The 72,089-nt window shown below is 35.1% G+C and overlaps 3 protein-coding genes and 3 pseudogenes across 7 annotated transcripts; 3 read left to right on the top strand and 3 right to left on the bottom strand.

The window, feature by feature from the left end:
• Positions 1–38,135: 38,135 nt before the first annotated feature.
• On the bottom strand, positions 38,136–40,824 carry LOC143637657 (V-type proton ATPase subunit c''1-like; annotated as a pseudogene). Its single transcript, XR_013154467.1, has 4 exons — positions 40,713–40,824; positions 40,561–40,638; positions 38,632–38,802; positions 38,136–38,508 (listed from the first exon to the last, which is right to left on the bottom strand). The product of XR_013154467.1 is annotated as a V-type proton ATPase subunit c''1-like (transcript).
• Positions 40,825–42,656: 1,832 nt separating this feature from the next.
• Positions 42,657–43,814, top strand: LOC143637656 (uncharacterized). Its single transcript, XM_077104996.1, has 3 exons — positions 42,657–42,816; positions 43,245–43,367; positions 43,450–43,814. Exons 1-3 carry the CDS (start codon positions 42,663–42,665, stop codon positions 43,665–43,667), a joined length of 495 nt encoding a protein of 164 aa, XP_076961111.1. The 5' UTR covers positions 42,657–42,662; the 3' UTR covers positions 43,668–43,814.
• A 5,810-nt stretch (positions 43,815–49,624) lies between these two features.
• On the top strand, positions 49,625–54,291 carry LOC143637678 (uncharacterized; annotated as a pseudogene). Its single transcript, XR_013154476.1, has 2 exons — positions 49,625–52,460; positions 53,343–54,291. The product of XR_013154476.1 is annotated as an uncharacterized LOC143637678 (transcript).
• On the bottom strand, positions 53,623–55,224 carry LOC143637679 (ammonium transporter 2 member 5-like). The gene is made up of 2 exons (XM_077105010.1): positions 54,536–55,224; positions 53,623–54,456 (listed from the first exon to the last, which is right to left on the bottom strand). Exons 1-2 carry the CDS (start codon positions 55,169–55,171, stop codon positions 53,623–53,625), a joined length of 1,470 nt encoding a protein of 489 aa, XP_076961125.1. The 5' UTR covers positions 55,172–55,224.
• A 7,568-nt stretch (positions 55,225–62,792) lies between these two features.
• LOC143637655 (uncharacterized) lies at positions 62,793–64,352 on the top strand. Of its 2 annotated transcripts, XM_077104995.1 has the most exons (3): positions 62,795–63,184; positions 63,274–63,402; positions 64,094–64,352. In XM_077104995.1, exons 1-3 carry the CDS (start codon positions 62,861–62,863, stop codon positions 64,208–64,210), a joined length of 570 nt encoding a protein of 189 aa, XP_076961110.1. In that variant the 5' UTR covers positions 62,795–62,860; the 3' UTR covers positions 64,211–64,352. The 2 variants fall into 2 exon arrangements, with proteins under 2 accessions (XP_076961109.1, XP_076961110.1); XM_077104994.1 differs by lacking the exon at positions 64,094–64,352 and having other exon boundaries at positions 62,793–63,184; positions 63,274–63,974.
• A 4,127-nt stretch (positions 64,353–68,479) lies between these two features.
• Positions 68,480–70,801, bottom strand: LOC143637654 (GTP-binding nuclear protein Ran/TC4-like; annotated as a pseudogene). The gene is made up of 8 exons (XR_013154466.1): positions 70,702–70,801; positions 70,484–70,552; positions 69,659–69,716; positions 69,434–69,551; positions 69,266–69,355; positions 69,006–69,185; positions 68,827–68,904; positions 68,480–68,739 (listed from the first exon to the last, which is right to left on the bottom strand). The product of XR_013154466.1 is annotated as a GTP-binding nuclear protein Ran/TC4-like (transcript).
• Between the last annotated feature and the right edge of the window lie 1,288 nt (positions 70,802–72,089).

The following is a 72,089-nucleotide window of genomic DNA, read 5'->3' as shown; positions in this document are numbered from 1 at the left end:
GAATCATACTAATTAGAAATTCCCCTTTTGACCCCGATTAAACTTGTGCATCTTCAATCACAAGGTCGAGCTTCTGTAAAGTAAATTATGATTTTTACGTAATATATAAAAATATATATAAAAATAAATATAAGCTATTATCCACCAAAAATGATTATGATTATAAATAAATAAAAGTCAAGAGTGGAAATCCTAAGATGGAGAAATATGATTGTGGACTTATGTGCACCCATGTGTAATCATCATCCTTGGGATATTGTATGCATCCATGTATACAAACACAGAGAAAAAGGGCCTCATTATGTCGATGAAATCCATTTCAAATAATCACCACTAGCCAAGATAACATTATTACCCTTTATTTAATAAAAATAGTAATTAAATCATTCATGATTTATTACCAAACCAATTGTAAAGAGAGAACAATGAGCTCGCCTTATATATCGCATTTAAACAAATAGATACAAGTGTTTGTTTCGGTTTTAATGGTTCCTTGCTTCAAATTAGTTTCGTGTTTTGTATTCAATATATAATGTTTATAGTTTCTTGTAACTATAATTTTATTATTTCTTTCTTTAATTATTCTAATTGAGCTTTCCTTTTGCAATTATTTTCATTGTAATCATATAAAAAGTTGACTAACTATAAGTTATTTCATGTTAACGTGAAAAAATTGTTGGAAGTTTTAGTGTGTGAATGAAGAAAGTGGTGGAAGTGGTAAAGGTTTGTCCCACATCAGTTTGGGAACAAAATAATGAATGGTTTATAAGGTAGTGACCTTACACCCATTTGAATTCTTTATGACATGTTTTACCACAAGTCCGGGGGTGCAAATTTGGGTTTCTGGACTAGAAATCCATCAAACTCGTGCGTGCCCGCACGTCCCGCGGACACGAATGCAACTCCGAAAACCCGAGCCCGCGTGAGACTATGACTTACAATTTTATAAACTACACTAATGGTCATTATTTGATATTATTATTATTTAATGGTCATTAACAGTATTGATTATTATACCAACCTAGACACACCAAAATCAAACACACTTCTTCTTCTACTTCTCTACAGCAATATTATTTCCGGTTGCTTTTAAGGCAAGTGTCCGAGTCCGGCAGAGCACCGATTCTGTTTCGAACCGGAGTACCCTAGGAACAGACCGAGAATCTGTTTAAGGGAATTGTGTTAAACACAAGCCCGGTTTACTGTTTTGTTTATTTTCGTTCAATTTTCTGGAATTTATAATACAAGTTTTCCAACAAACTTAAACAGATTTTTATTACTATTCTTGTATTTTGCATTTCAGAATGGAATCCCAACCCATGAGCGCTGTTGTTTCTGCCATCGTGACTAACGCGGTTGCTGTCACAACCGGTTTGGTTGCTCTGTTGCCGAGTGCTGTCACGTCTCATGCCGAGAAACCGGAGAAGTTCACCGGTGTGAATTTCAAACAGTGGCAAAAAAGATGTTCTTTTATTTGACCACTTTGAACCTGGCGAGGTTCTTGACTGAAACCGTTCCTCATGTTGATGAAGAGGCAACGGATGCGCTGTCGGTAAGCGCGGTTCAGGCTTGGAATCATTCGGATTTCTTGTGCCGGAACTATGTCTTGAATGGCATGGTTGATGCACTTTATAATGTTTATTGTAAGGCCAAGACTCCCAAAGAATTATGGGAGTCGTTGGACCGAAAATATAAAACCGAAGATGCCGGTACTAAGAAATTCGTGGTGGCTAAGTTCTTGGACTTTAAAATGATAGACTCAAAAACTGTTATGAGTCAAGTCCAAGATTTGCAAGTTGTTCTTCATGATATTCATGCGGAAGGGATGTCGCTTAGTGAGACATTCCAAGTTGCTTGTATCATTGAAAAGCCATCACCAAGTTGGGTCGATTTCAAGAACTATCTCAAGCATAAGCGAAAGGAGATGACCATTGAAGATCTTGTTGTTCGTCTTCGTATGGAAGAATTGCTCTAAAAAGAATTGACGGTCCCGGAACAACAAAGGCCAATGTTGTTGAACATGGCCAATCTTCAAAGGGTAAAAATGGTGGAAAGAAAAATCATGGGAAAGGCTTCAACCTTGGTCCTAAGGGGGGAGTTGGGAAGAAAAAGAAGTTCCAAGGAACTTGTTACAATTGTGGGAAGCAAGGCCACAGGGCCAATAAGTGCAAGCTTCCAAAGAAAGAAAATTCTCGACAAGTTAACATGGTTCGTGAGGTTGAGAACCTTGTTGCGGTGGTCACGGACCTCTCGATTATGGTCACCGAAGTTAACTTGGTTGGGAAAAATAACAAAGATTGGTGGGTCGATACGGGGGCTACCCGTCATGTATGCTTTGACAAAAGTCTCTTTAGCACTTTCAAAGAGGTGACTAATGGAGAAAAGGTGTTTATGGGAAACTCCGCTACGGCCAAAGTCAAAGGTGAGGGGAATGTGGTTTTGAAGATGACTTCGGGAAAGGATCTTACTTTGTCAAATGTGTTGTATGTTCCCGAAATTCGTAAGAACCTTGTGTCGGGGTGGCAGTTGAACAAGTTTGGGTTCAAAATGTTGATTGAGTCTGATAAGGTCGTGTTGACCAAAAATGGTGTGTATGTTGGTAAGGGCTATGCCCTTAATGGTATGTTCAAGTTGAATGTAACCGTGTTTAACAAAATGAATGAGAATGCTACTAGTCCTGCTTATATGCTTGAGTCTTCTAATGTTTGGCATGGTAGACTAGGTCATGTTAATTTTAATTCCATTCGACGTTTGATTAAACTTAAATGCATACCAACATTTAATATCGACTCAAATAATAAATGTGAAACTTGCGTCGAAGTAAAACAAACGAGATCGTCATTCAAAAAGATTGAACGAATTACCGAACCCCTCGAGATGATTCACACCGATGTGTGTAATCTAAAAGCAATTCCTACTTGTGGTGGGAACAAGTACTTCATCACGTTTATTGATGATAGTACAAGATATTTCTATGTTTACTTACTTAAGAGTAAAGACGAGGCTATTGATAAGTTTATCTTATTTAAAGCCGAAGTTGAGAATCAACTAAATCGGAAAATTAAAAGAGTAAGGAGTGACCGAGGAGGTGAATATGTTTCACCTTTTATGGACTTGTGTGAAAAGGAAGGAATCATACATGAAGTCACGCCTCCTTACTCCCCTCAATCAAATGGCATAGCGGAACGTAAGAACCGAACCTTGAAAGAAATGATGAATGCCATGATGATAAGTTCTGGGGTAAGCCCGGACATGTGGGGGGAAGCAATCTTGTCGGCTAATTATGTCTTAAACATGATACCGAATAAGAAGAAAGATCTAACTCCATATGAGTTATGGACGAGAATTAAACCACCATATAAATACTTGCAAGTGTGGGGGTGCCTAGCCAAGGTAGTGGTGACTCCACCAAAACGCCTACTAATAGGACCCAAAACCGTGGATTGTGTATTTATAGAATATACCCTTCCCGGTGGTGCATATCGATTTCTTGTGCATGATTCCAAGAATCCCGGAATAAACAATGGCACCATAATAGAAGCAAAGGATGCATCATGGTTTGAATATAAGTTCCCATGTTTACCGAGCTATTCTAGACCGGTTGAGGAAAGTATTCAAAACGAGAGTACTGGAGATGAACCTCGGGAACAATCTGAGACAGAGGAGGTTGAAATCAGAAAAAGTAAACGGCAAAGGACTGAAAAATCCTTCGGCCCTGATTTCCTTACCTACATGGTAGAAGAGGAACCTCAAACGTATCAACAACCGGTGAACTCCGCTGAAGGACCTCAGGGGAGGGAGGCCGTCAAATGTGAGATAGATTCTATCTTAAAAAATCATACATGGGAACTAGTGGATCTTCCTCAAGGATGTAAACCACTAGGATATCGATGGATCTTCAAGAAGAAGATGAAACCTGATGGCACCATCGATAAGTATAAGGCAAGGTTGGTGATCAAAGGATATAAACAACGAGAAGGTTTAGATTACTTTGATACATATTCGCCGGTTACGCGAATAACATCTATAAGGTTGGTGCTTGCCATTGCCGCCATTAGATTCTTGGAAGTTCACCAAATGGATGTAAAAACGGGTTTCTTGAATGGAAATCTAGAGGAAGAGATTTACATGGAACAACCCGAAGGCTTCATAGCCGTTGGGCAAGAAAAGAAAGCATGTAAACTTGTGAAATCCTTGTATGGATTGAAACAAGCTCCTAAACAATGGCACCAAAAGTTTGATCATGTCATGCTTGATGCTGGGTTCAAAATCAATGAATGTGACAAATGTGTGTACACGAAGGACACATCTTATGGATATGTTATTTTGTGTCTATACGTAGATGATATGCTCATTGCTGGTAGTGATGACAAAATCATAACGTCCACAAAGAACATGTTAAAAGCAAGATTTGACATGAAGGACATGGGTCTTGCGGATGTGATTTTGGGAGTTAAAATCACACGAACCCAAAATGGACTTGTTTTAAGTCAATCCCATTACGTGAGCAAAATTCTTGAGAAGTTTAATGCGAATGACTCTAATGTAGGTAGAACTCCCATTGACACGAGTCAACATCTAGCTAAGAATAGAGGTGAACCCGTTAACCAGTTGGAATACTCAAGAATTATTGGCAGTTTGATGTATCTTATGAGTTGCACTAGACCCGACTTAGCATATGCTGTGAGCAAGCTAAGTAGATACACAAGCAACCCAAGTTCAAGTCATTGGAACTGTGTGACTCGGTTGCTTCGGTACCTAAGATACACTAGAGAATACGGGTTACATTATAACAGATATCCTGCAGTTGTCGAAGGACATTGTGATGAAAATTGGATATCTGACACGAATGATTCCAGAGCAACAAGTGGGTATGTATTCACACTTGGAGGTGTTGCTATATCGTGGAAATCGTCTAAATTAACGGCTATAGCTAGATCCACGATGGAATCAGAATTCATCGCCCTAGATAAAGCGGGCGAAGTGGCAGAATGGTTACGTCAATTTGTTGAGGATATACCAAGATGGCCTAAGCCGGCATCGGCCATTTGTATACATTGTGATAGCCAATCGGCAATTGGCAGAGCTCATAGCACAATGTATAATGGTAAGAATAACATATTAGACGTAGACATAATACGGTACGACAACTAATATCTACTGGAATTATCACTGTTGACTACGTGAAGTCAAAGGATAATATTGCGGATCCGCTAACAAAAGGCCTAAGTAGAGAGTTAGTTCAGAAGTCGTCCATGGGAATGGGACTGAAGCCCTTGAAAAATTAAAGTTCATGCGAAGGAAACCTAATTCAACAGACTGGAGATCCCAAGAGTTGAGTTCAATAGGAAAACCTACTTGTATGAATTAGTGCGGTCACTGTGGGGGGATAACCCTACAATTTTAAGAGGGAATTTACCACGTGGAAAGGTAACCTTCCTAGTCCATTCCTAAAAGTGACAAGTGTGAGACTAAGCATATGGCTTTTAATGATTCGACCAAGGTTGTCATACATGGTGAATCACCTATGTGAGAGAGAAGTGTGGTCGCTTCGAAGGGTGTTGTTGGGCACAATACTTATTAGCTCTTGCAGAACCAGACGCATGTTCATGACCATAACGAACATAACTGTGAGGACTTGACTTTGTCAGGGAGAGTCTTGTGTGAAGTGTATTGTCGTCTACACAAACGGCAGACGAGTTCAAAGACATCACCGTCTACTCAGAGCCAGTGGGCTAAGTATGCTTCATAAGCAAAGGTTCAAAGGATAACACCTACCTATTGTATGCAAGATTCAACAGTTGAAATCTAATCGGAATAATGTTGTTTCGACCTCCATTCATGTGGGGGATTGTTGGAAGTTTTAGTGTGTGAATGAAGGAAGTGGTAGAAGTTGTAAAGGTTTGTCCCACATCGGTTTGGGAACAAAATAATGAATGGTTTATAAGGTAGTGACCTTACACCCATTTGAATTCTTTATGACATGTTTTACCACAAGTCCTACGCGCGCACAGGGGGGGTGCAAATTTGGGTTTCTGGACTAGAAATCCATCGAACTCGTGTGTGTCCGCACGTCTCGCGGACACGCATGCAACTCCGAAAACCCGAGCACGCGTGAGACGATTTTTTGAATTTGTTTTTGAAATTCAAAACTGGTCCAGTCAATACAATTAATAATCATTAAGAGAATAATTATGACTTACAGTTTTATAATCTACAATAATGGCCATTATTTGATATTATTATTATTTAATGGTCATTAACAGTATTGATTATTATTATTTGATTGTATGGCTATATAAACCAGACCAACTCTTCAGTTTAGACACACCAAAATCAAACACACTTCTTCTTCTACTTCTCTACAGCAATATTATTTCCGGTTGCATTTCAGGCAAGTGTCCGAGTCCGGCAGAGCACCGATTCTGTTTCGAACCAGAGTACCCTGGGAACAAACCGAGAATCTGTTTAAAGGAATTGTGTTAAACACAAGCCCAGTTTACTGTTTTGTTTATTTTCGTTCAACTTTCTGGAATTTATAATACAAGTTTTCTAACAATAATCACTAAACAGTCACTAAATTGTATAGCGAGCTTCATTTAGATCACTTGGTATAGCAAGTCGAGTTGAATACAAAAAGAACGAAGTTGAACATAAACTAGTGTACTAGTTATTTAATCATATATACTTGAGACTAAAATGAAGCTAATTGGTTAACCTAACTCAAGTTGCAAGTTTCATATTTTAACTTAAATTAGCTTGTTTATAACTCTAGTAGATATGTCATTGCCTAAACTAATAGCTTGTTAAATTTGCCCCAAAACTATCTCTAGAAGCAACTTGATATTATTCGAACCATTTTGTTTTGGGTGGAACGACCAAACTATCTTCAGATTGATCAAATAATTTTATTTTATGATGGATCAAACTAGTCGAATCGAATATATATATATATATATATATGATGGATCAAACTAGTCGAATCGAATATATATATATATATATATATATGGTTCATGCGAGAAGTGAATCTCAACCGTTAATTACACAAATCAATGGTTAATATACAACATGGCATTTTTGTAAATATTTTGAACCTTTGGACAGATATTTTATGCATAAAAGGGTAAAAAGGTCAATTTTGTGTAGCTTAGAATATGTAACGTGTAGAACATCCCTACTTTCACTCCAAAACTGCTCCATATAACTCGTCACACGAAATCCTCTAATCATATGAAATTGATACACAAAATTGAGTAGATTATTTACAATTGATTCCATTTGGGCTACAATAAGAAGAAATCGGTCATCCTTATTGTCTACAAGTTGGGTTTTGAAGCTTAATTGGGGTTTTCTTGTATGCTACAGTAATCGAAACCCTACACAAGGAATTGAAGGTATGTTGTGTAAATTGTGATGTATTTTTTCAATCAAAGTAGCTTATAAGGTAAATAATGCATACTAGTCTAACTAATTCATCTGTAGTTCATCAAAGTCTCTTATACATTATACATCTGGTGGGTTTGTTTTTTTTTCTTTTTGTGTGTGTGTGTAGTTAGTAGTATTATAAGATTTTCTAATGTTGTAGTTATTTAAATCTGTAGAAATCGATATTTTATTCCAATAATCTTTGATGTTTACTATGAAATTTAGTTCGAGAAGATATACGAATGATTTTTTCCACTAAGCGTCACAATTGTTCTCGTTTAAAACAAATTTGGGGATTGTTTGAGGTTACCACATAGATGCTTTAAACTGTATCAAGGTTATGCTCTTTTTTGTATTTTTTTAGGAAAAGTCTATCATATCAACTTCATCGTCTCACCTGAATACCTACATCAGAAAGTTCTTACACTTATTGTTTGTTAATACTACAAAACTTTGTGACTTACTAGGTTTTTGTTTTTCATTCATTGGTGACTAGTTTTTTTTTATAGTGTGTGTTTTTAGTATGATTTCATATTAAATAGTTATGTGGTTGAAACTATGTGTTACACGTAAGGTTCTAGAAGTTTGTGCGTGAGGTATGATTGTATTGTGTAGCACATATTCGTGTGTTATGTAGGTTGCATGTGTTGTAATATATGTGTATGTGTAGCATTATGTATATAATGTTTTTATTTCTGTATATGCCTAAACACTTAGAATGTGTGTGTGTGTGTATGTTGTAAGTTTTTTGTGTAGGTACCAAACATGTTATATGTAGGGCACAATTGTTTCTTGTTCAGGTTACAATTGTTTGTTGTGTAGGTTGTATATGTTGTAATACTTGTGTATGTGTAGCTTTTTGTATAATTTATTTTGTGCATGTGTTTAGCATTTAGAATGTTGTTGTGTAGGTTGTAGGTTTTTTTTGTTGGTTCTAAACATGTTACACGCAGGGCATAATTATTTGTTGTTTAGATTGTATATGTTGTAATATATGTGTATGTAGTATGTACAAAGTATGTGTTGGTTGATGTGATACAATGTGTGTGTGTGTTTTTGTACATGTGCTAAACACGTAGAATGCGTATGTGTAGTGATGTATATAAAAATATACATCTTTTTAGCATCAAATAATCTCTAAAAACTGCAACTTCTATCGTATAATATAGTTAAAATAACTACTTATCATGTTAAAATGTATTTTCAGGTGAATCCAAGCCTCAAACGAAGAAACGAATGAAAAGCCAAAGAAAAACCAAAGAAAACAGCAAAGCATGGGGCTGTGCTTCAGGAAACATGGGGTTGTGCTTCAGGAAACATGGGGCTGTGCTTTCAGGAAACACGGGGCTGTGCTTACCTTTCAGAAACGACAAAAAAAATTAGCACATGTCAGTAAAAAGCACGCCCCCACGGGGCCGTGCTTACCTTCCAGAAACTACAAAAAGAATTAGCACATGTCATTAAAAAGCACGGGGCCGTGGCCACGTCACAGTAAAGACAAAACAAATCTGGCACATGTCTTAAAAATGCACGGGGGCGTGCTCATCAAGCACGGGGCCGTGCTTCACACTCCAGATTGCCTATAAATAGTGGCTCTTGTGCCATTTGAAGGGTGTGCCTTGAAAAGGATTCTATCCGGTTCTCTCTTATAAAAACACACACTAACACTCACATAGAAGATTTAGTGAAGAGTTTGAAGGCTTGGAGGTCATCACCATCAACCATCATCATCATCATAATTAAGAAGGAAGCTTCATCTACATTTGGTTAGATTGTTCCAAGTTTAATCATGTATTTGTTATTATCATCCATCTTAATGTTTATCATCATGCTCATTATGAGCTAACTCCATTTACCATCTAAAATCTATGAAGAAGCTTTGTTTTACTTGATAATTATATAAAACATGTGGTTTAGTTTGGTAAAGTACATGGTTATCTTACAATTATCTTTTGATGAGAAATGTTTCACCATCTTAAAATACTAATTCAAAGTTGGTGATTGTCAGTTATATTGGCAATCGTTCATGATCGATTCATGTTCTTGAAAGATAGAAATACTTTGATACATTATCGAAACATGGATCCTTATATTGTACTTAGAAATGATGAGATATAAGTTATGATGTATTTCTCTAAGTCTTGGTAATCCGAAAATGGCTTTGCTTAGGATATCATGCTAGTTAAAGAAATCATATGTTAACGGAATGTGTAATTATAACCTACATAAATTAACCAAGGGGAGGTTGTGTGAGTTAACTACAACCACTCGAAGTTGTTAGGATTGGTATTTGAGAAATCGAAGTCAATTCTAATCATTCTACTTTACCAACTGCTTGTCTACTTAAATGACATTCTCGGGGTAGCATGCTATTAAGAATAGGATGGACTTGAAAATATGCATGCTATTATTCATTATGTCATAGAATGTGTTCACTCCAAATGAGGATCATAATTCTATCATATATTATTAGGACAAGTCTATCACATGTTTAACTATTAATCATCAAGGAACAATGGAGTGGATTCTAGATATTAGATGGTAACCTTCGCATAATTGAACAACTCGTTTAGAATTTCTTGTCTTGGTCACCTATATATTATATATAAGTATTTACATTTTATAAAAAGTTCAAAATTAACCCCAAAATGATTAAAACCTCCGATTAAAGCAAAACAACGATTTATTATTAGAAACCTTTGTGTCCATGGATCGATACTTGGTTCTTACCAATACTATTCTACATATTCGATAGGTACACTTGTCTATTTTGTGTGTGTTTAGTCTTTGTAGAAATCACTTTTATAAATTTAAAACACGAACTTGTGCAAAAGCTAAATATCCAATCTATCATAATTTTACAAGCCGCGCACACACGCATCAAAGTTTTTGGCGCCGTTGCCGGGGACACGGTATGTTTCTAAGAACGATCCAAGTTTTAATTTAATCATTGTCTATAATTGTACAATTTAAAAAAAAACTTCTATTTTATCTTTACTCTTTTTACTAAATATTAAAATATATAATTTTACGGCTAGCCTACTCTTTACCTTTATTTACCTTACTCTAGCTTAATTAACTTAGACCTTAGGTAGTTTAGAATAGCTTATCCTAATTCGTAGTTTAACTTAGACTAACCTTTAGTTAACTTTAGCTAACTTTTACTCTAGTTTTTACTTTTGATTTAGTCCCATGTATGTTCTCTACTTTTGAGCCTGAGCTTGTTTCTCCAGTTTCTGAACCGGAACGACTCTTTCGTCGACGAACTCGTAAACGAACAGGAGAAACCACTGAAGCATTCAAAGACGGATCAGTAGACGCCACTACAACAGGAGAAAATCAAACCGAAGAAATGATAGCGGCCCAGAACAATGAGCCGAACATGAGCCAGTATGCCAAGCCATCACTCGAAGGCTATGGCAATGGAGTGGCTCCACCCGAAATCACCGAAAATTTTGAAATCAAATCAAGCACCATTCATATGGTGGAAAATTCAGTTCAATTTCATGGTCTCTTCGACGAAGACCCTCTTTCTCACATATCTCGATTCTTACGAATCTGCGGAACCTTTAAAGTCCAAAACTGTTCAGAAGATCAAATCAAACTCAAGCTCTTTCATTTCTCTCTAAGGGGCCAAGCCCTAGAATGGATAGAATCTCTTTCTTCTGGTTCCATCACCACTTGGGACCAGATGGTTGATGTGCTTGAAGTAGTCTAATTATTAACTAAAAATATGCTAATCTAGACACTAAGTAATAATTCTAGACTCTTAACTTAACTAAAACTACTAACCGGCAAGTGAACCGGTCGACTTTAGTACAGCTATGTAAGTCCGGATATCGAACCCACGAGACTCTTTAAATTACGCTAACTAGCTAACTTAGATTTAACTATTGACACGACTATTTATTATTATTATTATGGGGGGTTTTACTAAAAAAAATAAATTTAAACTAATTAAAATAATAAGTAAAACAAACAAGAGACAATTTTAAATGATTTAAATCAGATGACGATGAAAAACCAAGTAGGCTAGAATCCCCAAAGTTTCAGTTATCAATTATTAGGAAAATACTTGTTATGGAATTGGGATCATAAAATAATCACTTAAAAGAAAACCTTAACAGGACCCCTGACCCTTCAAGAAGACACTTATGGATTTCTATTAAGTTCTTAAAAACACCAATTTTAATATTAGACTTCCTTACAGTTATCTAATTAACTATGATAGAGTACCTTTATAGTGAAATCCTACCTTACATCGCGGAAATCAAAGGTAATTTGGCGAACTTAATTGACTCGCTAGACGATATTAATTAATCAAACATAGACGGACTCCTTACGAAGAACTAAATCTAGCAATCTCAATCAACAAAGATCTAGCAATAACCTATCACCTTACAGCTTTCTAGGTTAGCAACACATTTTTATTCATTTGACTAATAATATTATTCCTATGATCTTATTCGAATTCAATCATAAACAAGTCAAAAACACACAGTAGATAACCTAACAAAATCCTATAATATGAAACAATCACTAAGAATTTTGTGGAATAATAAAACTAGAACAACCAAAACCAAGTATACATATGCATCAACCAAATAAACCAAACAATTTACTGAATTATAAAACCATAACGAAAAGCAAATTCCAAATAAAATAGAACTTCAAACAATGGTTCATCACAAGCCTAGGCAGTCTAATAAGTTTAGCCTAGCATCTTAAAATCAAAGAAACAAAATAAATAAGTTCAACAACCAAACTCATTATTAAAATAATAAATTCAAACCGAACTATGTTGATGCTTGGTTGAGTAGGTGTTGAACCCAAACGATCTCCACTCGAACCAAAACCTTTATTCTCTTATTATTTCTTTTCTTTTTGTTGAGAACAGTAGCCTTCCAATCAGCCGACGTCACCCTCTCTGTTCGTTCCCCCTCTGTTCGTAGGGTTCTAAACCATTATATCCTATTTTCCACCAACGTTTTATTTTCGTATGGACCAAACCCATAACAAAACAAAGGCCCATCATATTATTATGGAAACCCACTTAATAATTTTTCTTTAATTCCTTTCTCCACGTATCAGTTGGTTCTTTTGTTTTCACTTTCCCTACAAAATCACATTATTTCTACATCACAAGAATACAAATAAACTTGATTTCACAATTAAACAACCAATGGTGGGCACATAATCTAGTTTTATATAAACTTTTCAACTAACTCAATAATAAATTTTGACACTGATATATATTAGTTTCCAACCAAAAGTTGATTTAGTTTTTTAGATTCTTTAAATTAGTTTGTTTTAATATAAATCATATCTTTTTAGGTTGTTGTCTCTTTAAACTTATAAGATTTAAATAGAGTCAATTACACTAGTTTTCAATAAAAACCTGTCTTAAAAGTAATTTAAAAGTGTAGGAAATATTTATATAATAATATGTATAATTTAGCCCATATCAAATATCCCCACACTTACTCTTTTTTCGTCCCTGAAAAAGTTTGATGCAGTTGGATCAGAATCGGAATATAGTCTTAAAAACATATAGGTTAATTTTTAAAGCTCTGAAAAACGCAAAAACCATGATCACCGATATTGTTGTCCACTTAAACCCATGCCTTAATCTTTACCGGGACAAATAAGGTCCGACAATTTTTTTACTCAGTGCTTTACACAATTAAGACCCGCTTATTTTCAGCTTTTACCGGACCAGACCACCCAAACTTGACTTAAACCTCAAAATTAGCAGAATTAAAACTTTTTGTTGCTCTATTTTTTTATGAATTGCTAAGACGATCAAGGGTATTGTTTATCCACCTAAGCTTAAGCATCAAAGTCTACCAAACAGCCATTAGATACGATTAAGGTTCAATTAATTTATAGCTAGTGTTCCCCACAACATGAAATACCCCCGTTATCAAGCAACACCCCAAATCCATCACCATAGGTGAATATGCAAAATTTCATCTGTAGGGCTTACATGTAGCGTGTCCCTTGTGGTCCGTTTCTTAATGGTAATGAGACGCGAGCAAGGGGACCCTACATGGCTAACAGCGTGGATGATCAAGTCTGTAGTGTATTTGTACTTTTGTGATCATGTTTATAGACTTATAAGGGTTTGCTCTTTTTGGCTTAATTTTAAATATCCACAACCCCACTTAAGAATTGTGAATAACCAGATGAATAGATTGCATACAGACCCATGGTCTTCGGACCCGAAGCATCCCATCAATACAAGATTTAAGGTTATAAAACCATACGCCAATGAGGTGTAAAACACTAAACTAGCAGTTTTAAGTTTATATCACAGGCTACATGGCATACTCTAACGTTAAACTTACCTAAGCATCATATGATAACGTATTCAGATTTTTTCTTAAATTTATGACATTTCCACTTTTTCATACCAAAATTTGAGGCTTGAGTATGGCCCGACCTTTCATTACTTATTTTCCACGAACAAAACGCTTTACCCACAAGAGATTTCCGACCCATTTTATCAAATTGCCCTTTCATTGTTAAGGCTGAGCCTACCGACACATCCCAAGTTAAGTGCGTTTTCTATTATTTATCTCATATTATTAGTAGTTTGAAAAACCAATTTCTGATAAAATCATCATCTCCCACTTTAACGCAACAAAAAACTAGACTCAAAGGACATATTTTAGAACATTTTTCAATTTTTTTTATAATTTTTAAAATTTTCAATTTTTTTTTTCTTTTATAAGTTAAATTTAAACTACGACTCAAATATCCTATCCCCACACTTAAATTTTGCATTGTCCTCAATGTAAGGATAATGACGACTTAAAACAAAAATGAAATAAAATAAAGTCGAACTACAAAAAACTAAAGACTTAAAAAAAATAAAAACTAAAGAAAAATAAAAAGTTAACAAGCTAAATAATGGAAAAGACTTAGCTGGTAATTTGCGCATGAAACATGATGCCAAAATATTCTTTCATGAATGCCGATCAACTACGAACGTGATCAGCAAATAGTAACTCCTTCTCTCACACACGAACATAAGCGGCAAAAATTCAACAAACAATATCTAGAAATATATCTTATCAAACTGATAGATATTAAGCATTCAAAGTATTTTCACCAACCGACAAATATATAACATAATCATGAATAATCAGGAGCAAATAATAAATATAAAGTATACGGCTCCACTGTTGCATCATCCTCACACTTGTCTTTTTCATTATATTCTTCCTTGGGATCATTTCTCTAGCTCATACAATCTTCAAACTAGCAAAACTTAAAAACGCAAAAAAAAAAGACGAACTACAAAAATTACGTTAGTGACTCGATTAAATATACAAACTCTACGAAACATCCCCACAGTTGAACTTAATCAGGAGGTTTCTCCTTAATCTGGACCCTATCTAACCCGTTTAGTTCCACCCGAAATTTATCAAATATTAATATATCAATGATGGACTCGCAAAATATTAAATTAGAATTAAAAATCAGTAACGGTTCAGACCATCTATATTTAAACTTGCCTAGCAAGAGCCGAATGCGTTGTAAGTATCGAGAAGATTGGTCATGTTTAACATTTAATGGTTTTTTCACTCCTGTAGACCATCTACTAAAGTATATGCAACTTCGGTTTTCAGGTAGCCTATTATCCTCGGCCTTATCCCATTGTTTTGATTCTTGATCAGCATTCAAAACACAGTCCACGAGCCGACAATGGTGTTCTTCCTCTAACACCACATCCTCATCTACACTATCCTCTACAAGGAGGGCTTCGAAAAACGCAACATCCTCATTAACGTCTAATGTGTCTCCCTCGTCATACTCTGAAAATCCATCCAACTCCAGATCAAGGAATTCATCTTCCTCATTAAGCTCATTATCAACCTTAACCATATCCTCAACACCAAACATTAGCTCGAATGACTCTCCCAATTCTATCTCTTCCTCAAATACAGGTTTCACCATAACTGATCTCAGATATGCAGCCCACTCCTCCTAGTCACAATCATCATCGAAGTCACTACAAAAATCAGTACAATTAGCAACATATACCTGTGAAACCTGAGGTGGGATTTCATCAGCCACTCGTGTCTCCGTATACGGGATGAGCTCCTCTTCTTTATCTACATATTCCATGATTGGCGCTTTCCCTTCTTCTGGAAACGTCGGGAACAACTCGCCTAACCGATTCATGTATCCCAAATAGTTGTCTTCCGCATCATACTAATAACCAGGTGTTGGTTGCTTCTCCAGCTGCACACTCTCCTCTTCGTTTATCTCATCATCAGAGTCACTCCCAAAATCAATAATAGCATGTGAAACCGGAGGTGGAACTTCAACATCCATTTTTGTCTCCGCTACTTGAATGATCTCCTCATCTGAGTGCTCAACATATTCCAAGGATCTTAACCTCTCGATTTCATCTTCTTCATCCAGTCTCCTAGAAATTTCTTCTACTTGACGTTGGAGATCTGTAATAATATCCTAGTGATTTTTGAAGATGGTATCATGCTCAACGAGCATCTTTTGGGTATCTGTAGCCATGTATTGGACCAACATCTTTTCTATCCTACCCATAGCAGCTACATCCTCATCAGAAAGGCTTTTAGAAAATTGATCATAACACTGCTCCTGGTTTTGCTGAGGTTGCTGATACGAATTATCAAAATAATATGGAAAAGGTCCCTGTGAAAAATTTTGTACCGGCTGCACAGAAGGGTTAGTACGATTATATGAACATGCACGAGTCATATGACAACTAGCGCATCTATAACAAATAAAGCGAGAACCCTTGTATGGACAATCATAGTGTAAATAAGGATCACCGCACGTATCACAATTAAGGTTACTATTGTATGGACATTTAATGGTAGAGTGAGGTCCATTACAAATTTCACACATAATTACAAGAATCTAAACAAGCAAAAGACACGGACAACTAGACACCTACGACTCAAAGAAAAAAAAATTAAATAAATAAACATGTAATTATCTTATTAACTAAAACCCTAAAAACTCAAAAGCAAAAACAAAATAGCACGTATATAGCAAGTAAGTCAAATCAAAGCTAGCAACGCAATCGCCAAAAGTCCTCGGCAACGGCGCCAAAAACTTGATGTGCTTGAAGTAGTCTAATAATTTTATTAACTAAAAATAAGCTAATCTAGACACTAAGTAATAATTCTAGACTCTTAACTTAACTAAAACTACTAACCGGCAAGTGAACCGGTCGACTTTAGTACAGCTATATAAGTCCGGATATCGAACCCACGAGACTCTTTAAATTACGCTAACTAGCTAACTTAGACTTAACTATTGACACGACTATTTATTATTATTATTATGGGTGGTTTTACTAAAAAAAAAATGAATTTAAACTAATTAAAAAAAATAAGTAAAACAAACAAGAGACAATTTTAATTGATTTAAATCAGATGACGATGAAAAACCAAGTAGGCTAGAATCCCCAAAGTTTCAGTTATCAATTATTAGGAAAATACTTGTTATGGAATTGGGATCATAAAATAATCACTTAAAAGAAAACCTTAACAGGACCCCTGACCCTTCAAGAAGACACTTATGGATTTCTATTAAGTTCTTAAAAACACAAATTTTAATATTAGACTTCCTTACAGTTATCTAATTAACTATGATAGAGTACCTTTATAGTGAAATCCTACCTTACATCGCGGAAATCAAAGGTAATTTGGCGAACTTAATTGACTCGCTAGACGATATTAATTAATCAAACATAGACGGACTCCTTACGAAGAACTAAATCTAGCAATCTCAATCAACAAAGATCTAGCAATAACCTATCACCTTACAGCTTTCTAGATTAGCAACACATTTTTATTCATTTGACTAATAATATTATTCCTATGATCTTATTCGAATTCAATCATAAACAAGTCAAAAACACACAGTAGATGACCTAACAAAATCCTATAATATGAAACAATCACTAAGAATTTTGTGGAATAATAAAACTAGAACAACCAAAACCAAGTATACATATGCATCAACCAAATAAACCAAACAATTTACTGAATCATAAAACCATAACGAAAAGCAAATTCCAAATAAAATAGAACTTCAAACAATGGTTCATCACAAGCCTAGGCAGTCTAATAAGTTTAGCCTAGCATCTTAAAATCAAAGAAACAAAATAAATAAGTTCAACAACCAAACTCATTATTAAAATAATAAATTCAAACCGAACTATGTTGATGCTTGGTTGAGTAGGTGTTGAACCCAAACGATCTCCACTCGAACCAAAACCTTTATTCTCTTATTATTTCTTTTCTTTTTGTTGAGAACAGTAGCCTTCCAATCAGCCGACGTCACCCTCTCTGTTCGTTCCCCCTCTGTTCGTAGGGTTCTAAACCATTATATCCTATTTTCCACCAACGTTTTATTTTCGTATGGACCAAACCCATAACAAAACAAAGGCCCTTCATATTATTATGGAAACCCACTTAATAATTTTTCTTTAATTCCTTGCTCCATGTATCAGTTGGTTCTTTATTTTTCACTTTCCCTACAAAATCACATTATTTCTACATCACAAGAATACAAATAAACTTGATTTCACAATTAAACAACCAATGGTGGGCACATAATCTAGTTTTATATAAACTTTTCAACTAACTCAATAATAAATTTTGACACTGATATATATTAGTTTCCAACCAAAAGTTGATTTAGTTTTTTAGATTCTTTAAATTAGTTTGTTTTAATATAAATCATATCTTTTTAGGTTGTTGTCTCTTTAAACTTATAAGATTTAAATAGAGTCAATTACACTAGTTTTCAATAAAAACCCGTCTTAAAAGTAATTTAAAAGTGTAGGAAATATTTATATAATAATATGTATAATTTAGCCCATATCAATGGTTGAACAGTTTCTTCTCAAATATTTTCCGCCCGATAAAACTGCCAAATACCGAGCCAGCATTACCGGATTCCGGACCGATGATGATGAGTCGTTACACGCAGCATGGGAAAGATACAAAAGTCTTCTGAGAAGATGCCCACATCATGGACTGAGCGTATGGTTACAAGTTCAAACTTTCTTTGACGCACAATCCAGTCAAAACAAACAGGCCATCGACCAGATCGTTGGTGGAGACCTGGGATCCAAATCACCTAACAAAGTATTTGAAGTCCTGGAAAAGGTAGCAAAGAAGAGTTTTGCTTACAACCCACCAAGATCTACACCTACCTATAAAGGAATACACCACGTCGATTCCAATACTCTTGTCACAGCACAGCTTGAAGCCCTTTCTAAAAAATTCGAACAACTTCAAGCAGAGCTATCAAAAACCAGACTCATTTGTGACACTTGTGGAGGAAATCATAAGACGAGTGACTGTAAACAAGTCATTATGGCCATGGAAGAAGTCGATTTCATCGCTCTACAGAACACCGTTTTCAGCAACAACTACAATCCAGGATGGAGGAACCACCCGAACTTCAGTTGGAAAGACGGAGGTAACACTCAAACCCTACCTGAATTCGAAAAGAAACCGATGAATCAACCCTTCCAACCAAAAACTCAATTTCAAGATCAAAGTTCCAGTAGCCATCAGAATCCGAGCTACTCGAAAATCGAAGAAATGTTGATCCAAATCATGACCAAGACAAATGAAGCAGAAAAGAAGGCCGACTCAAGAGCTGTTGATATTAGCCGAGTTTTGTTAAAACATGAAGCTGACCTACAAAGTCAACAAGCATCATTGCAGTATCTAGAAACTCAGATCGGACAGATTGCCTAGCAATTGTTAGAAAGGCCACCCGACACACCTCCAAGCAACACAATCACTAACCCCAATGCAGCAGCTAACGCTATTACACTCAGAAGCGGTACAACCACTGTTGCCTCACCAACTTCAGAACCAGTTATGGAAAAGGAAGTCGCTAACAAGCCACAAGAAACACTGATTCCAACGGGCACCGTACAACCCAAGGAGCCAGTCCGAACTTATATTCCACCTATTCCATACCCTAGACGGCTGAAACGGGAGAGATTGGAAGCTCAATACGGGAAGTTTTTAGAACTCTTCAAACAACTCCACATCAACATCCCTTTCGTCGAAGCCATTGCTCAAATGTCGACATATGCAAAGTTTCTCAAAGAAGTGCTGACCAACAAGAGGAAGCTGGAGGAGCTCTCGCATGTCACCTTGAGTGAAAAATGTTCAACTGTCCTTCAAAGCAAGCTGCCACCGAAAATGACCGATCCAGGGAGTTTTACTATCCCTTGTCTCATAGGAAATTTGTCTGTTAGCAATGCCTTGGCTGACCTAGGAGCTAGTATTAATTTAATGCCTTATGCGGTCTTTGCAAAACTAGGGATAGGAGAACCAAAGCCCACCCGCATGAGCATTCAATTCGCTGACCGATCTGTTAAATATTCTCGGGGCATTGTTGAAAACTTGTTCGTCAAAATTGACAAGTTTGTTTTCCCAGTAGATTTTGTGATTCTAGACATGGAGGAAGACAAAAGTGTACCTCTGATTTTAGGAAGACCCTTTTTAGCCACCGCAAAGGCTATTATTGATGTTTGCACCGGCAAACTCACTCTCAGGGTCAATGACGAGGCAATCACTTTTGACATAGGAAAATCTATGCAATTTCCGCAACATCACGATGACACATTATATTGTGTTGACATCATCGATTCTATCGTGAGTTGCTATGTGCAGAAATCTTCCATTAATACCTCATTAGAAACACAAATCTTAATTAACACTATTACCAAACCGATTTTAGAAAACGATAATCTCAATACTGTCAATATCCATCAGAAAGCATCAGAAGTAGTATATGAGATCACTAAATGCAATGAAAAATCAAAACCATCAATCGAAGAACCACCAGTCTTAAAGTTAAAAGAACTACCAAAGCATCTCGAATACGCCTTTTAGAAAAAGATTCTCAACTCCCAGTAATTATTTCATCTCACTTTTCTAAAGAAGAGAAAGACGAACTTCTTAAGGTTCTTAAAAACCATAAGAAGGCAATCGCATGGAAGATCATGGATATCAAGGGCATCAGTCCCTCCTTTTGTACTCATAAAATTCTCATGGAGGAAGAATACAAACCCGAGGTCCAACATCAAAGACGTCTCAATCCCAACATGCAAGATGTGGTGAAGAAGGAAGTAATCAAACTGCTTGATGCTGGATTGATATACCCGATCTCGGATTCACCTTGGGTGAGTCCAGTTCAAGTAGTACCCAAGAAGGGAGGAATGACAGTCGTAATGAACGAGAAGGATGAGCTAATACCAATGAGGACCATCACAGACTGGCGAGTTTGCATTGACTATCGGAAACTCAATGACGCCACAAGAAAAGATCATTTTCCACTTCCTTTTATCGATCAAATGCTTGAACGTCTATCTGGAAAAATGTTCTACTGTTTTCTTGATGGATTTTCCGGATATTTCCAAATTCCCATTGCTCCTGAAGATCAGGAGAAAACCACCTTTACATGTCCATATGGAACCTTCTCCTACCGAAGAATGCCATTTGGAATATGTAATGCTCCGGCCACCTTCCAGCGATGCATGATGGCCATCTTTCATGAAATGATCGAACACTCTATGGAAGTTTTCATGGACGACTTCTCAGTCTTTGGAGAGTCCTTCGAACATTGTCTGGAAAACCTAGACAAAATGTTGACTAGGTGTGAAGAAGTGAATTTAGTACTCAACTGGGAAAAATGTCACTTTATGGTCAGAGAGGGCATTGTTCTCGGTCACAAGATCTCTCAAAACGGACTAGAAGTTGATAGCGCCAAAATAGAAACCATATCCAAACTTCCACCACCAACTTCAGTCAGAGCCATTAGAAGTTTTCTAGGTCACGCAGGGTTCTACAGCCGTTTCATAAAAGACTTTTCCAAAATTTCTAGACCTATGACCAAACTTCTGGAGAAAGACGCACCCTTCGTATTCTCTGAAGAATGTGTTGAATCGTTCAACATATTAAAAGACAAACTTGTCAACGCACCAATCATGACTACACCCGATTGGACCCTTCCATTTGAAATCATGTGCGATGCAAGCGACTTTGTAGTTGGAGCCGTACTCGGGCAACGCAAAGAAAAACATTTTCACCCAATTTACTATGCTAGTAAAACTCTTAATGATGCACAAGAAAATTACACCACAACAGAAAAAGAGTTATTAGCAGTAGTTTTTGCCTTTGAAAAATTTAGATCATACCTAGTTCTTTCTAAAACCATAGTTTACACCGACCATGCCGCCATAAGATACCTCTTCAACAAACAAGATGCAAAACCCAGACTCATCCGGTGGATTCTACTACTCCAAGAATTCGACATTGTAGTTAAGGACAAAAAAGGAGCAGAAAATATAGCCGCAGACCATCTTTCGCGCTTAGAATGCCCAGCTTCAAAAGGACACCACGAGGAAATTATTAATGATAATTTTCCACATGATGTTCTCATGCATATCCAAGCAGTCATGCAGGAGGAAAATGAAAGTCCTTGGTTTGTCGATTTCGTGAACTATTTAGCATGTAGAATCTTAAGGAAATGGCTCACTCATCAACAGCATAAGAAATTCTTCTCCGACCTTAAGTTCTACTTCTGGGAAGACCCTTACTTGTTTAAGATAGGTGCCGATCAGGTAATTCGTAGGTGTGTATCAGGAAAGGAAGCCTTAGATATTCTCAAACACTGCCATAAAGAACCTACTGGGGGACACCACAGTACAGCCACCACGGCCAGAAAAGTGTTTGATGCAGGATTTTTCTGGCCCACCATATATAAAGACACACATACTTTGATCCAAGCATGCGATGCTTGTCAACGAGCCGGAAACATCTCAGCCAAAAATGAGATGGCTCAAAAAGGGATTCAATTTTGTGAGGTCTTTGATGTATGGGGAATAGATTTCATGGGCCCATTTCCTAACTCATTCAGAAATAAGTACATCCTTGTAGCAGTCGACTACGTGTCTAAATGGGTAGAAGCATAAGCTCTTCCCACTAACGATGCTTGAGTAGTTGTACGATTTCTGAAAAAGTTATTTTCACGATTCGGTACTCCGAAAGCGCTAATCAGCGACAGAGGTACCCACTTCTGTAACGCTCTGATGGACAAAGTCTTAGCACGATATGGGGTTCATCACTGACTGGCAACACCATATCACCCTTAGACTAGTGGGCAAGTCTCGAATCGAGGAATTAAAAGGATTTTAGAAAGAACTGTAGGAATAAATCGCAAAAATTGGGCAGAAAAGTTAGATGACGCTTTGTGGGCCCTCATGACGGCCTACAAAACCCCCATAGGAACAACATTCAAACTTGTTTATGAGAAGGCATGTCATCTACCCGTAGAACTAAAACACAAAGCATATTGGGCTCTAAGAGCAGTGTATTTTGATCTAATGTCCGCCGGTAAAAACCGAGAAGATCAAATTCACGAGCTTGAAAAACTAAGAGCACTGGCATATGAAAATTCATGGTCTTACAAAGAAAAGACTAAACGTTTACACGACGCCCATTTAAAAGGAAACAAAAAATTTCAAGTTGGTGATCGTGTACTGTTATATAACACACGTTTGCGTCTTTTCCTAGGAAAATTGAAATCTCGTTGGACAGGTCCACACATAGTTGAATCAGTTTTTAACTATGGGACAGTCGAGATCTCAAACTCTGAAGGCCAGAAGTTCAAAGTTAATGGGCATAGATTAAAACCATACATCGATGGACCATTCGAGACCGTCTCGGAGGTGCTAATCCTCCACCCAGATCAATGAACATGTTGGAAGTAGGGTCCAGCCAAGACCCTGATTAAACTAGGCATTGTAAATAGAAATAAAAATAAAAATAAATAAATAATAATAATAATAAGTTTCAGTATTATTATGATGTTTTGGGTTTACGCAGTTTTGTAACATCCCGAAATTTCTAAAGTAATATTTAATATATTATTTTGTCGGGTGAAATAAACGAGTTAGTGGAACAGCATAATATGAAGACTTAGTAGGATAATTAGATGGGTTTGGATATGGACCAAAAGGAAATATGGGCCTTCGGTCCATTGGCTTGAGGGAGTATAAATACCCCCTTAAACCCCAATCCTTTCATTTTCCATCCATTTATCCATCCTAATCTCTACACACCATCTTATAACCCGAACCAAGATCCGAAGGCGAAAACCCGAGCTTGTTGGTGCTGGAACGTTGTGACGGACCAAAACAACATCAAGGCTTAACCGTGTTCGTAGTTCGACTCGTTCAAGGTACGTTTATAGTTAGAAATCGTTCGTGTAGGTTCGGGTTGATTTGAGAAATGATAGATCTGAGTTTGTATGGTAAAAACGAATCCAACAAAGCTAATCTTACTGAAAATGATTATGATTTGATGGGTTAATCGATTGATAAAAAGAACCCGTAACCTATATGCCTAAATCGCACCCTTTAAACATCGATGTTAGGTCGATTTGATGGTTGGGGTTTGTAGGCGCTGGTCAGACGATCCTGTGGGTACCTAAATCGAGTTATTTGGTTAAGAAACGAAGGTGATTAAGGGATTTAAGAACGAACAGTAGCTGCAGACGACAACTTCGCCTGCAAGCTAAGTTCGCCTAATGAACTTCGCCTGCAAGCTAAGTTCGCCTGATGACAACTTCGCCTAAAGCCAAGTTCGCCTGATGACAACTTCGCCTAAAGCCAAGTTCGCCTGATGACAACTTCGCCTAAAGCCAAGTTCGCCTGATGACAACTTCGCCTAAAGCTAAGTTCGCCTAAGGTTTAACTTCGCCTAAAGCTAAGTTCGCCTAAGGTTTAACTTCGCCTAAAGTCAAGTTCGATTAGAGAATAGATTAAAACGATAAGTAAAAGTAAGCTAATACTAGGCCACCAGATTAGATCAGGCGAGTATTGATACGTGTAACTTATACAGTCAGCCGAGCTCAGTTAAAGAAGGGATTTACAACTATCGAAAGAAGAAGCAGAGTTCAGGTGAGTTTCTAGCCGCATTTCCTTGTTATGTTTTCGAGGCTGTGTGCATACTCGATGTGAAGTGTGAATACACTTACCTTAAGTGGTAAGTGTATGCTATAGATGTTATACGAGGTAGCTATTATATAATACTTGTTGGTGCGTGAACGATCTTCGGATATTGCACGCATCGCCAAGGATAGTAAATTTCCAAGTGGTTGATAGGGTGTATGAATGTTATGATGTGACTTGTTTATTACGTAAATAATGTGCTGATAGGAAGTGGGTTATAGACAAGTACAAGTATAGTGTGATAGAAGTGGATAGGGGTCTAGTAATAGAGTTAGGGGCATAACGTGAGCACGTGGTAGAGTGAGTCTATGCGTGTCTTCGTTATTAAAGTGGCATAAAGTGGCACAAGTGGCATAAAGTGGCATAAGTGGCATAAAGTGGCACAAGTGGCATAAAGTGGCATAAGTGGCATAAAGTGGCACAAGAGGCATAAAGTGGCACAAGTGGCTTAAAGTGGCATAAAGTGGCATAAGTGGCATTAATGGTTAAGCTGTAGGGGTAATTAATTGGCTAAGCTGTAGGGGTAATTAAGTGGTTGAGAAGTAGCGGGTTAGACAATGGGTTAAGTGTCTTCGGACACGTATATGATGCATGTAGTGGTGGTATGATAAGTTGCTTGATTAACTAGAACTCACTCAGCGTAGCTGACTGTTAGTATGCACGCAGGTGAGTAGAATGAGACAGCTAGCTTGAGCGGGCACATGGTGGGCGAACTGGCATCTGAAGACTCAAAATGTTTTAATGTAATTGACGTTTATTTTGAAAGACAAGAATGTTTAATTAAGGCAAGTTTGGATTGTTGTAACGTTTCATGAAAGTTTTTATATTCCGCGAAAGTTTTAATGAACTCTGATTTGTAAGAACTGTGTTTATGAGTAAATCCGACGCTAAAGTAAGGCTACCGGGTTCGGGGCCTTACAAGTTTTTATTATTTAGGTACACTACAGGAAAATGGACGAAAAACAGGGGACGCTCTGTCAAAATTTCGTTAGCCCGTAGCAAAGTTCCTTTTCATTTTACCCTCAATACTTCATATGAATCTTATTATTAATCTTTTTATGAATCTTTTCACATTGAGGACAAAGTGAGATTCAAATGTGGGGAGGAGAATTACTTGACCAATTGCTTGCTCAACTAATTATAAGATTCTCTAATAACAAATTTTTTTAGCAAAACAAAGACTATTTTTATAACAAAACCAAATGAAAATCCAAGAATTTTTTTTTTTTGCAAATAAACAACTAGAAATCTATTATAACCAAAAAGTGAAAAAGTAAAAAGAAGTTTTGTAATAATGAGAACAAATTTATGCAAAGTATGGCGTTTATACCCAATCCCTTCGTTACTGTGAGATAAACCTCATGCCATATAAATATTTTTTTGGAAGCATTGAGTGAGTCATATGTTTCGTGTGATTTAGAACTTGTCGCAATTATTCATTTCAAGACCGCACGAAGCGTTGTATAAGGAAGAAGGTAATATTGTCACAATCCTCTCAAATCATTCCCCAAATTACAAAACCCAAAAACCTAAACCAAAACTTTACCACTTTATCCATCTTAACGGTAAAATACAACACTGGTCTTTTACCGGTAGACCCTAAAGAACTGGAAATGCATTCTTTCGATTTCAATTTCCTTTGCTGCATACATTTAGCAAAACCTAGGTTGCCTCCAGAACTTAGGGAGAGAATCTATCTCTTTAGCAATGAGGTGAGGAAAAAGTGGCGTAAAAACGAACAAAGGCCACCATTTTGTGGAATTTCCAAAAACGCAATGAAGAGAATAGCAAAAAGATACGAACGAAGCTTAGGATATGGAAACTGGTCCCACGAAGGAAGATGTAGAAAAAGTCAAACTCAATCTCACATGAATATACCGAACTAATGAGGGCGGGAGATATTAGGCTCAAAGCCGAACGATTCATTAGAGTTGGGAGTTATGTTCAGATCAGGATTGAGGAAGAACTGATCCACATCCTCGACAAAACTGGTCTTGACGATCTGACCTTAAAAGAGTCACTAGTTAAAAAAAAAGAAAAAAAAAGAAAAAAATCAGCAATCGGGAGAAAGGAGTTAACCGTTGAAGACATCTTAAGACTCTTGACAATCAGCAGAAGTTGTATTTACCATCCTCATTAACCTAAACTCTTGAACCACCACAAAATACCAAATCCCTACTAAAAACCAACCCATATTACCTTCTAATCTATGCAATCCTTCACAAAGGTGGAGATTTGAAATTGCTACAAGCTTATTTTTCACAGGTTGTATTTTGACTAAGAGTGTTCACATATATACATCACAGGTATGATCAGATATAAAACCGAGTGTGAGTGAACATTGTGAGAACGTGACATTTTGCATAAACGGAAACTCATAAAAACAAAATCGCCTTTTTATGTATCACTACATATATTCCCATGATTTAAGTTTGGTTATTTTGTTCCCATTTTCTTGGAACTCTTTTGGGAATGTTTAAGCTATGATCCTAACTTGCTATTTTTAGAGAATATTTATAAGTAGCTTGCTTGAGGACAAGCAAGGTTCAAGTGTGGGGATGTTTGATGTATATAAAAATATACATCTTTTTAGCATCAAATAATCTCTAAAAACTACAACTTCTATCCTATAATATAGTTAAAATAACTACTTATCATGTTAAAATGTATTTTCAGGTGAATCCAAGCCTCAAACGAAGAAACGAATGAAAAGCCAAAGAAAAACCAAAGAAAACAGCAAAACATGGGGCTGTGCTTCAGGAAACATGGGGCTGTGCTTTAGGAAACATGGGCCTGTGCTTTTAGAAACACGGGGCTGTGCTTTCAGGAAACACGGGGTCGTGCTTTTGGAAGCACGGCGCCGTGCTTACCTTTCAGAAACGACAAAAGAATTAGCACATGTCAGTAAAAAGCACGGGGGCGTGCCTCAGGAAGCACGGGGCTGTGCTTACCTTCCAGAAACGACAAAAAGAATTAGCACATGTCACTAAAAATCACGGGGCCGTGCTCATCAAGCACGGGGTCGTGGCCACGTCACAGAAAAGACAAAACAAATCTGGCACATGTCTTAAAAATGCACGGGGGCGTGCTCATCAAGCACGGGGCCGTGCTTCACACTCCAGATTGCCTATAAATAGTGGCTCTTGTGCCATTTAAAGGGTGTGACTTGAAAATGATTATATCCGGTTCTCTCTTATAAAAACACACACTAACACTCACATAGAAGATTTAGTGAAGAGTTTGAAGGCTTGGAGGTCATCACCATCAACCATCATCATCATAGTTAAGAAGGAAGCTTCATCTACATTTGGTTAGATTGTTCCAAGTTTAATCATGTATTTGTTATTATCATCCATCTTAATGTTTATCATCATGCTCATTATGAGCTAAACTCCATTTACCATCTAAAATCTATGAAGAAGCTTTGTTTTACTTGATGATTATATAAAACATGTGGTTTAGTTTGGTAAAGTACATGGTTATCTTACAATTATCTTTTGATGAGAAATGTTTCACCATCTTAAAATACTAATTCAAAGTTGGTGATTGTCAGTTATATTGGCAATCGTTCATGATCGATTCATGTTCTTGAAAGATAGAAATACGTTGATACATTATCGAAACATGGATCCTCATATTGTACTTAGAAATGATGAGATATAAGTTATGATGTATTTCTCTAAGTCTTGGTAATCCGAAAATGGCTTTGCTTAGGATATCATGCTAGTTAAAGAAATCATATGTTAACGGAATGTGTAATTATAACCTACATAAATCAACCAAGGGGAGGTCGTGTGAGTTAACTACAACCACTCTAAGTTGTTAGGATTGGTATTTGAGAAATCGAAGTCAATTATAATCATTCTACTTTACCAACTGCTTGTCTACTTAAATTGACATTCTCGGGGTAGCATGCTATTAAGCATAGGATGGACTTGAAAATATGCATGCTATTATTCATTATGTCATAGAATGTGTTCACTCCAAAATGAGGATCATAACTCTATCATATATTATTAGGACAAGTCTATCACATATTTAACTATTAATCATCAAGGAACAATGGAGTGGATTCTAGATATTAGATGGTAACCTTCGCATAATTGAACAACTCGTTTAGAATTTCTTGTCTTAATCACCTATATATTATATATAAGTATTTACATTTTATAAAAAGTTCAAAATTAACCCCAAAATGATTAAAACCTCTGATTAAAGCAAAACAACGATTTATTATTAGAAACCTTTGTGTCCACGGACCGATACTTGGTTCTTACCAATATATTTCTACATATATGATAGGTACACTTGCCTATTTTGTGTGTGTTTAGTCTTTGTAGAAATAACTTTTAAAAATTTAAAACACGATCTTGTGCAAAAGCTAAATATCCATTCTATCATAATTTTACAAGCCGCGCACACACGCATCATGTAGGGATATCAATGGTTGTGTAGATATAGTGCTTTCATATATGTAGCCAGATTAATTTGTGTATGTGTAGTGTACTGATATATTTGACTCCATGTGTGTAGGGATATCAATGGCCATCACTAGTTAAGTTGGATATGCGTAGAGATATCAATTGTTGTGTAGTGATATATTGGTTACATATGTGTATCATGATTAATTGTTTAGTTAGTGTAATGATTTGTATGTGTATGTGTGTACACGTGTACGAATATCCCTACACAACCATTACAGAAATCTCAAAGTTCCTACACTGCACATTATGAATGTTATGATGATCGGTGTAGGTGGTGCTATGATCAGGTGTAGTTAGTGTAGGTGTATTCATATTTCTTACAATGACGAGCCGTAACCTAGAGATGACACAAATGAATGAACTGGGTAATGGGCAAAACTCATATTAGTGCAGGTCAAATTCGGTGGGCTGACACCAACATTTTTCGTTTTACATTATTTGAATTTTATAACCAGTTAAGGAATTAAATATGAGCATTATTATAAAAACAAGAACTAAAACTATTTTGCATATTTTAAGCATTAGATTTATGTACATGTATAAGCGCGCTAATATACTCTGCATTTATATGATGATACGCAACCATGTAGGTGTTGCATATATTTGTTTGTAGTGTTTTATAATAATTTTTTAATATGAAAACTAGTTACATTTCTAATGATTTTAAAATGTTGGTTTGTTTTATTGTATAAACAGAATGATATTATTTCAACTTTCAAAGTTACCCCGTAAAAGATGGAGGCTATGATAAGACATAACCACTAAAGAATCAAATATCTTGGAGCTTCTCAATTCTGAGTGATTGTTTTGTTGATGAAGGAGCATGCAGAAAATGACAAGCCTGCTTTCGACGTTGTATTTTGTTTAGGATAAACTATAGGGAACATAATGTTTTTATTAATTGATATATAATAGATTATGTGATTTGAATAAAAATTGAACTCTTAAATTATTATTGTTTAATATCGTTGGTTTAATATTTTTGTGAAACCGTGTCAGATCAATGACGATATAAGTTCTTTATCATGGTTTTGTCAAGAACATTTTAGAAAGCGCATACGTCCTAAGGCTAATACTAATACCTACCTTGCAGTAAACTATTAATAATATACGCAACAATAATTGATTTCTACTTGTACTTTATGAAATACAATTGATTCTGCTTTTTTTTTGTTTCAACTATGTCTAGAAGATGTAAATAATACAATGATTAATTATTAAGAATCAAAAGTATGTAAAGAATTAGAAATCAACTTTTGCTGAATATTAGGCAAAAACGTCTTTTTTTCTTCAACAATAATATTCTACTGGATATTATTAGTAACGGTGATCCTTGAATATTTCTATATTAGATTATGAAAAGAGTTCAATGAATTATTAATGTGAAAGTTTTTTGAATTGATACAAATTAAATAAATAATATAATTTGAAACCCCCTCCTATATTTAATAGTTACCAAGATAAAACATTTGGAGATATTACCATTATACCCTTTTATATAATTTAAAGATAAAATAAAAAGAAAATTTTTGATTGGATGATATAACTTCTCACAATAAAAATACTTCTAAAATGAACCTAATCTTATATATATATATATATATAAGGGATGTTCATGCGAGAAGTGATGTTACAGTGAGAATATATGAAAACGAGTAACGGTGTAAATGAATAAAACTATTCGAGCATATACCATGTCCATTTAATAAAACAACTTGACTCTTATCAGGTTTGAAAAGGCTCTTGAATCTAAATAGCACTATAAATATATATTTTTAAATATTATATATACACATGTATATATTTATAGTGTATGTTATTGATTTTTTACCATTATAATTACTTGGTTAGCTTATTATCTGGTTATTTACCACTATCCTTTTATTGTAATCCTTTTTTGGGTTTTTAAAATAATATCTGCATACATTATTAGACTTTAAGTGAGCTAAGTTGATGAAAAGTATATTCACACCCAAACACTAATTATGGTCGTTAAGATTAAAGCATTTACAATAGGGTGCAATGTCTAAAGTTTAGATGAGATGGCAAGGAAGACAAACAACAGTGGACTTAATTTATTGTTGTAAGAGTAAAGTTTGAATGGTGAAGTTTGATTATGTAAACTTGCAACAAACAAGGGGTGATAGGTCCATTTTTTCTCCCTCTCACATGGATATATACATACAAGGGCGGACCCACATCTACACATCGGGGTCCCGGAACACCAATGTTTTTTAAAAATTACTCAGAGGCGGTGTATTAAATTTTGTAAGGACCATATAAAAATTAATACTTGGAACTCATACTATTAAGGTTGAACTGGTCTGGTGGAAAGTCCCTTGTTTTTCATTTGAGAGGTTGCAGGTTCAAGCCTCACCATACTCTGTCTTTGTTTTTTTTTATCACCATGCTACATATATAATGTCAACATGGGTTTTGCATATTCTTTTATTATTTATCTTGTGTATGCATATTATAATTAATCATTTATTTGTGTTAGAGTTAGTTTTTCATGTTTGGTCATGTATGTAAAACCATATATATAGCTTATGTTTATGTTTTTCGGATATGAATAAAAATGAATTAAAAGTCTATGTTCTATCTAGTTTATAATCTAAATTCTTTTTACTTACTTGTTTCCAATGGCACCATATTTCCGTGTTTTATTATCTTCATTGCCTCGACCCGACCCGAATAACGATCGACCCGAAAATTTTGTGAACCGAAAAAAATTATGACCCCATTGACAAAAAATCTTGGGTCCGCCACTGTATACATATATATAATATGTTATATATATGGTTTTATAATATTTTAATGAGGTTTGTAAATGTTTATTGTTGTGCCAGAAAGTTAGGGTTTTTGTAAAAAGTTTAGAATCTAATGTGGCGTTGATGTGTCAGTTTGTAAAGGTTTACTGTTTTGGATGCTCTTATAGACTATGAAATGCTACGTCGTCTGAAAACAAATATTAGAAAAACATATTGATGAATGTTGAGGAATAAATTATTATCACCAACATGGGAGTGACGAGGATATGAAAGAACGACAAAACCTATAATCCACCATCCTTTGACGGTTTCCATTGTGCATGGCCCTTGCTCATTTCATATATGATCAAAGTTTTTTTTTTTTAATTTAATTTCAGTAAATAAAACTTATATTTTCTTGTTGTATTAATTATAAGGATTATTGGATTTAAATAATCTCATCTTTAATGGGTTGGCCAATAATAATCCCACATTCGGTATTTCCCGCTGGCAATCCCACCTTTTCAAGGTTTTTTGTTTTATTATCCCCGTTAAAAATAATTAGCGGGGTTAAGTTATTGCTGATGTGGCTAGTAACTTGGCTTTTTCATTATCCTACATGGCTTTTCCCTTTCCCCCCTCCGATTACTTGGTGACCTGCTAACTAAATCCTTCACCAAATCGGTTTGATACGAGTTGATAATACAACGAACCCGTCATGGTGTGATTCCAATTCCAATCACACCATGAACGACCTGCTGACTAAATCCTTCACCAAATTGGTTTGATACGAGTTGATAATATAACGAACCCGTCATAAAGGAATTGGTAATATACTATCTAGAAGCATTAATAATCCAATTAAACCCGTTCTCACCTTCCTTCAGGCCTTGCGATCAAAACCCTAGGATCAATTTATGTATAAGAATATGCACTTATGAATCCTAGTCGCGTTTCGAGCCGGCTTCAATTCGTTCAAATTAACCATTTATTGGGCAGGATATCAGGTAATCAATCTACGTAGCATGATCGTCTTGATCTGTTCTACCTTAACCCTAAAATTAATTAAACTATCAACCAACATATGGACCAATTGCTGATTTAGGGTTCTTGAACAATTTGGGTAAAAGCCATGTAGGAAAATAAATTATAGGTAAAAGCCATGTGGGATAATGAAAAAGCCAAGTCACTAGCCACATCAGCAAAAACTTAACCCCGTTAATTATTTTTAACGAGGGATCATAAAACAAAAAACCTTGAAAAGGTGGGACTGTCAGCGGGAAATACCGGAGGTGAGTTTATTATTGGCCAACCTATTAAAGGTGGGATTATTTAAATCCAATAATCCTAATTATAACATGAATGATGAAATCCTCCACTCTTTTTAAGTTTTTATAGTTTGGTTAGTTTAATTGTTAGTCAATCATGATTTTGATATACTTGTCAAAGTTTGAACTTAGAACTGCTCTAGGTAAAGAGTTGTTATCGTTCAAATCAAGACAAATAACAACATATATTTTTGTGTATACTTCTGATTTTTCCTTTGTGTTGCATCAATTCTATATGTATTAGTTGTTGAAAGTAAACTTGAAATGGTGTCGAGAAAGTTTAAGAAGCTAAGTGAAAGTGTTTAATTAATTAGTATTAAACTGATAGTTTGAATGCTTAGATTTATGGATTTAGTAGTTTATGTTTATCTTATTAAATTGAAAGTCTAGAAAGTAGAAGTTTGAGTCATGGTATGTTGAGAAGTTAATTAGTATAAAAGATGTTAGAGATTAATTGTAAGTATGATTGTTCAAAAAGCTCACAACTCGAAGCTCGAGCTCATGACTTGCTCGATAAATAATGAATTTCCTTTTTTAAATCCAAATTAAAAATTTTAACTTGTCATTTTTAGTCAAGCATCTTCATGTGCAATTAGGAATTGAATTTATAGTCGTACAATGAAAAGTCACAGGCGCCTTTGTATGTATTATTTGACAAATATAGGAAGGCATCGTTTTCATTCTTTAATATGTAATTATATAAATAATTGTCTTCTATTATTTTTATAATTAGATATAGATATAGGGGGTGTCAGGTATTCTTTAATTTTACCTTATTGTAATTTATAAGTTCAAAGAACGTGTATAGGTTCCATGTTTTGTGAGAGAAAATGTTGACATTATCAGGAGGTGGAATCCCAAACACCCCTAATCCAAATATTAATTTTATTTGTACGCATAAATTAGCAATTTAAACTAAATCCAAATATGAATTGTATTTGTACGCATAAATTAGCAATTTAAACAGATTAAATAACCTCAATTTTCAAAGTCGAAATTAAACTTGTAAGTTTATCAGTTTTTTTGCTACATGGTCATTGAAAGGAAAAATGAATTGGTTTTGGATTTAGAATCATATCGTGCGTGTGCGTATATATATGTGTGCAAGTGTTCCAAGCATTTTGAGTATTAAATTATTATTGGTGTTGTTGCGGCTATTGTTGTTGTTGTTAGTGTAGTACGGAAATGATTCGTGTAAAAGAAATGGTTGGGTCAGAATGGTCCTATATTAATAACAAAATTGGATTATTTTTAGGCTTAACTACATAACATAAGACACATTATATACGAGAAAAGTTTAAAACTTTCAACATTGACATAGAGTTGAATATGAGCTTTGAAATATTTTGAATCGACACGAAAGGATGAAAGTTCTCGAGAAACAGACTAGTAATAACTAATTATAAAACATATAGTTGGTTATGACCGTAAAGAGTTGGTTTTTCAGCATGACTACAAAATGAAAAATAAAGAAAAAAAATGGAACGCATTGTACTTTACTGGCCAAGTTTTGTACATAAAAAAGAATATTAAGACAAATCATAGAAAAAGGTAAATGGTGAATTTTTTTCAAGATTTTTTTATCAACACAAGTCTGTACCATGATTACCATCTACCATCTTGTTAAAAATATTTACAAATAAAAATAAAGAGAGAAAAATAAACCAACAATAAAACACTAAAGTAAACTTTTATATTTATAAGCTCATATCCCCCTCTATATATGTTGTGAATGTAATAAAAATGAGAAAAATTAATATATTATTTGTTTATGAGTAAAACAGTCAGATAGAGATAAAGACAGAGAGTTAGATGTTGAAGTTTTTTGAAAAGTAAACAATATATAAAGAAAAATGTTTTATTGATTAAATTATAAAGATAAATATGGATGGATACAGAGTGTTCAATGTAAATGATAGTAAAAAACTAAAAATGTGTGGCGTAATTTGAAGCCCATAACATTTACGGCGACGATTAGAAAAGGGAGAATTCTGAAAAAAGTCCTTTTTAGGAGAGAGATTTTGAAAATAGTCCAAAAAGTTTTCAATTCCTAAAATAGTCCTCCGAAATCTATCTCCCAAGTGAGATTGGGTTTCGTGACGTGAGTTTTGGTTGACGAATCACAAAAGGACACGTGTAAAGTTGAAGATAAACTTTAAGCGAAATCTGTCTCGACCGATAATTTTGTAGTCAAAATAGTCTTCTGGAAAACCATAGGTTTGGAATGAAAGTTGTCCGTCACGTGAGGTTTCAAAAAAGATGATTTTCGCGTATTTTTGAAATGCATCTCGTCGGACGCATTTCAAATGAATTTCGTCTATTTTTGCATAAAAAGACGTGTTTTCAGAAAAGATAGATTTTGTTACAAAGTATTTTAATTCGATGGTTTTTTGATGAAACTTATCTGTTTTTGCATAAAAAGAATAAATATTAGTAAATTTATCCACCACCACCACCACCCACCGCCCACCGCCATCATCATCCACCACCACCACCCATCGCCATCATCCACCACCATCACCACCACCCACCGGCATCATCAACCACCACCACCCACCGCCATCATCAACCACCACCACCACCCACCGCCATCATCCACTACCACCCACCACGTTCTTAACACTTGCCATATTTTTAAAATTTTTATAAAAATCATCTAAGGAGATTAAATTCGTTGGGAAATTATCGTTTTTTTAAATGTTTTTGAAATTCATCTAACAAAACTAAGTTCACTGAAAAAGTATTGTTTTATTCCATCTTTTTTGAAATTTCACGTAGTAAACGAAATTAATCTGAAATGCGTCTGAGAATATGAATTTCAAAAAAACGCGGATAACGATGACTTTGAAACCTCACGTGACGGACAAATTTCATTCCAAAACAATAGTTTTTCAGAAAACTATTTTGACTTGAAAACTATCGGCCAAGTCAAATTTCTCTGAAACTTTGTCTTTAAAGTGACACGTGTCAGTGTGTGATAGGACAACAAAACTCACGTCACGAATCACAATCTCACGTGGGAGATAGATTTCGAATGACTGTTTTAAGAATTAAAAACTTTTTGGACTATTTCAAAATCTCTCTTAAAAAAAAAACTATTTTCAGAATTCTCCCATTTGAAAAGGTTATCTGAATCATGACGTAATTTGAAGTAGATTGATGTTAGTTGAAAGGAATATATAATTATGAAATCTGAATATGACAAATTTAGGATCGAGTGATCTCTTTTTAATATTATTATTATATTTTCCATAAATAATTTAAAAACATCATGTGGTGTTTAGAAATTAAAGTTTTTTAGCAGCCTTAATTGCTTTATTGAAAAGTCTAATCAACTACACGTGATACACATTTCATTTTCTTATTGACCGAAGGTTATTATTGCATCAAACAACTTGCGTTGCGAAGCATAAATGTGTTACATGTTCACCGCGGTTGTGGCTGAGACGTCACAAGAACTTGGTCTATAATGATTCAGGTCGTTACGGTAAAAGATTTGTAGTCAAAGCTCAAAGTGAAAGTCTAAAAGTTTTACTATAAAATTGGAAAACTTTTGGCCCGTTTAAAACCGGTTCGAATCAGTTTGACTACTTCTATGCTTTAACATGTTTTTAAACCGAATCAATTTGACCCAAACCGGTTTTGGATATGCAAAACTAAACCGGTTCGATTTGTAAAAAAAAATCTGATTTTGTACACCTCTACTTCGAAGCCAGTGTTGTAAAAATCGCTAGTCGCTAGTCGGACGGTGGGGTGGGGACTAGCGATTAATCGGGATTAGTCGAGATTAATCAGGATTAATCGGATTGGACTTTAATGTATAATTTTCAGTTTTATATGTACATGCACACCTTTTATATGTAGTTTTCAATTTTATATATACACAAATATATTTTGGTTGGAATTTCGCTTGAAACCGGGGGTTTTGCTGAAATCTCCAACGGAAAACGGCCAATTTTGGTCGGAATCTCACCGGAAACCGTTGTTTTTGTTTGAAATCTTGCCGGAAGCCTCCAATTTTGGCCTGATTTGACCGGATTTTATCGTTGATCGATTAATTGGCCGACTAGCCCAAATTTAATCAGTGAAGTGAGGACTAACGATTAATCGGTGACTAGTCGGGATTTTTGCGACACTGTTCGAAGCAATACAACATTCAAACAAGAAAGCCCAATAGACTCTTTCTTAAAAATTATGGGTTGGCCCAGAAAAGCAACCTTACTAAGGCTTAGTCCTATAACCCAAACATAATTAATTATATTTAATTATGTTTTCCATAATGATTTCTAAACACGCCCAAAGTCACCTGATAAGTAAATTTAAAAGCTTAAGACTAATGTTTTTATGATGAGTCAAGATATCAGATCGATTTCAAAGGGGTTCATTAAAGGCACACCAAATGAAAGTGTATGACATATAGGTGGTATCGGGTTGTCAAGTGCTATTAGTCCATGTTGATGACATTCTGATACGGGTTGTATAAGTCATATAGGCCATAATTTTTTTTAAAATATTTGAATAAAAGTGTCAAATTTATGGCTTCTTTTAATTAACTTAACAAAGTTTAATTACACATAGGACTAATTTGGCATTATAACAGAAGTTTCTTGATTTATATAGTGTTCATTGCCTCCTTTACTTTTGGGACATGCCCATAATGAGTTCAGCTACTATGGTTATTATCATTGACTTGACTTATTAGTTATTACTTATTAGTGTATTTAGTGTTTGAGAAAATAAAATTCATTGAGCTCCTTAGAAACAAGCTTTTCAGTTTGTAACTATACTTTTGACTTTCGCTTGATGCGTATTGTAATAATAGCCTAATTCGGGACATGTAAGCATGTCATCATCATATATACTTTGTAAGTGTTAGATAAGGTTTTGTCTTCCCATGAAGTGAAGTGATGGTTCAAATCCGTCGTTCTCAAGAAAACGTGTAATAATTTAAAGTAGAGTTGAATTTTCCGTTCTAACAAAGCAAGTAACGCAGCATCCAACGAAGTATCGTATTTTTAGTCTCATTCACTATGCGTTAAAAATATCTAACATGATTACTTCAACAAAATCAAGTCACACTCACTTGTATTCATAAAAAACATTATTTGTCCATTTCGATCGAATCAAGGACATAAAAACAGGTCTTATCGAGACGTCTCTAAACGAATACAAAGATTCTAAAGACAATTGAAACACGGGAACTGATCTTTATTGGCTAACATATATCAAAAATCAATACAAACAGACAACCACACATGTACTCAATGATATCGTGTTCTTCGACTGCTACAAGAAGCCAAAATTAAACTTTTGTTGGCCAGGTAGCTTGAGCCGACATAATAATTCCAACAATCACACCAAACAACCCTAGTGCACTACCAAAGATTTCAATCACAAGGATTTTCACAAAGAGTGAAGAGTTTTGTGCATCCGATAGGGCACAACTACTCCCAATGATTCCCACACACAACCTGTCAATAAAAACGTTAATCAATTACAATAATTATTAGCAACGTATTGGTGGGGCCATGGGTTATCTCTTACAGGTTCTTATGGTTACTAGAAATGAGAAGGAAGAGTTATTTGACACCTACCCGCATACAAGATTTGCAAAACCGACAATGATTCCAGATGCAAATATTGCATATCCTGCTCTAAGAGACTCTGGTGCGTATATTTGTGAAGATGGGACGCTTTCCAATTTTGTTTGTAGAATAATGGCCACGATAACACCATATATAGCAACGGCTTCACAAAATATGACACTGTGATCATATGCATACTTGAGTTAAATCATAATACAAACAGAGATTTGTTAAAATAAGTAATGCATATTACTCTCTTATCAAATAAACCATATGAAACTGAAATGCATTGAGTAATTTTACGTAACTTTTGGTGGTTAAATTGCAAATGAATCATTAAGCATTCAGAAGCTTACAATTTGGTATTATTGTACTAGAATATGGTAAAATTACCCATGACCTAGTGGTCTAGTGGTATGGTGTTTGTCCCTCCAAAAGTGGGCTGCAGCATTTTTCTGCTTAGGATGTCATATGTCATATTTATATATGCTGAGATGTAGAAGTGGCAATTTCAAACCCATTTATAAGCAAATGGGTGGTCGGTTTCGATTATTTTATATATTTAACTCTCATTAAAAAGATTAACTAAAAAAGAAACAAGACAAATGGGTTAACTGCGTCAGCTAATCTGAAATACGTTCAAACTTCAAATGCACAAAACCACCTAGATTGCTTTATTATACGAAGATTATTATGATAGTTATAACATAGTTCTAATAATCAAAGTTAACACAGTAAAAGTTTATAAAACTTCAAATTCAATGAATAAAGAAGCATTTGTATGACACCTCTTATGACACATAGTAGAAAAAATACATACAGAATCTCTTAAGTTATGAACAAAAACTATCATAGTAACACTTGCATGTAAATATTAACAGAATTAGTTTTTAACTTCACGATAAATATGATCCAAACTCCACAATGTTATTGGTATTTGCAGACTATCAAACTTAATCTCTACGACGTGACAAAGCATTAGAACAAAGCTGCATCACTTTGTTCCAAAAAAGCATGATAACTATACAAAAAAAAGGTCTATAGCAAATACACCAACACTTTGTTCCCGAGTTTCATTCAAAGGAGGAAAGGGAAGGAAAATGAGGGATGGAAAAAATATGTTGTGTTTCCGAGTTTCATTTAAGAAAGGAAGAAATAAAAGGGGTGCTCCCGAGTTTCATTAAAAGAAAGAAAAGGAAGGGAGGGAAGAGCAAATAATGAGTAAAATAAGAGAATTTGTATCTTTCCAAATTGGAAAGATTTGGAAGGAAAAAAAATTAAAGGAGAAGAGGAGATACCAAAAGAAAAGATAAGAGAATTTTATTTTCCTTGCCTTTGTGTTTTTAAATGAACTCGGGAACACAGCGTAAATGTCATTATTTCTTTAATGAAATTGAATAACAAAGTGAAAACAACTTGCATATAATTCATCCACATCATTGGGGATAAAATAAAGGTTTGGGTTAAAATACATAGTCTTTTAAAAATAGGAAGTCGTAGGATGGGCATCAAATAAACTCTGAATGAACTCAAACTAGCGGCATTGGAACCGTCAGTTCAACCTCTATGATATTAGATTTTAGGTTTTCACATTTCAATTTCTAGCCAGTAGATTTTATTATTTTTATTCAGATTATTGTGTCTTTTGTTTCTTTTAGTCATTGTGTCTTTTTTTCCTTGACATTGTGTTATATTTGATGATTCTTTGTACCCTTAAGAAGGAGACTGTGTAGAATAAGTTAACACTAAAATAAATCCCTAATGTTAAACAGATTAAGCCCTGCCATTTAAGTTCTGCAATTACAATATATAAGTTTAGTAGATTGATTTTATTCAGTAAATATACAACGCAATGTTAAGGCTTAAACTTAAAACATTATGAAGTATCCAATCAGATCCAACAAATAAATAAGATTAGGGGTTTAAATGATCACAAACCTAATTAGATTTTTGGAGGTAATACGAGGAGCTTTGATAGCGGCACCGATCAAACTACTTCCGGTTATATAAATCCCCCTGATACAAATAATAATAATAATCGATGTAATGAATATGTGTATGTATAAACATTTGTGAATAATTAGGGTTACCATGCGGCGCCTAAGACAGAGACGCCGATAGCAACGGATGGCGGAGAAGGTGTAAGGGGAGATCTCTCGCCCATGAGCTTGTCGCTCCTCCGATCACAATGGCGCCTGACATCGATCTCTTCGTCTTCCTGTCTACAGGTCAAGTCTGATTCAAGATCGAAATGTTGAGAGAAAGTGGAGAGCACGTCGATGATGACAAACGACCAGTTTGGATCGGGGTTGTTAATATTTGGGAATTGCCCTTCTACTTTTAACTTTCACATAAATACCTTTACTTTTGTTAACCGCATAGTCCCTCTACATAAAAAGATAAATGATATACATACACCATAAGGCCGTGTGTAGTGGGCAGTCTTGTAAAAATCACTGGTCGGGCGATGAGGTATGGACTAACGGTTAATCGGATCGGAATTTAATGTATAAGTTTTAGTTATATATATACATGCACATATTGTTATATGTAGTTTTCAGTTTCATACATACACAAACATATTTTGGTTGGAATTTCGCTTGAAACCGGGGGTTTTTGCTGAAATCTCCAGCGAAAAACGGCTGATTTTGGTCGGAATCTTGCTAGAAGCCGCCAATTTTGGCCTGATTTGACCGGAAACTGTCGATTTTGGCCGGGATTTACTATTGATCGATTAATTTGCCGACTAGCCCGAAATTAATCAGTGATGTGGGGACTAGCGATTAATCGGGGATTAATCGGTGACTAGTCGGGATTTTTGCAACACTGGTAGTGGGGTACTGATGGGTTTGGGTGTCCCGTAACGCTCCAACCCCTTTTCCGGGGGCATTATAAGAGGAATATGGTGGCTGAAGCATTATGTACATATAGCTGACCCCCATCTCCGAACAATCATGTTTTTTCACTCACATTTACATCTTTATATCTTTTATTTATATTAAAAATTAGAAAGTAATTAAAAAAATAATAATTGTGTAATGAATGAAATAGGGGCTATGAACCTTTATACACTACACATTTTTTTTTGTCATATAACGTTCCACATTGGGGGGAGGGGGGGAGTATGACTACATTTGATCTAACGAATGTTTGACATCAGATAAAGTAGCACACTTTGAGCGCATTCTTTTCGTTTGAGAAAGAAACTTCACCACAAGTTTGCGGTAGGAGTCATTTGTGATTCATCACCTCTTATTAAGTTTTAAGTAACAAAAAACGCAAGCTACTCGTGAGTTGTGAGATAAGATGAACAATATCGGTTGATATGAGAACTCGTATGCTACAAACATGTGAGTCACTCATGTCCAATTTACAATGATTGGCAAACTTTTTCGAACACAATCAAAAGACAATTTGTAACTTATCAACGTCGAATACCTATAATTTTGTTTTTAGTAAGATCGAATTTATATTGATGGATAGCCCTGCTTGCGGTGCGCACATATGATGTATATATGTGTGAACCCTCGGGTGGGCAAAAGTGAAATTGCACTAATTTTGACGTTATTTTACTAATCTCGTGAAAATAACGTTAAAAGTGACGGACGGTTAATCAGGCATCATGTAGTGGCGTTGATAGCCGAAAGACAAGGGTACATGCACTGATCAGCCGGTGTCCCGATGATTGAGTGCTATGTGCCTTATGTCCAAGGCTTGATGCAAAACTACTATCGAGCCGGGGGTCTCACTGGAAGCAGCCTCTCTATCCTTATGGGGTAGAGGTAAGGCTGTCTGCATCTTACCCTCCTCAGACCCTACTATAGCTTTGCTATTGGTGGGATATACTGAGTACGATGATGATGATGATGATGATGATGATGAATTTATATTGATGGAGTTTTTAAATTAAAAAGACTCGGATGATATAATAAGAAGTGGAAGGGTGTAAAAAGAAAACAGAAGCTTCAAAAACACCCGGTAAATCACACCGCAATCGTCTTCTTGTTCTTGTTCCCGAAACAATCAATCAAAGAACAAACATGGTTACTGGTGCAGCTGTTTCAGTCTCATTAGACTGTGTGCTAGACGACAACCTAACCCAATTGAAAAAACTAAACTCCATTCTGTTTCCTGTTCGATACAACAATAAGTATTACGCTGATGTTCTTGCCTCCGGTGACTTTACTAAGCTAGGTATCATTCTACTTCATATCTTTAGCCCAGTATTCCATTTTATGCTATTGTTCGCAAAATGTGATCTTTATGTTGTATATTGAATGAATGCCTACCAAGTGTTTGATAAAATGCGTGACTCAGTCTTAAACACATAATGGTAGGGTTGTTCATGAGTCGAGCCAGGGTGGTTTACAACTTGAGCTCGAAATTAAACGAGGCAGCTCAGATAGGCTTGAGCTCGATTTTTGAAGTTAAACGAGCCAACTCAGCTCCGGTTGTTTCAAATCATATTTTTTAGCTAGATTTATTCAAGCTTTTATCGAGCGAGCCACAAACCCGAGCTTCGAGCCGCAAGCTTTTTGAACAACCCTACATAATGCTCTTTACAATTTTATTAAAAACAGTGATATTTTTTTTATTTAATTTGTATTTTTCTACTTTCTCAGCATATTACAGTGACACTTGTGTTGGCTCAATTACATGCCGGCTTGAAAAGAAGGATGACGGGGCTGCTCGTGTATACATAATGACATTAGGTGTTTTAGCACCTTATCGTGGGCTCGGTATCGGTGAGTATCCTAAATCTTTGACCCCAAAAGTAAAACGGTAACTCGGATCATTACAATTCAAAACACCATGATATTGTGACAGGTACACAGCTGTTAAACCATGTTCTTGATCTAAGCAGCAAGGAGAATGTTAGTGAGGTTTACTTGCATGTGCAGACAAACAATGAAGATGCCATAAACTTTTACAAGAAATTTGGGTTTGAAATTACGGAAACGATCCGGAACTATTATGTACGCATTACTCCACCAGACTGTTATGTGGTTACAAAGTACATTGGGCAGCCTCAATCCCAGAAATGATGGAATTCGCAGATAAGATTAAATTTATGGAGTTGGGAATTGAGAGTTTGTCGATTGGACACTGATTTATGGATATTGTTAATATGCAGTTTTTTGTTTTGTTTTCGAGGTATGTTTGTTGAGACTGTAATAAGCTAATTTATCGTTCCATTAGACACTTTGATTGTTAGATTGCTAGTTTAATTTAACATTCAATTTGTAGATTGATATTTAGTTCCTGATAATAATGAATGAAGTAAGAAAACTCCAACCCTTGAGTTCACAATGACCATCTACAAATCTCCCTGATTTTAAGAACTTTGTCAAGCTTGAATATGTGTAAATTATGGTATAATTACCTTATAACCCACGGAATGTACCTGTTTGTCCCCTCTAGTTATTATTCTTGCTACCCATTTATCAATATTTTCATTTCAAGACCTTAATGTTATTAGGGACCATCTTAGGTTCAACCTCATACTGTGATTGTATGTTCAACCCTTTTGGTCTTCTCCCAGCTGTTTATTTGTCGACCTACCCCGGCTCGTTTACCTCGTGAACTTTACGAGCTATAAGCCCAAAGAAACCCTCAAATGCACCTGATAGATCTTTAGGGAAATATCAGCTGCAATGAATTTGTTTCAAAGAAAGATTCTTGATAAGTCGGGTCTTGGCTAGTCAACTTATCTTTCTGTAGATGTTCCAAAGTTTTGTGCCATGTAAGTTTAGCGTGGCATTTGCATATATGATATATTGTGACTGTTGTTATCTCAATCTTTGATTGATAAGTAGCAATAGCTGCTGATGTTTTTTAAGGTTATTGATATGGTTAAAAATATACATGCTATTATATAAATATTTCTTACAGTTTCAAGTATTTTGAGCCAGTTTTTTATTGAATATATTTTTATTTGGCACATAATTGGATTTTAAAGATTAAATTTTTAAACGAGCTAAATTAAAGTATTTATGCTAAACTTGAAACAACGATGGCATCAAAGTAATAATTGGTGGAATAAATGACCACATATTTTATGGAGTTTCATGTTCACATGCTTAATAAAAGATAAAATTCCACGTTAACCATGCTTCAATTACTTATGATTTTTATTTTTTACAAAGTGCAGGAGAGCTCGTTGAACTATTTTAAATGGACTCCAAGGCTAAGCAAGTAAACAAAAAAAGAAAGAGAATTGGGCATATGAAATTAAACTTGTTGGTGGAGTTTGGAGTGGGGCTCAAGTTTTATTAATTATAGATAATTACTAAATTAAAAACCCTAAGATATTAATATAAAGAGACGAGGCAGATGGGATAGATGGGGGTTGTTTTTCATCTTGGAAAAAAGGGCTACGGTGCACACGAGTCAAACGAGAAAGAAAAAAATATATAATACTGTTTGGGTGGGCGCTACAGTGGTTGGTACGTGAAATCAAAAAAGAAAGGGATTCTTGGGTTTTGTCGAGAAAGGTGTCAAAAAAGAAAGCAGAACTCCATATATTATATAATATTGGGTTTTTTTTTGGTATTTTGTTTGGTTGAAAAAAGAAGCAGCAGACAAGTCAACGAAGAAGATTATATATTGTTGGAGTTAATCGTTAAATTTAATAGTCCAAGGGATTAGTTTGAAAGTTTGTTTTATTGATTTAAGTTTACTTATGGGTCAAGAAAATAATCCTTATTAGTAGGAGTTTGAGTCGGTTTTCGTTTTAGTATTTTAAGGGGTCATAGCTTATGGTTTTTAATTAATTCAAAGTTTACTTTCTTGTTTACAATTTTTCGTGCAGTAGCTATCTCAACACAAATTTCTTTTTCATCTTTATTTTTCTTGTTGGTAACAAGTTGAAGTTGTTTACTCTTGATCAAGGCTTTTGATATCCATTAATTGGTATCAGAGCTAAGGACGCGGAGTTGATCGAGCAGCAGTAGTAGTCGGATTTTTCGGGTAGGTTCAACCCGGGTTTTGATCGTGTTTATCTTGTCGGTGATTCTTTCTCGCCAAGGATAAAATTGTAGCGCAGAGCTCAATTTTTTGGCAGAAAAAACCAGCGGGCGTGTCGCGGTAGAAACGAAAGAGCGGGGAGCTAAGGAATTCTTTAAGCGACCAAAAAGACAGAATAGTGGGGTACTATTGTCTTTGTTGGTGGTTGATATTAGTTGGGCATATCAAGGAGGAGTGTGACAGGACGGTAAACTACGATCAAAAGGGGTTGAAACCGAAGAAGTACAATGGGAGACAAAGAAGTTGCGATTGTAAGGGAGAACAGTTCACTCGCGTTTCAGGTTCCAGTTCTGACCGAAACTAACTATACCATCTGGGCTGTGAAGATTAGGGTAATTCTCAATGTCCATGGATTTGGAGGTAATCGAACCAGGAACCGATAAAGATCCGATGAGGAATAATATGGTAATAGCATATTTGTTTCAAGCGTTACCGGAAGAACTTGTGTTACAAGTTGCTCAGTTCACGAGTGCTAAAGAGGTTTGGGATGCTTTGAAGATGCGTTATGTTGGTGTTGATAGGGTTGTGGAGGCACGACTAGAGACACTTGAATCTGAGTTCGAGTCATTGAAGATGAAGGACAACGAGTCGCTTAATGAATTTTCTGGAAAAATTAGCCAACTTGCATCACAAGCAAGTAATCTGGGGACACCGATTGAAAACAGAAGGTTGGTTAGAAAATTTTTAGGTGCGGTACCAGAAAAATATAGACAGATGGTGGCGGCTATTGAACAGTTTGCGGATCTTAAGACGATGTCGTTTCAAGAAGCCGTAGGAAGATTGAAGGCTTTCGAGGAACGCCTCCCAAAGCCAAAAGAGGAAAGCGATATGCAAAGTAGATTGATGTTTTCCAATGTTGATGGAAAAGCGGAAGTTAAAGAGCACATGTGTGAACATTGTGGTTGTTGGAGCTCAAACCGTGAACACCTAGGACGTGACCGAGGTGGAGGTCTGGGTTCCGGGAGAGGTCGGGGAGACGTTAAGTTTCAGCGGGATAAAAGCCATGTCAGATGTTTCAAGTGTAATGAATTTGGGCACTTTGCGAACGAATGTCCAGGGACGGAGAAAAAGGATGAGGAAGCGAATTTGATTAAAGATGATGGTAATCCAGCTTTATGGTGAAGATGGGTATGAAATTTAACGATTAAGGTGTTAATTGTTGGAGTTAATCGTTAAATTTAATAGTCCAGGGGATTAGTTTGAAAGTTTGTTTTATTTATTTAAGTTTACTTATGGGTCAAGAAAATAATCCTAATTAGTAGGAGTTTGAGTCGGTTTTTGTTTTAGTATTTTAAGGGGTCATAGCTTATGGTTTTTAATTAATTCAAAGTTTGCTTTCTTGTTTACAATTTTTCGTGCAGTAGCTATCTCAACACAAATTTCTTTTTCATCTTTATTTTTCTTGTTGGTAACAAGTTGAAGTTGTTTACTCTTGATCAAGGCTTTTGATATCCATTATATATTTTTCGTGAGTTGGGGTTTTTGATGCAAACAAGGTCAACTTTATTTTAATATTTTGATGAACCATAATCTCTATTTTACTTTTGTTTCATACTTTTATATGAGTAGCTACATATTTATAATGCCTAGGTTTTGGTTGATTATTAGTTTATATTAATGGTTTGACGAGCTATTATTGATTTTTGGTTGATTTGGTGCTATGGTAAAAGTTTTTAATTGGTTTGTTCATAATATTGTTGAGTAATTGAATCTAGTTTATTACTTTAATATTTATTCCACTTGTGTTTAATAATTTTTGGTGATTGTTTGACGCTTGATTAGGTTGTCTACTTTGTGTTTTCAACTTGTTTGCGGTTTATGGTCGAAAAAATCGTAGGAATAATTATTGAAAGTGGTTTAGATTTTATTGTTCTGTCACTAGAGAGGCCGAGAGGTAATTTAGTGTTGTGTCATCTTTGTCTTTTGCGGGTTTGGGTACTAATTGCACGGGAGTGAGCTATCCTAGGTCCCTTAGATTATTGTGATACAAGTTTTGTTCAAGTTAATTAAAAATACCCCCTTTATATTAATATATATTGTATCCGAAGAGATCGGGAGGTGATTTGGGTTGTGGGGTACCATAGTATTATTAGGTTAGGTGAGACTGGGAGGTGATCCAACCTTTAACAATTAAGCTTCACATGTCATTAGTGTTTTAGGGTGTCGTCGGTGAGGCCGGGAGGCGATCTAGCGTACCTTAGTGGTCTTTAGTGTCATATTTTTAAGATATTGTTTTTCAACCAAGTCAATTTCGTTAGCTATTAATTTAACTAGTAGGATTCCATTACCTAGGTAGTCGTTTCTCATATTTGTTTTAAAACCCAATTTTTTATAAAGTTTTATTTTTAGCTTAAATTATAATTAGTTAAGTTTTATTAGTTTAATTAATATAAAAAAATTAAAAAATTAAAAGAAAGTCTAGGTTAGTAATCTTTGAGGTTTAATAATTAGAGTTTACCCATAGTGTCCTAGGTTCGATATCCGTTCTTACTTGCTAACTACGTTGCGACCGGTACACTTGCCGATTGTGTGTTTTTTTAGGTGAATTCGGTAAAACTTGGCTTTTGTTATTATATACGTTTTTCACACATCAGTTATTCTTGGTTTTATGTAAATGCAGAGGCACTTATTTGTTTGCAGCTAGATCCAACCACAAGGTCAAGAGATGCTATTTTTAAGACCTTGTGGTGTCTAAAGTACATCATAGTTTAAAATCACTGTAAATAACTAAGTATGATTGTTTGGAGAAGACGAAGCTTTTAACCGATTTAGATTTGGAACGACAAATTTGTGGTTTTGGCAAATTTTTAGTTTGAATGATCAATTGCACATGTTCAAATGTGTTTAAAGTGTTAAAGATGCGATTGGAAGTAATCAAATGTTATTTTTGCAAGTTTTACACTAAACGGGTCAAAAGAGTTGAACTAATATGTCAATAGGTCTAAAATCAAATCTAAGAGTCCAATTGAGGTTAAACAAGTTCCAATAGTTTAGTAATATTAACTAGAGTATCATCAGTGATGAAAGTGGTTAGAATAATCAGATATGTTGATTAGTTGGACATAATTTTTAAAAGCAAGAATTTAAATGTGAAATTTGGTTGATTCCAAGAACTCAAAACTAAATGAAGTAAGCGCTTACTAATGATCAGAACGACAACTCTTACATTGAAACTATACATGTGAGTATGTGATTTATATGTTTTTTGTGTCATGTGGGTAAATTTTGAAGATCGTTTTGTGTATATACTTGCTGTTTAGATACATATAGTAATGAAAAACTGTTTTAAAGAACGGTCCAATAAGTAATGAATTGTGAGTAAAGAGTTAATACCACGTCAATGACACACACTTTATGCTCAAAAGTGTAATGTAGAGTTGGAATACCTTGTATTTTTGAATGTTTTGTTTTAACCAAGTCTTCTGGGTATTTTGAGTTGTGTTCTTACTTAGCATTACTAATCTATTATATGAATGTATACTTTTGGGTGAAAATCCTCAGGTGGATGAAAATAGATTTCCGAGATACGAGTTAATGATCATACTTAAATTTTTAGTCAACCCATAAATATAAGTTCAACTAGTCGGGTTTTCAGAAATTTCTGAAGTTTTAAAAGATTCAAGATCAAAATTTGTGATAGATCATAAAAGAGTTTATAAGCTGAGCGGACTTCACTTCTTTTCATTAAGATATTACACCAGCTAAATATAGTCATGCTAATTTTTATGAACTCTCAACCAAGGCTCACACAACCACACCAACTCAAACCCAACCCAAATATCTGTCCTAGCCAATTAACTTAAATTGAATTCAATCTAGATTTTTCTGATTCCAAAAGGGTTACAAATTATGATTATATGTCAAAGTGAAATGATATAAGATGATAATCACATAACACATCGTGAGTTAATTCAACACTCCCTTCTAGTTATCCATGTTCTTTTATTAAACTTAGAATATGTTCATTCACAACATTCAGCAGGGGTGTTAATTATATCTTATGGAAACAGAGGGGTACAAAAGAAACAATGTGGTTTAAGTGAGTTCAACCAAAATTAGGGTTTTGGTTTCATCAATTCATCTTATTCATCTTTTTGCAGAAACACTTGCAGATTCATCAACCATGAGAACTCGATTCCATCCTCCATTAGTCCCACCATTTCTATCTCGATCTAGACCAATTCAAGAACCCATTTCATCATTCTGCTCAACACCCACCAACAACCCATCATCACAACACCAAATTCCGATCAAACCCACCTCAAAAACCCAATCTTTCGATAACCCAAAACCCCCAAATCTTATTACCGAAAAACCCATTTCACCAAACCTAATTTTGACCCAGACCCATGTCGCAAAACTCATTCTTTCTCATAAAAATGACCCAAATTCAGCTTTAAAGCACTTTAAATGGGCCACAAGATTCAAGATTATGTCAGATAAGACCCAAGGAGACCCCTTTATTATTATTCTTCTTATTCTAATGTCTTCGGAACATCATTATGCTACTGCTAAGAAGATGATTAGTAAGTGTGTTTCAGCGTGTTTGGATCCTGGCCCAGGTGAGTTTGTTTCCCAGTTTGTTGATACTGCAGATAAGTTTCAGTTTGATCATAGTTCAAATTCTAGGGTTGTTAATTACTTGCTGTGTAGTTATGTTTGATGGGATCGGTTGGAGGATGCGGTAATTTGTTTTAGGAAAATGGTTGACATGAAGATTGTTCCATGTGTGCCGTATGTTCATGTTCTTTTGAATGCATTGGTTAGGAATAATATGATCACGGTAGCCCGAGTTTTGTTTAGTGAAATAGTAGGTTTGCGAATTCCGTATGATTGTGCGACGGTTCGTGTCATGATTCGTGGGTGTTTAAAAGAAGGTAATGTTGACGATGCTGCAAAGTATTTTTGGGATGCGAAGGATAGTGGGTTTGAACTTGATGCAATGACTTATAGTACTGCTATGTATGCGGTTTGCAAGAAACCGGACGCGATTACTGCGCGTGCGTTGTTAAACGAAATGAAAGATAAAGGATGGGTTCCTTCAGAGGGAACTTATACTAATGTGATCGGAGCTTGTGTGAAGCAAAGATGTTTGTTAGATGCGTTAAGGTTAAAGGATGAACTGATTAGTAACGGGGTTCAAATGAATTTGATAGTTGCCACAAGTTTAATGAAAGGGTATTGTGTCAACGGGGAACTTAATAACGCGTTAAGTTTGTTTGAAACGATTGTAAAAGATGTTATTGTACCTAATAAGATTACTTACTCGGTATTGATAGACGGGTGCGTGCGTTAACAACGGGGATGTTAAAAGGGGTTTTGAGTTGTACACTCGAATGAAACATGAAGGTATCAAGCCGAGTGTTTATAATGTCAATTTGTTAATAATTGGATATTTTGAATCGGGCTTGATAGATGAAGCGAAGAAGGTTTTTGAAGAAGCGGTTGACATCGGTGTTGCGAATGTGTTTACGTATAATAATATTATTTCGTGGCTTTGTAAAGTGGGTAAAGTGGACGAAGCGTGTGAGTTTTTTGATAAGATGACGAAAGACGGGATTTTTCCCATGATTGTTACGTTTAACAATATGATACTCGGTTATTGTAGAAGTGGAGATATGGATAGAGCTTTAGATTTGTTTAACGCGTTGCAAGAAAGGGGCTTTAAAGCTAATGTCATCACTTATAGCATTTTGATTGATGGGTATTTTAGAAAAGGTAAAAAAGAGGAAGCTTTAGCGTTCTTTGACCAAATGGTTGACTCAGGTTTTCTTCCATCCGACTACACATTCAATATAGTCATTAACGGTTTGTGCAAAGTCGGTCAGACATCCGAGGCTCGTTTAATGTTGAAGAAAGTGGTGGAGCGAGGGTTTAATCCCACGTGTATGACGTATAATAGTATTATAGATGGGTTCGTTAAAGAGGGTGCGATAAATAACGCGTTGGCGGTTTATACTAACATGCACGAAGCGGGTGTTTCGCCTAACGTTGTCACGTATACGTCTTTAATTCACGGATTTTGCAAATGTAAGAACATGGACCTTGCTTTGAAAATGAGGAATGAGATGAAAAGCAAAGGACTTGAATTGGATGTTGTATCGTACGGTGCGTTAATTAACGGATTTTGCAAAGTTAGGGATTTAAGACGTGCTCGCGAAATCTTTAACGAGGTTTATGAAGTCGGGTTGTATCCGAATGCGGCTATATATAATAGCATGATGAGTGGATTCAGAAATCTTGATAACATTGAAGAAGCCGTTGAGTTACACAAGAAAATGGTCAATGAGGGGATAATATGCGATTTATCGACTTACACTACTTTGATTGACGGGTTGCTTAAAGCAGGAAATATAGTTTCAGCTTCGAATTTGTATACCGAGATGCTTGCAAAGAATATTGTGCCGGATGCTGTTATGTATACGGTTTTGGTCAACGGTCTTTGTAACAAAGGTCAACTTGAGAATGCAAGGAAAATTCTGGAAGAGATGGATGAAAAGAATATGGTTCCGAATGTTGTTATCTATAATTCATTAATTGGAGGGTAATTTTAGGGAAGGAAAGTTGCAAGAGGCGTTTAAGTTGCATGATGAGATGTTGGATAGAGGTCTTGTACCGGATGATAGAACGTATGATATACTCGTTACGGGTAAAGTCAAAGGGGTTGACTCGATGATGGAAGGTTCGGTTTAGATATATAGTTAGTATGATGGTTTGACTGCTTTGACTTTAGATGGCATTCGGTGAGGTCGATTGATTGGACTTTCACTATTTTATTGATAGACATAGTTGATTCGCGTGCTGCGTTAGAGGTATATTACGATGTTCATCTTACTTTATTTCATCAAATATAATTATATGTTTTTATCCACTTAATGATTGTTAGCATTTTCAAGATTATGAATGCAACTGTGTTATAAGTTATATCAGCATAACCTCTAATTTGTAGAGGTGGGAATATGGGTAGGCTGATGGGGCGGACAATGGGTTGGGATCAAAACATGCAGTTTTTTGCGGGTTGAAACATGTTGGGTTGAGTTGGCCTGAAAATTTGCTTTTGGTACCAGTTATAAACTGTTATCAAGTATGATTGCATAAATAATATTATTTCAAAATAATATTATTTCAATAATACACTAATTTCTGAACAAATAGTTTTTTTTGTTATAACTGCTTGTTCAAAATTGGATATCCGCAAAATTCGGATATACACAAATTTGGATAGTTCATTTTGGTATTCGGAATTCGTATTCGAAATTTCGGATACGGATTTGGATACTATAACCGATATCCGAATTCTGAGAGTATAATTTTTCATATTTAATAGTTAGATATAAATATTAAATAAATACAAATAATAACTAGTCAAATATAAATATTATACAATCAAATGTAAATAATAAAGTATAACAAATATTTCGGATATTTGGATACCCGAAATTTTTTTTTTCTTTTAAAACTGATGTCTAAATCCGAAAATTTGGATTTCTGAAATTTTGGTTATTCGAATTTTTGGATATTTTGAGTTCGGAATTTCGGATTTGTATCTTTTCACACGCCCCTAGTTTTAGGGGTTTTTATGCATTAAAAATACAGTTTTTACTCGTTTGACCCATTAAAGATAAATAATAACCCAAATTCGTCTTAGGCCCGTTTAAATCCCTAATGACACCAAACTCAATGTTGTTTTTCAGGACGTATGATTTTAGAGGGCTGAAGAACAGCTTTTGGTACTCGTTATGTTTGGTGCGACTCATTCAACCCGCAACTAAACTCTTTCAAGTGACCGTGACAACAATATGTAACTTGTAAGGTATTTTGTTCATTTTTGACTTGTTTTATAGAAAATAATCAATGTTGGTAAAATGCTCTTTGCATAGATAACATCATAGGTAGAAATTATCAATTTTATGTACACATTCTCATCATTTTTCCTTAATAGCGCGAATAACAAATGAATAACAATTCCCATTTCTACTCGATAGAATACACGCCAACTTTACTCGGTGTTTCAATATCATTATAATAACTCGAGTACATCGGTATCTCGACCTTTTCTCCTTGACCAGAAATCGCATACGCTTCTTCACCATGAACCGCCATGTCACCCAATTCCAACTCATCATCACTCATCCTCAAAGGCACGAGTAGTCTCACAAACAAACACACCAAACTCGTCACAACAATATTAACCGCCAAAACAAACAAAATTCCGATCACTTGAATCCACATTTGCCTAACCCCCCACTGAACACTTTCTTTTGTCCCGACTCGCAACCCGTGGATCAAACCCATGTATTTACTAGAACTCCCGTAAAACAATTTACACAAATGCGGCTCGGAAAATAAGCCCGTTAAGATCCCGCCTAATATTCCCGCAAGCGCGTGCGTGTGCAACATCGCCATTGTGTCATCAACCTTTTGTAAAATTTTAACTTTCTTTTGCACCACCATCATTGTAAGCCACGGGACAGAGCCCGAGCACAGGCCCATTATGATGGCGGAGTAGCCTTGCACTACACCGGCTCCTGGGGTAATGCAGACTAGGCCCGTGATCATGCCTTGGACTGCACCGACAACTGATGGTTTCTTGAAGAATATCATGTCGAGTATGAGCCATGTGAGGAGGCTTGTAGCCGCGCAGACGTGTGTGTTCAATACGGCTAAGGAAGCATCCATGCTGGCTACGTATGGGGACCCGCCATTGAAACCGGTCCAGCCCATCCATAGCAGACCTGCACCCGCTAACATCATGAGAATATTGTTGGGAGGGAAGTTTTCCCTGTCTGTGGTTAATCTAGGACCAACCTGAATAATATTTTGTTAGTAAGTTGAATTAAATACAGACCGGGTTAAACGCTGGAACTATTAGGAATTCGGGAAATACCCAATAAGCAGTGGTGTAACCAGCGACTCCCGAAGATAAATGTATAACGTAACCGCCAGCAAAGTCGATAATCCCCATTTTGCTGAGCCAACCTTTCGTAGACCAAATCGTGAACGCGCCAAACGTGTAAGAAAACGTTAACCAAAGTGGCACAAACAACATCCATGCATAAAAACTCATCCGACCCAAAACCGCACCCGCGATTAAAATCAAAGTGATCGCCGCAAAAACAAACTGAAAAAACACGATTGTGGCATTTGGGAACATGCCAAGAAACGCTTGCTCGAAAAGGTACTTATCCGTTAGGGAAACATTGGCTTTTCCCCACACGGGAATAAGTTCATCCCCGAACGAAAGCCGGTATCCCCAACAAACCCAACAAACAAGAACCATTGCAAAGGCATATAACACCATGAAAGCCGAGTTCACCGCCCATTTCTTCTTGACCGCACCACCATACAATATCATTAGCCCCGGGACACTTTGCAGGCCGACTAGCGTTGCCGCCACGAGCTGCCATGCATTGTCGCCTTTGTTCATCCATTCCGGGCTCGCTTCATCGGGTAACAAGTTGGGTGGGAATGCAAAGGGTGGTGTTAGATTGAAGAGTGGTGGTGATGGTGGTGAGAAACTCATCTTTCTTTTTCAAACAGATTTTGAAGTTGGTGATTACTACAATATTTAACAGTGGTATTAATAATACATAATAAAGTTACAAAAAAGATAGAAACTTGATTACTTAAATATGACAATATGCAAGTTCAACCGGCCTGTTATTATGTGAAAGTACAAGTGGTTATTGAATGAGTATAGATAGTACTTCCATTTGGAGGGTGTTGGATGTTTGTATTTATGCATGCATGTATGTATGTTATTGGGTGCATAGGTATGTAACAAAAAGTAAGTACAAAATCCAAAAGGTGGTCATTGTTATCTCAGATTGCCATGACAAGACCAAATGTTGATTAATAATTTAACATTTAACTTTTTATTTCTAACAATTAAATATGTAAGTTCTTGGTATAATGCAAAGATAGATCAGTTTTTTTCCTTATAAAAGTAGCTAAGGCTATACCATTTCTTGAATATAAGATACGTTGACACATGAATTTTGATAATTTATTTAGACTTTATTTTAATAAAAGGTATATATTATTAATATCAGTTATTTTAGTTTTAACATTAGTTGCAAAACAAAGTCCGCCAATGTTTTAGAATATGACGGTTTCTTCCATTCTAACACCTCTCTAGTTATTGGAAAATAAATCAAATTTAAAAGAGTATTACGTATAGATGTACTTTATAAAGAATCAGTATATTAAGACGCAAATTTAAGCAATTTACAAGTTTTAATGCATATGAGACATGCACACAAAGGGGTAAAGTAGTATTTTCAACACAATTAACTCACGTTCATTTAGTTTTAACATATATAATTACAATTATGGTACCCCAACTTTACTCAAATTTTGTAATTCAAGAACTACTTACAACTTTGACCTTTCATGTTTACCCACTTTTAACTCAACTTTATACTTTTTTTATTTTAATCAAATATGTTTTACAAAAATATAATTTAAAAAAATCCGAGCATACCTATTTAAACGGGCTTATTTTTGTCTACGTTCCAATATAATTTTTTTTCAAATCAGATGAACGGTTTGAAATGTACAAGTTATTAATGCATAAATATATGCATGAATGTACAAGCTTTTTAAACATAAATAGTTACAATTTCATCTCATTAGTTACATATCTAACCCTTTATCTATTTGATAAGAAATAAACTTGTTACAATTAAAAAAAGTTCACTTATTAAATATTATACTATTTAATGTACAACTTTGACCCCTCGTGTATATCCAAATTACTCAACTTTATTCTTTTTTTTTTATATTCATTTTATATATTTTACAAAAATATAATTAATAATACTCAAGTTATATAAATATCAAAATAATCAAGACAATCTCGACTTTAAGATTTCAGCTTTAGTTTAGAGCTAAGCTGAGTCGGCTTGATGTAAAGTTCGAGCCAAGCTAGCCTTAGCTCGCCAACAACCTTAACTTAAAATGTTATTCCCGCTACATCGTGCGGGCACTCGACTAGTATATAATTCATACACGTTAATATTTCATGGTAGAATATTATACTTTAGCTCAATGCATGAAAAATAGTACTCCGTAAGACTTTACTAAAATAGTTAAATATGCAATATCAATGTCCCACTATGTAGGTTAAGGTTTTTGCCGTTGGCACACGTAACATCGTCTAACATGTCTCAAAATAAAATCGAGTCAAAACATGTGGTTAGAATCGATCAACATGTTACAATTCCATGCGTGATAACTTGTTTTGAATATTGTCTAACCTTTTTAACCAAACTATCTAAATGCTATGAGGAAAAAACTTTAACAAACATTATTATTCTTTAGTATTAATTAATAAGTAAAAATTTACTCTTATAGCCATTAGGTTTGTAATCAAATAAGGCTGGTCGCTATGGGGCGCCAATGGCTGTGTTGGCGGGCAGCGATGGGCGTGTAACACCGCAGTGGGGCGCGGTGCTTCCTTGGGCGCCGATGCTTTGGTTGTTCAAACGGCTGGCGCGCTTTGAAAGTTTTGGTGGGTCCCCCCCGTTCATTTTAAACGGCTAGTTTTTTTTTTAAAAAAAAAACTAATTATTTTATTTATAAATACTAACTCATTTTATCATTTTATACTCAAACAAATACAAAATTACTATCAAATTTCATAACAAAAAACTCTCAACTCTCTACAATGAATCCTTTCTCAAATTTCACCGGCTTGAGCTCAAACCCGAACCCAAACCAGAACACGAGCTCGAGCTCAAACCCTAACCAAAACCCGAACACCAACCCAAACCCATGGGATCCGTCTCAAAGGTGGTCGTCTAGTTACTCGCAAATAACAATAACACTACCAACCCTTACTTTGTTAACCAGCATGTACCCGCAATGCCTCCAAACGTACAATCGTTTCCAAACGATATGTTTTATCGAATGCCAATGTCGTTTATGCCTCCGCCACCCCAAACCCAAACACCCCAAACCCATACACCTGAAACCCAAGTTGTCGAAACTCAATTTCCCGAAACCCAAGGCGACGAACCTCAAGTTCGTCGCAAGCGAAGCCATAAAAAGAAGGTTGTTGCCGATCAAACACCAACCGTAATGTACGACAGGAAAAAGTGGGAAGACGATGAGGAAGCGGCGTTGGCGCAAGCGTGGATCGACTCATCCGAAGACTCGGTGTTAGGTGACGGTAAACGCACCGCGATATTTTGGGCAGAAATACGTGATAAGTTTTTTGAGATAATGGGTCGAGGTCGCTACCGCGGGGATGATTCCGTCTCCAACAAATGGAAGGCAATGGTTTCAAAAATAAACCACTTCTCCACAATTCACACTTGCCTTAAGAACAACAGAGGAAGCAGCACGAACGACGCCGACCTTCTTCAGGATATGTTGAAACAATACAAGGGCCTTCATGGTCACCACTTCGGCATGGGGATGTTTGAAATTTGGAAGAAATGCACGAGCTTGCCAAAGTGGCATCCGATCCCGACATCTTCACCGCGACCGTTCAAACGGTCAAAAACAACGTCTACTTCGGCCGATCAATCGCCGTCTCAAGCCGCGTCGGATGCTCATTCTCAATTTAACTTAAACAAGATTGATCCCGATTTTCTTTTTGATGAACCAGATGAGTTGCCACATCCGGTAGGAAGAGAAAGGGCCAAGGCGGCGGCTAGAGGTGGGGGGTCTTCGTCTAGAACGACATCCTCGATGAGTTCCGACGTGAGCGCGCGGTTTGACAACTTGGAGCTTGCAAGTTTCGCGAGGAAAAAAAACACTCGAAAGAGAAACTCAATATAATACACGAAGAAAGTTAAGCGATGCATGCGGAATACAAAGCCATGCATGAAGAAAGAAAGAAGGCTAAATCAGAGCGGCAACGAGAGAAGGACTTCAAGCTCCTCGCAAAGGATCTCTTGCATCTAGATGATATCACGCGGTCGTTTTTGGAGAAAAAGAAAGAAAGGATAATGGCAAAATACGCAAACGAGGACTCGGACGCCGAAAATTAGTTCTGTTTTTTTTTTTTTTTTTTTTTTCTATTTGTATGTTTTGTTTATGTTTTTTAGTTTAATTAAATTTGATTTTTATTATTTAGTTTAATTTAGTTTGTATTTTATTATTAAGTTATATTAAGTTTGTTGGTTTTATTAAATTTTTAAAAAAGAAAAAAAAATTAAGGGGTTTCGAAGCCCCCTCACCATTGAGGGGCATCTTTGGGGTGGGGCTTTGAAGCCCCCAGTGTCCACGTGACGCTGACGTGGCACTGGGGAGGGGCTTCGAATCCCCTCACCATAGAGGACAGTCTAAGGATGTGTGGCGTTTCATTGTGCTTATAGTCTCAATGGTTGAGCAAGTAGTCACTCGAAGTTTGGGTTGCGACTTTATAATGTCTGTTTGATGAGACATTATAAATCTTTAAAACTACCTAAATAATCCACATGTGGATGCATAAGCTACGTTATACATCCTCTTGTGTCGTTTATGAGAAATTAAGGATTCAATCCTTATTTTACTTGTTCATGTTCATGCTAAACCTAATCGTTATTTAATCAAATCATCACTTTGTATAAGTGTATAACTAAAACTAAAAATACTACTTGGTGCAGTTACGATTCGATAACTAGAAACTACTATTATATGTTGGTTTGATTACGTTTTGACCAAATTTACAATTGATACTCTGAACACTCTAAAAAGGGGAATAACTTCTTACAAGGAAAAATATATGGTAAGATATTATCTATAAGATATGAGAAAGTTAAATCGATGGACTTTGTATTTTTAATGAGTTTATATAATAGAGTCATCGACTAACTTAGATAAATAGATAGATGTACATTGACTTAAATTTACAAACGTTTTAAACTAAACAAAATATATTATGTGAATTTAAAATAAAATCATTTATCTTCAACTTTATGTTTATCTATGATAGTATCATATATATATACGTGTCAAATTGAATCGCCTAAAAGATATAGTTTCATAATTTGTATTTGATAACATTGATGATCCTTTAAATGACTTTTATTTATGGATGATAACATTGATGAAAAAATTTAAATACTTATAGATATAACTATATAAGTACTAACTGGATTGATGAAAATGAAGTATACAAATCAGTATTAACGAGAAATAGAAAAATCTTTACGTGAATTATAATCGAGTGGCGATAGTATATTATTATCAACAAATAAAAATATTTCAAGAAGCGAATCTAATTTACTATTTATAAACATCTGAGTACTTTAGATAAGTAACAATATAAGGTCAAAATTTAATGGCAAAGCACTACCACAAATATTTGGGTCACTTTCAACGGTACATACAACAAGGATCCATCCATGTGGTCCTTAAATATATATAAATTTACCGATTATTAATCATGAGAATTGTATAAAATAATAATTAGTATACGAAACATTGTTATTACTCTGATGTAATATAGTTGTTTTATATGTGGGTTTAGTAGATGAAACATATGAAACACAATATAATTATCAATATTGTATTTTGACATTTTGTCATAAACAAGAAAAATCATGAAAGAAATGCAATGTGAACCTCATCTGAGGGACAAACTAAAATCCGAATAAAAAAAGAAAGAAAGCTGTTGGAAATTAGGCCCCGAAAATCATACTCGGGAACACACAATTTGAACAACTCGTTCGACTCTTTTCATTATTATGACAAGGTTGAAAACCTGACCCACACATAAATCATTAACCCTATCAATCTATTTATACTAAACTGAAAACCTAAACTATGATTCAGACTCTTATGAACTTGTCCTTATAAAAAGGAATAACACAATGAGCTTAAACAACTCGACATACTTAAATTATTGACTCAAACTCTAATACTTAAAAACTTTATCAAGATTAACCATTCAAAAGCAATTTACAATATCATATAACTAGATATTCTTATGGCAAATGGAGTTAACATGACAAATAAATGAGGCACCTTGTTTTCAAGGTTGGACATAAGTCATATGAGCAGGAAGACTACAAGAAGAGCATCGAATACTATCAACGAGTAATGATTCACAACTTACATCGATTAATTGAAACTAGAATAAGAAGTCACAAGCATAAAGTCCAACGCCAAGCAATGAAGTGTGGGCTGAACCTTTAGTTCATACTTCATACACATCTAAATTGTGAGTAACCCAAGTGACAAAAATAACTTCCCCGCATTCAAGTAATCCAGAAAAAATGATACACAACTACGGTTATGAAGGCATTACCTTGGGAATCATGTCACATTCAAACATCTAATGGTCTACTGCAAACAAAATATATACCTTCTCATGGTTTGAGCCTTAAAGTCAAATGGCGGATCCTTGCTAACGCACCTTGACAAAAAGCACGGTTAACTTCTCAGAAAAAGTGTCAAATATAGTCATTGGTGTACTTGCGACAACAAACTTATCATTTACTCACAAATAACTTCATTAACTCAAACTTGAAAGACACATTTCACCCTTCACGTTGTGTTACAATCATGTACTCCTCACATTAAAGTTTGGTCACAAGACCTAACCAAGTGACAAGACCAACCATATCATTTTTCTTCCATCAGCAAACACTACAAGGGGGTTATGTTCCAATGTTGGTCAAAACAAACGTCTTTAATGTTAATTCAATAGACATGATTTTCTCTTATATGAGTTATATTGTCAATAATTTAAGTTTATATAAATGAATATTATCTTTGTGTTTTAAGTATTCAACACATAAGTAGTAATTGAATTTTTATTTCTTGAACGGCCAACGAATCCTCCAAATGGGCTACCGGCTAAATTCATCACACCGGAATACACTTCTCTTTAGATCCGGGGAAAACCATCACCTAAGACCAACACCCGTGAACACTCGTCCGAAGACACAACAATTCGGTGAGGTAAAACCCGTTCAATTTAAGAATCCAACTAGTGAACGTCACATACTCGCCTAATCTCTCATCATCACACGTGACGCCAAAACTTAAGTCAGTATTCACACAAAATAATAATCGATTTACCTGTCCACATAAAGCTCAATTCAAAGTAATAAAAGTTACAACAAATATTCATTTGTTTTATGCAAACCCTTTAGCAATTTTCCCATCTTTCTCTCCATAAACATGCTTGTACTTGCATTCAAATGATACAATCATCATGATCTCTTTAAAAACAACATATAATTTTCGATATAAACTATAGGAGGTGTAATCCACGCTCTTAATATAGGCGTAAAGGTGATATAAGTATATAACTATAGAGTGAGATAAAACTTCTCTCCCACACGAATAATAATATTAATATTAATAATAATAATAATAATAATAATAATAATTAGGCCTCTTCTCTTGTATACGACTGCGCGCATTACGCACCCCTGTCCCTTTTTTTAGGCCAAACTCATACACACTTTTACAATTCTACCCTCCAATCCCATATTTATTTCACTTTTATTTTTATTCTCTTAAAATTTAATTTATCAAATTATTATTATTATTATTAACAATTTAAACAACCAAATCAAATCAAACCAAACCCTAGAAACATACATACATACAAATCACATAATCGATGATCCCAGACTTAATCAAAACATCAATTCATCAGCTTATCGCCTTCAATTCGCTTCCAATTTCAACAAAAAGGTTAGTAATTTCATTAATTTGTTGTTTTCATTTTGTCATCGGTTTCCCCCAAATTAGTTCTTTTGATTGAATTGCGTATGTAATTTCTTCAATTACTGTTTTTTAATTTATGGGTTATTGCAGTTATTGCTTAATCAGTTTGGGTTTTCAAGGAATTAATTTTTTAATATTTATATTAGATGCTTGAGTTATTGATTTGATCATATATATTTTTTTATTGTAGTATATTTTTTTTATTATTATTTTATTTTTTTGTTTTTTGTGGGGATTATGAGATTATCTGTTGCTGGCTTGCAATCAGTTTGGATGTTATAGTTTTTAAAAGCAAGATCTGTTGTAAAATAATTAAAATTTATAACAAAATTGGATGATACCAGTGTTTAACTAGAAGGATTTGAAGTTATGGTATTACTGTTATCTTCTGTATTTTTTATTATTTATTCACTTTGGGTGTTTTCATATCTGTTGTTTTGAGTCTAATTTGATCTCGCTGATTATGAGTTTGGATTTAATTATGGGAGATTGTTATTTGCAGGTTTGTGTAATCTGTTAACAAAATTTGAAAGATATAATGAGGTTCAAAAAGGGTTGCAAAGCGGAGGTTATGAACAAAGAGGTGCAGAAAGCATGGTGTGTTGCAGACAAGGGGGAAAAGGTTTCTAAAAGGGGCGTTAAGCCTTCTCCGCCTGCAATCGGTTCTCAGAATTTTGTGGCTGGTGATGTTGTTGAAGTTTTTGATGAAGGTATTTGGAAAGTTGCAACGGTTTCAAAAATCTTGAAAGAAGGTCGGTTTTTGGTAAGGCCGCACGGGTTTGCTTATGAAATTAAGGCCCATAAGACGAACATTAGGCCGCGACAGTCGTGGGGTGACGGTCAAAGGGTTCCGGTCGGAAAGGTAATTCCTTTTTCATAATTTCATATTTCCACCTATGATTATTGTTTTAAAAAACTAATCTTTATTTAACGTTTGATTGCTATTTATAGATTTCGGGAAGCAAGAGATCATCCCCGTTTTGCTCATCTTTTCTTGATGCTAAGAAAGTCAAACGCGCAGAGAAAGATGGCGGTCAAGGTCAAAGTCAAAGGCGTGTTTCAGGCCATTCATCTCAAAAGGTAGATGCTTTTGAGGGTAACAAATACAATAATTTAAATGGTTTTTATGAAACGGAGAAAAGAAAAACATATGGTGTTGGATGTGATCTTACAAGAATATCAGAACCTAACGAGTCTGATAATGACGAGTGCTCTGTTGGTAGTTGTAGTGTTCCTAGTGACGGTCATGGTCCTAATAAGTTGTCTAGTCATTATGATGCTGACGGTCTTTCTAGTGATGGCGAGTCTTTTAATACTTCACGGGTCAAACACGAAGTTGCAGCGAGTATTCATAGGTTAGAGTTACATGCATATCGTTCCACTTTGGAAGCATTATATGCTTCTGGCCCATTAAGTTGGGAAAAAGAAGCATTATTGACCAATCTTCGTATTAACCTCAATATTTCAAATGATGAACATTTGACCAAGCTAAGGCATTTAATTTCTTCTGGATCCCGTATTCTTGATTAACTGTGAATTGACGGTTTTTTTAATCTTCTTTTTCTTTTTTCCCTTTTAAGATTAGGACAATCTTGTACAATTTCAATAATGTTGTAAGAAGTAATATGAGATATTACATGTAGTTGCATAGACTTTTTGATTTTGTAATTATTAATGCAATGTATCCAATCTTTTATGAGGTGAAATTAAAAAAAGATTTGATTTTTTTCTATTTTTATGAATTTTATTGATGGATGGTGTACGTTTTCAGAGCCACAATTGGAGGCATGCGTCTCTTGCTTCCAAAGGGACGAAACAAGATTCTGGTTCTGCTGCCTTTATTTGGAAAAAGCAGTGGGGCATTTCAGCATTCATTTGCTACAGATAAGACAATCTGTTGCCACTTGGCACTTATCTAAGCGATTAAAAAATGTCGGCTTGTTTGATATTATTAGCTCATCTGTTGCTATTTCAGGCCAGCCTTGATCTGTTATCCGTCATCACTATGCTGGAGATGATTTATGGCTTATTTAAAATATATATATATATATATATATATATATATATATATATGTGCTTGCAAAGAAGCCATTTTACCAAACAAACTGTTGTTTTACCGTTCGTATATTATCTGGTTTGCCTTAACTGCAATGCAGGTTTATCGTGAGAAGGCGCCTCATGTTAACGGTAAGATAACTTCAATACAGATTTTTAATTTATATCGCGTGATCGATAACCTTATTATTTCGTTTATGGCAGGAAGGCTATGATTATTAACTGGTGGTGTGGATTTCGCTTGTGAAAGACTGTTTGCAGGTTTTTAGAATGACCCTTAGCCCCCAATGCTTATTTTCATGAACTTGATATTGGATTATAATATTGTATCATATGATCAAGATGATGATGATGCAATATGTTGTAGATGTAGACTAGGTCACCAACTTTTAATTGGGTGTATATTAATTCATTTTTAATTAATATAAATAACGATTCATTATATGTACAAGTAATCCTAGCACACAATCACCAATTGTTAACACTTTTATTGTGGAAGCAACCAAAATACCATGTTTGGTGTGCAGTCGTAATTTGACTCAGATTGAAAGAACATGAGTGGTTGGATGTAAGATTTTTTATATTACATAAATTGCCCATATAGTTTGGTAGAAATTGCGAGTTTCGTTAGGCTGAAATTATTTATGGGCGCTGCACATGTTACATTTGTGTTCGGTTTTGGTATTAATTAGGGCATAATTTACCTTTTAAGTTTGATCAGTGTTTCTTTCCACTATGTTACACATGTTCTTGAGTTCTATATATGATTTCTGTCAATTTGGGCTATTATGGTTATCTAGAATTTTTGCTTGTCTAGTAGCCTAATGCATATTTATAGTATACAAATTTTTTTATTTAGTATGCAGAGAAATTATTTGATTTCAGAGCTTTACATTATTACAAAAAATGGAGGTGTTAAAATCAAGAAACCTGTATCATTAAAAAAGTATTTAAAAAATAAAGGGTGGCTTCTAATTAAAATAAGTGTTAAATAGAAAGTGTGAAGTAATAGTTCTGTTAGGTTAGGTCTTAGCGATATAATTTTTAAGATAGGAAAAGTTTGTGTTTTGGTTATATTAAAAATAAATTTAACATTTTTAAAGTGTGACAAAAAGAGACATATTATATAAGTGGATGATAGTGCCATTAAATAAAGTATGTGGATGAAATCAGTGACGAAGCTTGGACGTGAACGTCGGGGGCCGAACTCAAAATGTATAAAAAATTTCATAAACGAGAGGGGGCGGGCTTAAATTTTGGGTCGAAAACAAGCAAATTTACACTACGCATAAAATATTTCGGACGAAAAACGGCTAAATTTACACTAACGCGCGAAAAAACAGGGAGGCCGGGGTCACCCCTGGCCCTCATTATACTTCGCCCCTTAATGAAATTCATAATTTAAGAGCAAAAGAGAAAAGATAAAATCGTTTATTATTATTTAGCTTACATATTTTACATTTTCAAGAGTCAAGTAAACAGCCCCATTAATCCAAAATTGGTCAGCATTCACATAAACCCTAATCTAGTTTTCCATTATCTTATTGCATTAACTTTATATGTGCTATTACTTAGCATAATTTTTTACAAGGCCGGCCCTGAGGAATTAATGTCTCGGCTGAGCCCAAAAAAATGTCCATTGAGACCTAACATGGAAGTATAATATAAACCAATTTTTATACGTCAGTTAACGCTATAACAATAAACATATCAAAAAATATTATTTTTACACGCCAATAATTAAAAACACTGTGCTGGTTTATAGTTCATGCCTAAAATAGATTTTCTATTGTGTTAAGGGGGTGTTTGGGATTGCTTATTTCACCAACTTATAACTTATTAACTTTTTGAAAAATAATAAGGTGTTTGGGATTGCTTATATTATGAGAGGAAAAGTTTCATAAATTACAATGTTGTAATTTATTAACTTAATGAAAAACTATAAGGAGATAAAATAAGGAATCACAAACACTCCCTAAGTTATTATATATGATGCTTTTCTATATAACTATATCGTGGCTAAAGAATCCAAAATATCATTTATTAACATAGGCTTCTACTAATTTTTATTGTTTCGGATCTATTTGTTGTAACTAAACAAAGTATAAAAGTTAAAAAAATAAAAATAAAATGATATACAAAAGGCAGTCTTATTTTGTTAAATTTATAGTTAAAAGAAACAATAAATAAATATATTTAAATTTGACTATTAAAGATTAACATAGGCCAACTTATTACAGACTACTTATGTTTTCACGTTAAAAAATCAATATAAATCTTTAATAATATCTTAACTATATTACTTATAGTCGTCTTTTACATGAAACTACTGTTGCCTTTATAGCCCTCGACGGTAACTTTTCTGATCAGTCAAAATTCATTTTTCTTATTTCATCTTACGTTCTCTCTACTCACATATTTGCAAGGTCCAAACTTAATAGTGCCCCATGAAAAAAAAACGTGCCTAGAACAGAAGTCTAGCTTGACCATGCCTAGGGCCGGCCATGATATATTGTAATCCATTATCTTGTGAGCTCGAAACAATCACATACAAAACTTTTTTTAATTCTTGATATTCAAGGGGTGCTATTAAACAAACTCTCTCTCTCTCTCTCTCTCTCTCTCAAACTTGATGGTGGGATCCACAATTATCATTCTCACACGAGGGTATGTTAAGTAAGGGGAGTGGGTATGTGTATACATATCATATTCAAGTGTTTGTCTAAATACAAAAAGGGCAAGCAGTCGTATCGAAGTGTATAGTCAATTCAATCCTTTAGTAAGAGAAATCTTTGATTGCCTCAGCGAGTTCCCACACATTGTTTGGTTCAAATTAAAATGCGAAAATGTATCGTGCACAACAATCTAACCCCGTACACAGTTTGGCACTACCCTTATAAAAATGTTCAAGGACTTCAATCACCACCAGATTAAACTAACAAATTGCTAATCTGGACACCTACAACGAGTCGATTCTCCTTAGCACCAATTATGCCAATAATTTCTTCAATGATGGATGGCCCAAAACAATCTTGAGTGAGGAGAGAGGAGCATGCATATTAGAAAATTTTGGCTTTCTAATCGTAAGAAGAAAGAGAAAATTGAGCATTTAACTACTCATATAATAGAAAATCTAACGGCGGTTAAAGGAAAGGCTGAAGCACGTGACAAACTCTAAATCTAAAGAATGTCCCATGTAGTTAATGGAGATTGAGGATGACCTAAAATACGAAATATATAATTTTCTAAATTCTAACCTAGATATTGTATTTACAAATTACAACATAAGTAAACCAATGAACACCCTTTCTCATGTACTTACCATGTATATGATCCATGTACATACACTTTGGATATTTGAAAGTTCAATTACCTTAAATTTGTTAATTTTCATAAGTACTTGAAACATTTTCAATCATTTTCCAATTTCTTTATTATGGCTCCATCTATTCAAATATCTGTTAGCTTAAAACAGGTTCTAATTGGCAAGCACCCTAAACCAAAATGATAAATGTTTAGATGAATAAATCACATAAGAGGTTTGTACTCAATTTCATCGGTTGTTCTTTATCTTCAAAATTGACGTAATTTATACTTTATCCAGTTAGTTTTTCTATGTAAATCATGTCATGTGTTTTACACATAAGCCCTTAAAAAGTAAAGCATTTTAATAGTTAAAAGAACAAAGACCACTCCGGCAAACACCACCACCAACACCTTCATCTCCGGCAAGCACGGTGAACTTGTTTAGGCCACTCCTCAGTGCACACCATAACCATGTCTGACGACCGGTTGTTAACGTCGGCAGTGCCATTGACATCGAAGTTGAAATCGACTCTAAATGATAATTATTGACAAACGGTGTAACATTTGGAAACGTAAAATACAAATTAAGTCAATTTTGAAGATAAAGAGAAACGATGAAATTTAATACAAACCTAAAGAAAAATCTCGGTAATTCTATCTAAAATTTATAAATGCCACCAAGCCCAAATGCAGAAAAAGCAGTCTCTCATTCTACAGACTGGAGACAAACATACCATTTAGATCACGAAAAACCAGAAACATCTCACTTAAAATAAAATAAATAGGCAGAACACAATCATCATTTCCAAGTTCAACCAAAGCTTCAATTAAAACATAAAAATGAATCCTTTAAAAACATCCAGTGCTCATAAATCGGACCTGTCAATACAATTTCATCCTTCTAAAGAAAAGAAGAATATGACACTTTGTTCATTAACATCAATTCCAAGTTCAAAGAAAAACAAATCAACAATCTTCTTCTCTCTAATCAAAAGCATCATCATCATCATCATCCGGAAGAGGTTGCGCTGCACCTGCAACAGCTCAGCTTCATGCCTACAAAACACACGGTAACTCATCATAAACACGGACCCCACCATTACCCTTGTCAACCAGTACGACACGACGTAAATCAAAACTTACTGTTGTTGAGCTGCCATATCGATTTGAACTTCTGGCGGAGCAAGCGCAGGTGACTCCACAAAGTGCAAGTTTGCATCCCTAAAAACCGACATAAATCAACATCAAAATCCCATAATAAACAAATTAACATACGACCAATGGTTATGAGATTAAAACGGTTAATATTATATAATAAATACCCTGCAAGTTTCCTGGCGAGGTAAAGGAACGGCTTCTCAAAGTTATAGTTGCTCTTAGCAGATATTTCATAATACTGCAAGTTCTTCTTTCATTGGAAAGTAACTTGCTTTGCTTTCACTTGACGGTTCTTCACATCAACCTTGTTTCCACACAAGACAATCGGGATGTTCTCACAAACCCTGTCAAGATTCAACAATAAGTTAAATGACCCCTTCACGGTTTAAGATAAAATTAGAAATGATAATCTTTAACAGCAAACCTGCAAAGATCACGGTGCCAGGTGGGAACATTCTTGTAAGTCAATCTTGCAGTTACATCGAACATGATGATAGCACACTGACCGTGAATGCTGCAAATGATACAAATAGTTAATTTCTTGTAAAATGGGGAAAAATCAACATTACTGATGGACCCGTTGAGTACTTACTAATATCCGTCCCTAAGACCACCAAATTTTTCCTGACCGGCTGTGTCCCAGCAGTAAAACCGAATCTTGCCACAGTTAGTGAAGAAATCCAAGGGGTGAACCTCCACATCGATTGTAGCTAAACATGACAATTCGTATTAAAATTATTATTTATTCGTGTTGGATTACCAAACAAATAGACGGTTGCATAAGCTCCAAAAAGTAACAAATTTAATAAATTCTTACGTTCGTATTTCTTCTCGAATTCTCCAGTCAAATGTCTCTTCACAAATGTAGTTTTCCCTGCAGAATAAAAACATCAAAAACATTTATATCTTCAATATACAGAATATACAAAAATGACTGTTTGGTACACACATTTAGATGCTGTTAAAAATCAGTTTACAAGACTGTTAAAAACCATAAACTAGGTTTCTATTTTTTCAAATTTTATTATAGAAGAAGGCAAGAAACTTGTAAGATATGTAGTTTATTATTGTACACAAGTTTTCATTTCATATGATATAAAAAAGTATTAACTGAGACTAAACAAGCTTAAAATCTATAGTAAAAAAAGAAAGAAAGATGATATCTGATAAAGAGCCTAAAACATAGATTAACAAAACATAAAACCTTGATACACAAGCAAAGTCACATAACAGTCTAAATTGGAATATACTAGTCAAAAACCCTGTTAAAGCAAACACACAAGAATCTGCTTTAATAAAGTAGCAAAATAATAACAATAGGGTCTTATTCAACTTGTAAACAGGCCATCTAACCTTATAATATATTATTTATAAATAATCTAATCATAATTTCAAAATTTAAAAAGACTATTACATAAACCCTAAACCTAAACCACAATTAAAATCTCAAAACATATTAATCAAAATGAACATAAACCCTAAACCTAAAACACAATTAAAATCTCAAAACATATTAATCAAAATGAACATAAACCCTAAACCTAAAACCCTTAATCAACCCATCAACTAATCACAAACCCCTAAAATCATTAACAATAATATTAACCAACAGATTCAAATCGCATAACGTAAATCAAAACCCAGTTCCACCATCGCCAACAATAACAAGCTTAAAGCTCGGGTAATCAACCGTTTGCTGATTCGGAAGCGCCTAAAACACAAAACCCACAAAAATTAGCATAAATTCAACGTTTTGAATCAAATCAACGCAAACCCAGATGAAATTAAGCATAAATTGAATGTTTTGGATCAAATAAACGAAAACCCAGATGAAAAATTGTGGGTAATGAGGATACATACCATATTTGAAAGATGAGAGATGAAGATGAAGGCGTATAACGAGTGTTTGTTGGTATATATAGTGCGGAAACAGGTGCAGATTCTGCGTTTCAAAATATTATGCCCTAGAGCCCAACTCAAGGTTGTTAGCTTTAATCTCAAGCAGCAATATCCACCGTCCGATCAATACGTTTTCATACATTGACACGTGTAGCTTACATGCATTGTGTCACATTCGAATATATGTTGGCTTAATAATATTACTTTCGTTATTTTGGTAGGTTTATTCCAATGCTTTTTATGAGTGACTTGACTTTTGGTAACAGCTGGGTAGTATCAATCCCGTTGCGTTATGGTTGTTAAGTGACATGAATTTTGTCGGTATCGGTTAGGTTTGTAACGATAATTGAAACAGACTTAGAAAGGTGTAAGGTGTGACATTTGTTTATTTTTATTATATGTTATGTTATTTTTATTCCAATGTCGTTCATTAGATTGAATGACTTTTGGTATCAATCGACAGGTATAAGGTTGTTCACAAATTTAACAAGTATACAAGAGTTGTTAAAACTTTAATCGGTTATTAATGGACCATGTATGCTATAGAGTGTGGGATTAACCGACCCCGTAGGTTTTTTTTACTTAAAATGTGAAGTATACAACGGTTTTTTTCACCGGCCCCCGTGATTTTTGAATGTGGACCCTGGATATTTGTTAAATAAGAACAGATTTATTTATGCATGTTACATTTGAAAAACAAAAAAGGAAAAGTGTATGTTAAATACTTCATTTATTCAGTTTAGATGATTATTTAACAACACATAACTTTTTTGTGGCCAATATAACTTCAAAAACATTTTTTAGGTTCTAGTTATAAAGTTTATGAGACAATTTATCATTATCTATGTAACTAAGATTCGAACCAAGAATTCATACTTCAAGTTAATAGACATTCGAGCATCGCAAAAACCTGATCCCAGAGAAAAAATGTTTTGGCTCTATCACTACACGCAACTAACGAAACCCTTGAAATTCAGACATTTGTGAATTTGACCGAATATGTTTTTAAAGATAAATAGAGAAAGGATAAAAATCTAAAATGATGTTTTATGTGTGTATGAAAATAAAACGAGTGTTGGTAAATGATAGTATGATACTTTGCTTGAACATAAACGCTTGCTTTAGAGGTGTACAAAACCGGTTTTAAATCCAAACCGAACCGGTTTGGTCAACGGCAGGTCAAAACCGGTTTAGAAGCAAGATAGGTCGGCCTGGTCACATCGGTCCGGTTCGGTTTATAAGTCGGTTAACCGGTTTTCTTCAAACGGGTTCGGTTTTAAAACCGGTTTTGTATATCTTAAGGGGAACCGGTCCCGAAACTGACGGTTTGGGTCGGTTTGGAAACCGGT

This window comes from Bidens hawaiensis, unplaced genomic scaffold (genome assembly GCF_021521415.1).
Source record: "Bidens hawaiensis isolate Kalapana, Puna unplaced genomic scaffold, B.hawaiensis_p1.1 tig00008375_1, whole genome shotgun sequence".
Taxonomy (NCBI): domain Eukaryota; kingdom Viridiplantae; phylum Streptophyta; class Magnoliopsida; order Asterales; family Asteraceae; genus Bidens; species Bidens hawaiensis.
This window is presented reverse-complemented; position numbering and strand designations above follow the sequence as displayed.

What these genes read in the sequence shown, in the direction of transcription:
- LOC143637656 (XM_077104996.1), top strand. Translation starts at nt 42,663, where the DNA reads ATGGTTACTGGTGCAGCTGTTTCAGTCTCATTAGACTGTGTGCTAGAC. An exon ending in CGGTGACTTTACTAAGCTAG is followed by an intron (nt 42,817 to 43,244) that starts GTATCATTCTAC and finishes CTACTTTCTCAG; the next exon opens with CATATTACAGTGACACTTGT. An exon ending in TTATCGTGGGCTCGGTATCG is followed by an intron (nt 43,368 to 43,449) that starts GTGAGTATCCTA and finishes ATATTGTGACAG; the next exon opens with GTACACAGCTGTTAAACCAT.
- LOC143637679 (XM_077105010.1), bottom strand. Translation starts at nt 55,171, where the DNA reads ATGAGTTTCTCACCACCATCACCACCACTCTTCAATCTAACACCACCC. An exon ending in GTTACACCACTGCTTATTGG is followed by an intron (nt 54,457 to 54,535) that starts GTATTTCCCGAA and finishes AATATTATTCAG; the next exon opens with GTTGGTCCTAGATTAACCAC.
- LOC143637655 (XM_077104994.1), top strand. Translation starts at nt 62,861, where the DNA reads ATGAGGTTCAAAAAGGGTTGCAAAGCGGAGGTTATGAACAAAGAGGTG. An exon ending in AAAGGGTTCCGGTCGGAAAG is followed by an intron (nt 63,185 to 63,273) that starts GTAATTCCTTTT and finishes TGCTATTTATAG; the next exon opens with ATTTCGGGAAGCAAGAGATC.